Here is a 72089-nt window from a genome sequence, read left to right as displayed (position 1 = left end):
TGGATATAGATACGGATATGGATAACATAAATGGATATGGATATGGACATTGATGAAAAGTTTCATCCATGGATATATCCATTACCACCCGATTTTTTTTTTTGGTAAGCAAAGAAACCCTCCTATGAACGAGCACATTTGCTCCCCCATAGAAGGTAAAACCTCGAGTAATCAAACCCCCCGAGTGCGAGACCTGGTACCGGGTGAATTGCGCATTATGCGCACCCTCTAGTCACACTCCTTTTTTGAACAATTTGGCATCGCCGGTAATTGAACCCAGGTGGTGTGCTTCATTGGGCAACTCGGTGGACACTCAGGCAAGCCTGAATGATTTTACCACCCGAAATACGTTTACAAATACATAAATATAAATATATGCTTATATATTTACTATTACAAGTTAATTAACCGTTAGATTTACATTATGCTTTGAACCCTGTAATGAAATAAATATAATATATTACAATAAAACACGTATATCTAACAAAATAAACTTACAGATTCCATGTTATACTCCATATTCATTATTGTTATACTACGTTTTTATTTTAATCGCATATAAGAAAATATTATAACAAAATTTTAATATCCATTGGATATCAATTAACTCGCTTAATCCACTAGATGCGGATATGAATGGATGACCTGAAACTAAATGAATATGGATATGGATATGAATGAGGAAAAGCTACCTGATCCATATTCGATCCATTGTCATCCTATATAGTAACACATAAGTTAAAAAGATCAGCGGTGTGCATTTTACCAGTTCAAGCCCAATATATTCTTGTAGCCCATATCTTTATGGTCGTTATGAACAAGTAGGCCCAACTCCTAAGTACATTAACACCTTTTACCTAATGAAAATAGTTTTGAACTCAACCCAATTTTTTATTTTATCTTACTTATTACAGATTATAATGGTTATACTTGTGGATTTAAAATGACATGTCACATTATGAACTCGGATTATTGAAGTGCTTCAGTGCTTGTCTATTATGATGACAGATATGGAGAAGAAAAATACAAGGTAAAAACAAAACCAAAAGACATGATTGTAACTATACATTGAAAGTGTGTTGGGGTCCATAAACATTGTTGCGAGTATGGGCTCATATTCATTACCAAAATGGTCCACATTTACCACCACCATCACTAGCTTTGGTCCACCTCTTTGTCTTGGTTGTCACTTCAAAATGTTCTTAATTTTTTCTCTTTAAAATTACTCCCAACAAGCCTAGCCTTTAACTTGTCCTCACCCGCGCCTTCGAAGTCGCCAATGTCCATATCTTGCTCTCGGTTCGCCTTCACTTGCTCGCCCCCACTTTTATCATCAAATAATATAGCGAAGGAAAGAGGTTTAGAATAAAAGGTTTATACCTTGGGTTTGAACACTATAAATTGGTTTATTTAATAAATTTGGCGGGTCTATGTCCTAGTGAATAAGTATGTCACTGATGGAAGTATTCATATCTTGGGGAGGAAATGAGAAGAACATGCTAATGTGGCTCTGATGTGACGATTTGTCATGATAAGAAAATAAAGAATGACATTGTTGAAATTTTAAACGGAATAAGACTATGCATATCAGAATATGGATTTATTGTTCCTTCATTCACAATATGAGTTTCAAATCTAATAATTCTAATAATCTACGTTAAAGTACATGCGGTCTAGTGGTAAACCTAACACCTTGTGTGTTGGATGGGGTGGAAAATCTCGAGTTCGAGTCTCAACAACAACAACAAAACTCAATACCACATGAGTGGTATATAGGGGAGGTGAGATGTAAATAATCCTTCCCCTATCCGAGAATAAAAACAAATTATTTCTCAACCCAGAGTAACACTCTCAAAAGTAGAGAAAATCATGCCTCTCTCTATTCGACGGATAACGAGATTGCTTCCGAGTGGACCTCTGGCCAATAAGTAGGAGATCTTTTTAAAATAAATTAAAAAATAAAATTGAGACGCCATAAAAATGGTAGAATCGGATTTCCATGAGTTGTAAATCCTGCTTGGAATTCAATTTAGGCTCTAAACGGCAGTCAAGACGCCAATAAATCGACGCTTGTTGTTGACTTAATAAATAGATCCGAACAAGTTCGAGTCTCCTCCTTAAAAATATTTCAGGGTAATTAATCGATTTATGAATTTCGGCCCACTTCGTCTGCCCCTCGGCATGATTTAAGGATCGAGTTCATGTAATGCAGTTTGAATTTCCGTTCGAAAACGCACATGTGCGCGTGTAAAATGATCATCCATATGAATTTTATGAAATTAATAAAGTCATCCTTTCCTTATATTTAATATTAGCAATTAGCAATGATTGTACCTGACATGCTTAAAATTGCACGCTAATTATTAACAAACGTCAAATGTTTTGTTTAGTTTAATTTATCAGATCGTATCCTCCGTAAGGCCGGTCACTAGCGATCGTTACCTGTGACGACCCAAAAATTTTCGACCAAATTTAAACTTGATCTTATATGAATTCGACACGATAAGCAAAGTCTGTAATGTTGGAGTCTCAAAAATTTTAAATTTGTTTTCATGTATCCATTTGACTTCGACCATTTCGACGATTCACGAATAATTAATTGTATATAGATATGTGTGTGTGTATATATATATATATATATATATATATATATATATATATATATATATATATATATATATATAATAATTGAAAATATAATTTGAAATATTATATGTTGTTGTTATTAAAATTAATTAAGTAAAATAAAATAAAAATATGATATTATGATAGTTATTATTTAAAACATATCAATATATATAAATAAAGTATGTTAAATATATATTTGTGATTTTGAATCTATTTAACAAACAACTGTAACACTCAATTGCCATTCAATAGATATTAAACAAGTTAAAATCAAACTTATGTGATTTTAAAATAAACGGTGATCCGAAAATGAGTTCTATAAAATTTAGGCTTATTAAAAATGTATTTAGGATCTAGTTATTAAATTTTAACACTTTTTATATTTTACCCAGAATCGAGCGGGACAGTGATGTAATTTTTATTTAGTAGTTAATAACAAAATTTTATACCATAATGACCAAAATAAATAAATATAATTAATTTAAAAAATATGGGATTTTTTCAAATACTTCTATCCGCCATTATTTAACATTAGAGCACGAAATCCGTTCCGTGAAGAAATAGTAACAGGCGGCTAACAGATTACACGTTTTTATTCTTACTAATTATTCTTATATTATTTAATTATTATTCTTGTCTCCATCGTGAAATTTCCCAACAAAAACTCACATGCATACTACATCTGTTAGTGTAATTGTTAATGTAATTGTTTGATCCCATGTTTGTTTTATTGTGTTAGTCAAAGATCACAAATATATATATATATATATATATATATATATATATATATATATATATATATATATATATATATATATATATATATCCACAAACGTGCATCTTCCATCAACTTGCTTTCTTTATTAGGTGGAACCGCACAATCTCCTTTCACTGTATTTAATTGGAAACACTTGCTTTGTTTTAGAATATGCTATACGCTATTACTATTATTACAGTACATATAATTAAATGATATATGTATCATCATTCTTTCATCTATAACTAACACAAACATAACCACACTTAATCATCCACTATCAAAATGACCATCGAGGATCCATTAAACAACTGTTGTTACTCGATTTAAAGTTTCTGTTTTGATTAGTTGGAAAACAATCGTCATCGACCACTACTTCACCTCCACCGTAGCAACCGAGGACAACCACCACCTTAAACCCGTAATACACCAATACAACCCCACCATCTCCACTTCATTTTCACCATCACGTCACAACCTTCAATCACAAAATCACCATAACATCATCACCTTCGGGTTATAAAACATTAAAACCCGCCACATTTATCAACCCTATTATTCGATTACCACTTACAAACTAATAAGACAACCATCACAAATCATTTTGTATGATGTTACTGTTGCTACACCTTGTCTTCCTGTTTCCTTTCGAACACCACAACTCTCCATCACATCCACCACCCATCGTGAATCACCGGAACATCAATCACCTTACCACCATGATCATCACTTTCGTTTTCACCACATAACAGTACACGAATACCATCATTTGAATCAACTTTTTCTTCGAACCTGTAATCTGTTTACATCTTTCGTTTTCAATCAAACCCAAAATTTATAAAAAACACAATAAAAATGCTACAACCATTCGGTCTTCAACTGTTACTATCTGTTTCTGTCAATCCGTAACTCATCACCATCAACCCCATGAAACTATCATCACCTCTTAACACCATCACACAACCACCAAGACTTCCATCACCACGAACACTACCCTACCTCCACCTATCTCAATCTCGTTCTCTCTATCTTCACTTCCATCACTTCATGATTAACGAACCCACTTCCACTTTTTATCACCACTGTACCGTTGCCCACAACCATTAACCTTCACAGTTATTCCTGTATGCTCGATCCCTACAACCGCCAACTGTTGATTTTTTTTCTTGTTCCTATTACTGCTTCTGTACGAACCCTTTTCCTGTTTCTAAAATGGTGATGATATGCCGATGAAAATGAAGAGGATAATGGTGATAGCGATTGAAGATGCAGTTGTGTTTTTCTTTTTAATGCCAGGTGAACCCCACACCCACTAAACCGTAACAATTGATTTAAGTTATGTTGTTGGGCTTTTAAAACCATTAAACCAAATACTAAATTAAGCTATTAAGTGGGTTATGATCTTGGGCCAACAAATTTTCTTTTCGACATTGGATTGGGCTTAGGTTTCAAGACCAAGCTGTCACTGTTCGGATTACTACTCCGGGTCACCGAGACCACCTGTGGTTGTTGCTGTTTTGTTAATTCAAAAACCAAACACATTCAGTTTCATATCGTTTACAGTGATAGCAATTATAATGGAAGTTGACGATGATAAATCATGATTTATGAAGATCACGAAAATTGATAGCGAAGAAGGTAATGGAAATGTTGATGATGATTCTGTGATAATATTAATAAACGAATGATGATGATGATGGCGTTCATGATCATAATTAGGGTAACATTGAAATTGATGCGTGAATATTTTAGATGATGTTAAAATAAAGAAGAAGGAGACAGATGAATTGGTTATATAGATCTTGTGTACGATTTAAAACAAAAATGGGAGAGCAGAGAGATGGTTAACTATGTTGTGGGTTAAGCGGGAGGTCGCGGGTTCAAACCCGGACTTGGGCATTTTTTTTAGGGTTACTCCTTTGAGGTAGTTTACTTATTACTCATTATTTTTATTATTATTTTTATTATTATTATTATTATTATTATTATTATTATTATTATTATTATTATTATTATTATTATTATTATTATTATTATTATTATTATTATGATTATGATTATTATTATTATTATTATCATTATCATCATCATCATCATCATTATTATTATTATTATTATTATTATTATTATTATTATTATTATTATTATTATTATTATTATTATTATTATTATTATTATTATACATATACTAATAGAACACAGAATCTTGGTCGTTTCCTGAGTGAAAAAACGACAACAGTGGCACCCCACTTTCACACTTGATTAACCATTATTCCCCCTTAACTATAAACATCTTACAAAAAATACCCCAACCTTGGGGGGGGGGGGGGGGGGTAAACTGTCAATTGTCTAAATTAAAATAAAAATTCCACCCAAACACTTCGACAGCTCTTATCTTCCTCCTCGGCCCGTGTTAAATTCCACCAACCATACCGTTAAAATCGAAATACTTTTGCGAACAAAACGAAACTAAGTACGTTCGAAACGGACACTTTTAAAAAAACGCTAAACACAACGACATCCCGTATCTTCCCGCTCGCCGCGAGTTAAATTTTTTCGACAGTAACATCATACTCGAGAAAATTTTATGAACAAAACGAAAAAAATTGAGTTCGAAACGGACACTTTTTAAAAAACTCTAAACACAACGACAGCTAGGGGTGTTCATTTTCGGATATCCGAAATTCGGATATCCGAAAATTCGGATAGTGAAAAACCCCATCCGAAATTCGAATCCGAAATTTCGGATATCCGATTTTCGGATATCCGAAATTTCGGATTCGGATATCGGATTATCCGAATATCCGATATTTTTGAAGAACTTCGAATATTTTCGGATAATTTTTCGGATATTCGGATAATTTTCGGATATTTCGGATATTTTTCGGATATTTTTCGGATATTTTTCAGATATTTTTCGGATTTTTTAGAAATTTTCGATATTCGGATATCCGAATATCCGAAAATTTTAAAAACTCCATCCGGTATCCGAATCCGAAAAATCGGATATCTGATTTTCGGATATCCGATTTTTCGGATATTTTCGGATTCGGATTTCGGATAATTCGGATTCGGATATTTTGAACACCCCTAACGACAGCGCCGCGAGTTAAATTTTTTCGACAGCACCGTTAGACTCGAAATACTTTTACCAACAAAACGAAACTAACTACGTTCGAACCGGACCATGAGCTCCAGCCGCATCGCGCGGGCCGGACCCGGACTAGTTATTACTATTATTATTATTATTATTATTATTATTATTATTATTATTATTATTATTATTATTATTATAAGTATCAGTATTTTTATTAGTAGTATTATTATCATTGTAGTTATTAATATAAATAATAGTGTCATTATTATTATTAGTAAAAATCATTAATTTTAGAATTATTATTATTAGTATACATTATTATTAAAATTAACATTTTTATTAAAAGTATTATTTCTATTAAAGTTATCATTTTATCATTAATAATAAAAGTATCATTTTTAACTCTATTATCATTATTATTATTATTTTTTATCATTCTAATATTATTTTCATATTAATACAATTTTAACAAACAAAAGATATATATACATATATATATATACAAAAATGTATTAAATACATATAACATAACAAAATTAATATTTTTATTTATTTTAAATATATAAAATAAATATATGAAATATATAGGTTATTAATATAAAAATGATATAACTAATAAATTATTATATATATAAATTTGTTTGATTACAATTATGTGTGTTAATATATATATATATACATGATATAGATTCGTGAATCCGAGGCCAACCTTACACTTGTTCAATGTCGTCATATGTATTTTTACTACAAAATACAGTATGGTGAGTTTCATTTGCTCCCTTTTTAAATGCTTTTGCAATATATATTTTTGGGACTGGGAATACATGCGCTATTTTTATAACTGTTTTATGAAATAGACACAAGTAATTGAAACTACATTATATGGTTGAATGGATCGAAGCCGAATATGCCCCTTTTAGCTTGGTAGCCTAAGAATTAGGGAACAGACCCCTAAATTGACGCGAATCCTAAAGATAGATCTATCGGGCCCAACAAGCCCCATTCTGGAATTTGGAATGCTTTAGTACTTCGAAATTATCATGTCCGATGGGTGTCCCGGAATGATGGGGATATTCTATATGCATTTTGTTAATGTCGGTTACCAGGTGTTCAATCCATATGAATGATTTTTAAACACTTACTAGTGTATGATTATTGAATAAAAGAAATCTTGTGGTCTATTAAAATTATAGAAATGATTGGTTACGATAAACTAATGAACTCACCAACCTTTTGGTTGACACTTTAAAGCGTGTTTATTCTCAGGTATGAAAGAAATCTTCCGCTGTGCATTTGCTCATTTTAGAGATATTACTTGGAGTCATTCATGACATATTTCAAAAGACGTTGCATTCAAGTCGTTGAGTTCATCAAGATTATCATTAAATCAATTATAATTGGATATATTATGAAATGGTATGCATGCTGTCAACTTTCGATATAATGAAAGTTTATCTTTCAAAAACGAATGCAATGTTTGTAAAATGTATCATATAGAGGTCAAGTACCTCGCGATGTAACCAAATGTAATGTATTCGTCCAGATGGATTAGGACGAGTCATTAGAGGTGGTATCAGAGCGGTGGTCTTAGCGAACCAGGTCTTACATTAGTGTGTCTAACTGATAGTTGTTAAGATGCATTAGTGAGTCTGGACTTCGACCGTGTCTGCATGTCAAAAGTTTTGCTTATCATTTCGTGTCAAAAATTACCTGCTTATCATCCTTAGGAAATTACCTGCTTATCATTCTTAGTCTAGACACGTTTTACTGCATTGACTGCATAAATAGTGTATAGACAAAATTCATATCTTAGCGTATCTGATAATTCACATCTTAGCGCATCTGTTACTGTAGACTTGCCTGACATATGCTGTAAATTCCTCCGTAGTCTACGAAATCTTTAGTACTATATATATAGATGTTCTATGTAGTTAGAATATCATCCAATATTCGAAAATCATTTCATATCAAAAAATCCTTATTCAATCATACGAAATGGAACTCGTCACTAGTTCAAGTCCCTCGGATTCCGATATGGAGTTTCACTCGAGCTCCAAAAGCAGCGTCACCGGAATGAAACAAACCAATCATCCATCCCTAATTCATCTGATGGGTTCGTAATCGACTTAATCAATGAAGAATAAGAAGAAGATGATCCTTTTCACCAACCGAATTCACCTCTTGGTGAAGAACTTGAAGCACATACCGACGAACCTGTTCGAGACACCATTTTCAGCCTCATTTACAGGGTAGCTCATCACGATTATATTCTATCTACAATTCTAAACCTTATTCATCCGCTAGTTCCGACCGACAATCATCCCGGAATAATGGAAAAAGTCAACGAGCTTCGTGCTTGAATAATCAATTTGGAGAATATGGTGCAAAACTTACCAGCTTCAGCAACATCACCAGCACCAACAACCACACCAGTACCACCAACAACCTAAGTTTCAACATCACATGTCTCAATATCTCATTATGTACCTCGAGCATAATCATCGTTCTACGTATCGTTCTATCTATTTTATCTTCGTTCTACATGGCGATTATGTAATCTCTAATGTTTTAGAGATTATATATTCTAGTTCTAATGGTAAATCAAATGAGTTTAATATTATATTGACTCATTAAATTCATGATTACATTTGAAGAAAATATATATGTACGTATATTTTCATAAAGATGGTAATTAAAGGTTCTCTTGTACAAACTATTAATGATGAGAATATTTTAACGGGTAGGTAATACCCTAGAAATATATAGATCTCACATTAACATGTTACACTGTACATTCTTCAAATCCGATTCAACAGTTATTTACTATCCTACTTACAACCACATATATACGTTGTCTGTTCACCAAAGAACAACTATTTTCATTCAAATTCAACTTCATATTGGATTATGACCGATCAGAATCTAAGTCAAGATTTGACAAGTGGCATAATAAAGAAAATAATGGACAAAATAAAATGTATTAGTAACCAATTAATTAACTACGTAAAATTTTAAACCTATACTAACCAAATCCTAGCTGACTGTTCCTAGCTAACTATTTCTATATGACTATATCCTTATAATATACTAGTTTTGATTGAACTATTGGACTACTATCATGGACAATTAAAAAGTATTAAAAGAGTATGAAATATTAATTACAACACATTTTGACTTAAAAGATCGTAAATAAATTACATCTACTACAGTTAAATATTTCCTCAAATTTGCCACTTGATTTCATCTTAAACATCCCTTGTAACTTGATTTCATCTTAAACATCCTTTGTATCTTGACGATTACAATCAGCGTTTAATCATCTAAAAATGCATAATTCTCTTGAAACCTCTCGAATTGATAACCGATGATTCAGATATGGTAGCATTAAATGCAGAGGAAACAGCAAAAGTGTAGATGGTCTAAATGGCCAAAAGTTTGATAATAAAGAATGGAACGATGGGAACGCTCGATAGTAAATTTGGTACTGAAAAACGAATTGAGTTAACCATGAAGTAGACCAAAGATTAATACAAGGACCAAACCCTATATTCAAAGAATCCAGGTAATTCTGAATCCGATGAAATCCTTAGAGAATATCTTACTTCGAACTTAGAAATTCCAAAATATCATCATAAATATCTTCGATATTTCTGAGGATATTTTCATAAATATTCTTGTCCGAAATTATCTACCCCTTCGTGTTTTTTGTATTCCATTATATTGGAAACTTCTGTAAAACCTAAGTATAAATTATGAATGAATTCTAGAGAAGTGTTAAGAATTTGAGCATGAGTTAGTATAATATAATGACACTTGGCCAACGTGATTATATTACAGTAAGTCATGCTGAAAGTTCTAATGAAACATGATGATTCACAGATCATAACGTCATCATGTGCCACGTTACATAACTCTTTCATTCTAATTAACCTCTGAACATATCAAGAAATATATTCTTGATAGTTCTATCCTCAGTGATTCTGGTATTTTACTAAATCAAACCGTGTTATTACGTTCCTTCCTGCTTAGAACGTTATGAACGTTCGAAACTCTATACCTACGAATTCTGGACCATTATTTGCTTGACTTGAAGTCGGGAAGAGAAAACAAAAGCATGGAACTTCTAAATATAAGGGAAAATATAAAGCCCAACAACAACAAAGGAATTACAAACCGTGTATATCAATGTGTATAGCCATATAAAGACACGGGAGAATTAGAAATACTATAATCCCAAGGTAATAATAGAAGTGAATAGATTCCTCCGGTGGTAAATGGAAAAGAAGAATGACAGATACGATAGTCAGAATGAGAACAAGGATCAGAACTGGATTAAGCATTGTTACAATTTTTAGATGTATGGATTAGGGAAGAAGTATAGGAATGGTGAGAATAATAAAACGAAAGAGGCCAATTTATAATGAAATTACCTGACAGAGCAATCGAGACAGATCATCGCATTTAATTAAAGAGATCCTAATTTCCTCATCTACCGAAGAATCAGATCTTATAGATTTATAAGATTTTCTTTTAAATCCCTTGAATTCCGGAAATTCAATCGTGACTACGTCAAAAATTAAGACAAAACTTTATTTCCATTTCACTATTTTGTGATAGCTTCACTCGTACTCTTCGAATAATCGAATTGTCTTATTCATATTACCCTATGGTAATAAAACTTTATTTATCAACTCATATTCGTCACGAAAACATTCTTTTTGTTATCCATGACCATCCCACTCAAATTTCGGGACCACATTTCTTTAACGGGTAGGTACTGTGACGACCCGAAAATTTCCAACCAAATTTAAACTTGATCTTATATGAATTCGACACGATAAGAAAAGTCTGTAATGTTTGAGTCTCAAAAATTTTAAATTTGTTTTCATGTATCCATTTGACTTCGACTATTTTGACGATTCACGAATAATTAATTGTAAATAGATATGTGTGTATATATACATACATATATATATACATATATATATATATATATATATATATATAAATTAATTGAAAATATAATTTGAAATATTATATGTTGTTGTTATTAAAATTAATTAAGTAAAATAAAATAAAAATATGATATTATGATAGTTATTATTTAAAACATATCAATATATATAAATAAAGTATGTTAAATATATATTTTTGATTTTGAATCTATTTAACAAACAAATGTAACACTCAATTGCCATTCAATAGATATTAAACAAGTTAAAATCAAACTTATGTGATTTTAAAATAAACGGTGATCCGAAAATGAGTTCTATAAATTTTAGGCATACTAAAAATGTATTTAGGATCTAGTTATTAAATTTTAACACTTTTTATATTTTACCCAGAATCGAGAGGGACAGTGATGTAATTTTTATTTAGTAGTTAATAACTAAATTTTATACCATAATGACCAAAATAAATAAATAAATATAATTAATTTAAAAATATGGGATTTTTTCAAAGACTTCTATCAGCCATTATTTAACATTAGAGCACGAAATCCGTTCCGTGAAGAAATAGTAACAGGCGGCTAACAGATTACACGTTTTTATTCTTACTAATTATTATTATATTATTTAATTATTATTCTTGTCTCCATCGTGAAATTTCCCAACAAAAACTCACATGCATACTACATCTGTTAGTGTAATTGTTTGATCCCATGTTTGTTTTATTGTGTTAGTCAAAGATCACAAATAAATAAATAAATAAATAAATAAATAAATATATATATATATATATATATATATATATATATATATATATATATCCACAAACGTGCATTTTCCATCAACTTGCTTTCTTTATTAGGTGGAACCGCACAATCTCCTTTCACTGTATTTAATTGGAAACACTTGCTTTGTTTTAGAATATGCTATATGCTATTACTATTATTACAGTACATATAATTAGATGATATATGTATCATCATTCTTTCATCTATAACTAACCCAAACATAACCACACTTAATCATCCACTATCAAAATGACCATCGAGGATCCATTAAACAACTGTTGTTACTCGATTTAAAGTTTCTGTTTTGATTAGTTGGAAAACAATCGTCATCGACCACTACTTCACCTCCACCGTAGCAACCGAGGACAACCACCACCTTAAACCCGTAATACACCAATACAACCCCACCATCTCCACTTCATTTTCACCATCACGTCACAACCTTCAATCACAAAATCACCATAACATCATCACCTTCGGGTTATAAAACATTAAAACCCGCCACATTTATCAACCCTATTATTCGATTACCACTTACAAACCAATGAGACAACCATCACAAATCATTTTGTATGATGTTACTGTTGCTACACCTTGTCTTCCTGTTTCCTTTCGAACACCACAACTCTCCATCACATCCACCACCCATCGTGAATCACCGGAACATCAATCACCTTACCACCATGATCATCACTTTCGTTTTCACCACATAACAGTACACGAATACCATCATTTGAATCAACTCTTTCTTTGAACCTGTAATCTGTTTACATCTTTCATTTTCAATCAAACCCAAAATTTATAAAAAACACAATAAAAATGCTACAACCATTCGGTCTACAACTATTACTATCTGTTTCTGTCAATCCGTAACTCATCACCATCAACCCCATGAAACTATCATCACCTCTTAACACCATCACACAACCACCAAGACTTCCATCACCACGAACACTACCCTACCTCCACCTATCTCACTTTCGTTTGCTCTATCTTCACTTCCATCACTTCATGATTAACGAACCCACTTCCACTTTTTATCACCACTGTACCGTTGCCCACAACCATTAACCTTCGCAGTTATTCCTGTATGCTCGATCCTTACAACCGCCATCTGTTGATTTTTTTCTTGTTCCTATTACTGCTTCTGTACGAACCCTTTTCCAGTTTCTAAAATGATGATGATATGCCGATGAAAATGAAGAGGATAATGGTGATAGCGATTGAAGATGCAGTTGTGTTTTTCTTTTTGATACCAGGTGAACCCCACACCCACTAAACCGTAACAATTGATTTAAGTTATATTTTTGGGCTTTTAAAACCATTAAACCAAATACTAAATTAAGCTATTAAGTGGGTTATGATCTTGGGCCAACAAATTTACTTTTGGACATTGGATTGGGCTTAGGTTTCAAGACCAAGCTGTCACTGTTCGGATTACTACTCCGGGTCACCGAGACCACCTGTGGTTGTTGCTGTTTTGTTAATTCAAAAACCAAACACATTCAGTTTCATATCGTTTACAATGATAGCAATTATAATGGAAGTTGACAATGATAAATCATGATTTATGAAGATCATGAAAATTGATAGCGAAGAAGGTGATGGAAATGTTGATGATGATTCTGTGATAAAATTAATAAACGAATGATGATGATGATGACGTTCATGATCATAATTAGGGTAACATTGAAATTGATGCGTGAATATTTTAGATGATGTTAATATAAAGAAGAAGGAGACAGATGAATTGGTTATATAGATGTTGTGTACGATTTAAAACAAAAATGAGAGAGCAGAGAGATGGTTAACTATGTTGTGGGTTAAGCGGGAGGTTGCGGGTTCAAACCCGGACTTGGGCATTTTTTTTAGGGTTACTCCTTTGAGGTAGTTTACTTATTACTCATTATTTTTATTATTATTATTATTATGATTATTATTATTATTATTATTATTGTTATTATCATTATCATCATTATTATTATTATTATTATTATTATCATTATTATTATTATTATTATTATAATTACTATTATTATTATTATTATTATTATTATTATTATTATTATTATTATTATTATTATTATTATTATTATTATAAGTATCAGTATTTTTATTAGTAGTATTATTAACATTGTAGTTATTAATATAAATAATAGTGTCATTATTATTATTAGTAAAATCATTACTTTTAGAATTATTATTATTAGTATACATTATTATTAAAATTAACATTTTTATTAAAAGTATTATTTTTATTAAAGTTATCATTTTATCATTAATAATAAAAGTATCATTTTTAACTCTATTATCATTATTATTATTTTTATCATTCTAATATTTTTTTAGTATTAATATAATTTTAACAAACAAAAGATATATATATATATATATATATATATATATATATATATATATATATATATATATATATATATATATATATATATATATACAAAAATGTATTAAATACATATAACATAACAAAATTAATATTTTTATTTATTTTAAATATATAAAATAAATATATGAAATATATAGGTTATTAATATAAAAATGATATAACTAATAAATTATTATATATATAAATTTGTTTGATTACAATTATCTGTGTTAATATATATATATATACATGATATAGATTCGTGAAACCGAGGCCAACCTTACACTTGTTCAATGTCGTCATATGTATTTTTACTACAAAATACAGTATGGTGAGTTTCATTTGCTCCCTTTTTAAATGCTTTTGCAATATATATTTTTGGGACTGAGAATACATGCGCTATTTTTATAACTGTTTTACGAAATAGACACAAGTAATTAAAACTACATTATATGGTTGAATGGATCGAAGCCGAATATGCCCCTTTTAGCTTGGTAGTCTAGGAATTAGGGAACAGACCCCCAAATTGACGCGAATCCTAAAGATAGATCTATCGGGCCCAACAAGCCCCATTCTGGAATTTGGAATGCTTTAGTACTTCGAAATTATCATGTCCGATGGGTGTCCCGGAATGATGGGGATATTCTATATGCATTTTGTTAATGTCGGTTACCAGGTGTTCAATCCATATGAATGATTTTTAAACACTTGCGAGTGTATGATTATTGAATAAAGGAAATCTTGTGGTCTATTAAAATTATGGAAATGATTGATTACGATAAACTAATGAGCTCACCGACCTTTTGGTTGACACTTTAAAGCATGTTTATTCTCAGGTATGAAAGAAATCTTCCGCTGTGCATTTGCTCATTTTAGAGATATTACTTGGAATCATTCATGACATATTTTAAAAGACGTTGCATTCGAGTCGTTGAGTTCATCAAGATTATCATTAAATCAATTATAATTAGATATATTATGAAATGGTATGCATGCTGTCAACTTTCGATGTAATGAAAGTTTGTCTTTCAAAAACGAATGCAATATTTGTAAAATGTATCATATAGAGGTCAAGTACCTCGCGATGTAACCAAATGTAATGTATTCGTCCAGATGGATTAGGACGGGTCATTAGATTACCGAGCATGTGAAAGCAAGGTTGAAAAAGACGCGAGACGGGGTCGAAACGGTATCGACCTCAAAACGTCGCAACGGAGAAAAACGGGTCCGAGATGGGGTCGAAACGGATGTTGACTAATGTTCACTTATATATATATATATATAAATATATATTTACACATATTTTAGAGCTAAAAAACTTTCATTGATAAGTTTGTACCTATAATTGCTATTAGCGTTAATATAATACATAATGGAATATAAACTAAGTCAATTTTGATTGATTTGACCGACTTATGACCGATATTAACAGAATTTCTGACTTTTGACCGGCGTTGACCCAATTTTTCCTGCATTTGACCTGACTTTTGACTGTTGACCGGCTTATAAGAAAATGGGACGAGGTCGAAACGGTTTAGTCACCAGAACGCCGGCCGCAACGGGCGTTGCAACGGACGCCGTTTACAGCAGTGTGTGAAAGCTCGCCACCCATTAACAATGATAGGTAGTCACTAGTTAAAGTATATGTGAGTCACTACTGCAACGATCATTTGACGGAAAAGTTATGGAACCCACTGTTAATTTGTTTGTACTTTATGCTTTATATATTGTATATATTACTCATATTTTAGGGATATAATTTTGGGTAATATTTTAATGTATGATAGATAGCGATTAGTTAGATGAATGTTAAAGGGTTAAAGCCAAAAATAGGCTACAAACTTACACAAATGTACCGATGTCGCCTACAAACTTATAAAAAATGTGCTGATGTTAACATTTTGTTACCGGTTACCTACTGAACCGGTAAAGTTAATTATTTAACTTTTTTTATTCATTTTATATGTCCCGATGTCGCCCATATACTTTCAGTTGTGTTCCGATGTCGCCCATATACTTTCAGTTCTGTTCCGATGTCGCCCATATACTTTCAGCTATGTTTCGATGTATCACCGACGTGTCATGACTACTTAGAAGCCACGTATCAACCATTTTGGTTGACGGTTAAAAAAAGTATTTTGTTTATATTAGCACATTTTTTATAAGTTTGTAGGCGACAGTAGGACGAAAATGAGTTTGTAGGCGACATCGATACATTTGTGTAAGTTTGTAGCCTATTTTTGACTTTAACCCAATGTTAAAAGTTTTTGTGGTGTGATGTGGCGCTGATGTGGAAAGGAGAAGTTTTGTTAAATAAATATGGTTTAGGGTTTAAGGTTTATGGGTTATGATTTATGATTTATGGTTTAGAATTTATAGTTTAGGATTTGGGTTTAGGATTTAAGAATAGGGAGTGGTCTTAACGTGTAGTCACGTTCGTAAACTTTTATGTCAAAAGTTACATATTTTAATCAAAATTATAGTTACTTTCCAAGCTCAAAACACACAATAAGTAATTAGGGCTATTTAATACTCCGTACTCCGTAGTACAATAGTAGACAGTAGCCATAGCCCATAGGAAACACAAAAACTTTCTCACTAAAATTCCATGTCATCATAACTGTTGCATTGGATTAGGTAACTCTGAAATTGAAAACAAATGAAATTTTCTGTAGCCAATCACTGCATAAAATATCCACAGATTTTCAGATCCGTAAATTTAAAGAGGGAACTAAGAACACCAGGAGTCGTTAAGTGTTAAATCCCAGTGTTTAATTTAAAGCTGAATTTAACACCGAGGCTAAAATAGGAGAAATTGTTCAGTGTTAAATCTCAGTGTTAAATCATTAATTAATCGTTTTTTAACACTTTTAATAATATTATTTGTTATTAACGGTGATTTAACACCGGAGGGGAGTGGTGTGCACCGGTGTCCCCGGTGTTAAATCTCTAAACACACCGTTAGCCAGGTAACGTTGAAGCATTTAACGCAGATTTAACATTGATTTAACACCGGAGGGGAGTGGTGCGCACCGGTGTCCCCGGTGTTAAATCTCTTTAACGGTGGCAACGGAGTGCGACTCCTAGCGCTCTAATGATATAAAGACCCACAATTCAGAAATTTTTTGTTTTTGATTACATTGTACTTTTGCTTATTATCGGAGGTTTTCTGGGTTTTCTAAGAATAGAATCAACTTTTTTTTTTTTTTTTTTTTTGGCAAAATAACGAATACTAGTAAAATTAGGAAACCTTCATCAATAGAAGAAGGAACCTCGAAACCGATACATCCAAACTGACCAAAACGGCTCACTAAAATTAAACTTGCTAGAACATCCAACTAGACCTAGATAACTTTAACCGAGCCACATCTGAACCACAACACCTAAACCAAAGAAGCAAACTAAACGATCAAGACACCAAAGGGACAAGACCATTAAAAGCACAAACAAAACAAACACTAAAATTCTACAAACATCAAACGTATTCAAACAAGGCAATCGAATTAACCGGCTTTGGAGGTTCCTTTGCGATTCCTTTCATCCGGCCGTGATGTCATCCTATCAATTTTATCTATACGAACACCTTTGCCACCACGGTTTGGAAAAGAATACGTCAAGACTTTGGAGGATTTATCGCTAATAAGCGTACCCGATGACGGGGGATCAATCTTTTATCCGTCAAACCTTGAAAGAAGCCGTTATAATTTGAACCCGAAGACACCCCCACTTGCTCGTCTTGCACCTCAGGAGCAACCTTGGAAAACTTAACCTTAGTCGCCTTCGCTTCAATGCTCTTTGCTCTTCGTAATTTTTTTTTACTCTTACTAATTTTTTAATAAAATATTTTATGTCGTTAAAAAAAACTTATAATTGTAAAATATGTCACAAATCATGATAAGAATTACGAAGAAATTGTACCGAGAAAGAGAAAATGTGGACTTTGGTTACAGCCTAATAAAAACATGACACGTCCCCTTTGAAAAAAGACATGTTGCATGTTCCAAGTATTCATGCGACTCTTCAATTTTTGTTGTGAATACTTGTCGCAATTAAGGAATTATGCCCGTCGGGCTTTTATGTAAACAAGAGATGCGCCGCATCTAAGGCAGATGCGCCGCATCTAAGGCAGATGCGCCGCATTTGATACTGTTATTGGTAATTTTCCAATATGATGTTGTAGAGCTCTGAGTTACGGACGTCTGGGCTCCGGATTCACCCTTTTTCGAGTTCGTATGGCCGAGTTATGGCCAAAACAGTGCAGATGCGCAGAATCTTCTAAAATCAGCAATATTTTCCATAAATCTTCGCTTCAACACTCGAAATGGATTATACACACATTTTAACTTATTACAACACACAAGTACAACAATTACATACAAAATGATACAAAGTAAAAGGTAATTCGTAAATTATCATTTTATTTATTTTAGCAAGCGAGAAAACCCTAACACATTGGTTCCCTCATATAAGATAAAGCTTCTCGAGCGCGAGACCTGGTACCGAGCTTCAATTTTTATTTGTATACTATTAAATACGGAGTATGTTTCATGGTGTTATTAATTTATTATTATATATATTATAAATATAAATTATAATTATAATTTTTCAAAACAAGTATAGTAGCACTACAACAAAATTGTTGATTCTCCACACTTTTTAATTCACGCTTGATGAAAATGTGAACTCTTTTTCCACATTTATTAGAGCGTAGAAAAGCATATACATTTATAAGTGTTAAAATAGAAAACTGACTAATAAGTTCACGCTTATAGACGTCGTTATAAAAAACTTACATTCAAGAGTGTATGTAATATGTAATGTAATTTACACACATTTTTAAATGTCTTCAAATATGTATATTTTTCACGTTTTAAAGCATGAAAATTCGTTTACTTGTATTTAGCAAATGACCACGATTTTATGTGTATATCATAATCTTAATATAGGTTATTTAGTCCTTATTTTGAAGGAAATAAAGTACACGCTTCTGTATGTTGAATTTTGATTTTCTTTAAATCTAATTTAAGTAGAAAAAGCTCACGCTTTTAAACTTAAATTTCAGATTTCAGATTTCAATTTCAATTTTTGTAATAAGAAAATATATATATATAATATAATATAAAATACACTATTAATCCAATGTGAAATTCACGTGAGATTTTGAAGAGTATTTTATCAAACGGAATTTTCCTTTTTATGCTCTGTGTCTCTCAAATGGCACGTTTAAATCTCAAATCCTAGAAACCTAAATCAACTCAATCGCAATCCACATTCGCAATCGCAATTCTGCTGTAAGTTTTGATATCGCAATTTCTTTTCTCTTATCTAATCATCATAATTCGACGCTGCTCTTAATGATGTGTTAGGGTTTGACATCGAATATACGCTAACGCAATTGTACGATTGAGGTTTGAAATCGATTACACGCAAACACAATTGTCCTGTTGAAGTTTGGAAGCAACTATTAACTGTAAAACTGACGTAATTTTTAACTCAATTCACTTAATTAGGGATACGCAAAGTTCGAATGCATCTGAAAGTCGACTAGCTTGCTACAAGCTATCATTGAAACAGTAAGTTCAATAACTTTTGGTTGATTGCAACGCAATCTGACTTGATGAAATTAGTTAATTGCTTAGATTTTTAGGTGTTATTGACACAGTAGATAGTTAGATATATGGATGTGTATTTTAAGTAAATTAATGACACGTGTTACCTTCTGTTTTCTTCTATAGATTTTAAAGGATGGAGCTGCAAGAGCACAATATGATTATGCAGTTCAACATCATCTGGAGGAGGTATGCTACTATTTATATTTCATAATAGTTGATTAATTTGTCATAATAATCATTATGTAATAGAGCACAATAGGCGAATGATGGATGACGAACTCAATGGTTTAAGTTTATAAATCTACAAGGCATGGAGAACCAACTTTAATAGTTGATTATACATGTTTTAGTATATATGTTTTATTACTGTGTAAGAAGGTGAACCAAATTGATCCAAATACACTGACACCGGAAAAGAAGAGAGGGAGGCCTCGTGGTACTGGAAGGAAGCAACAGCGTGCTATTGTTGGTAAGTTGATGATTTTTAGTTACTCAATGTCTATTTTTGCAGTTTATATTAGTTTTCTTTGATTGTGCTAAGTGTATGGTGGGTATGCATGGTTGTTACAACTTTGGTTGTGCTAAATGGCTGTACACTATGTGTTGCATCTTATTCTACACGGGTCGGTACAACTTGAACCTTGTTGGGCCATTGGTGGTGAGTGATATCTCTCATGATTTTGGTTGGTTTGGACTTTGGAGTCAAGTATGTGGTAGTTGGAGTCAGAATGGTTTAAAATAATCAACAACAAATAGAATCGTAAATTTTTTGTGATATTAATTTCATTACGTTGAAAAAGGTTTTATGCACTAAGTATACATTTTTTGGTTAGGTTTTGCTGCATTCAATCCCTTTCCTTGCTAGAATTTTCAACCTTACCTGTTTGGGCTTTTAGAATTAAGCGTACAAAATCGAGCAAGATGGGACATATTTCCCACATAGAAAATTATATGGAGTATCATATCTTTGGGTCTAATAGTGTGGTTATAAACTTCAAGTCTGTAAGATACCTTGTAAGCAAGTGACCATCACAGAATAGCTTGATTTTAGATCATTTAGTCATGTGGCTTAGTGTATTGCTTTACGTTTGGGGTTCTAGAATCCTTGATTAATGTAGCGGGCGATCATAACGTATTAGTATGATTTTACAATGTATATAATGATTAAAATATAGCTGGGCAGGTGTGAAATTAAATGGGAAACAAGCAGTTTCCCAATATATACATTTCACACTGTGTAGATAGTTATAATAAGTTCAAATTGTCCTGATTTACAGTGCTTCTCATGATATTTTTATATGTTTCAGATATGCAGAAGAGAGTTTTAGATTTCAAGTGCAATGGCAAGTGGTTTAATGAGACTTGTAGATTTCAAGTTTGAATATCTAATAGATACATATGTATATGTAATAGAAGTGTAGGTATATGTAATAAATTTTGAACCGACTGCTTGTTTACTTTTAAATTATAAATTAACTTATGTTCCAACTGGTTGGATTACTTGTTTTATTTTATTATTATATAAATATAAATAAAAAATATAAAACTGTGCGTAACTGAAAGTAAATATACGTATATTCCATAAAAATCCTAATTCTAAAAATTCTGAACAAATGAAAACCTCACACTTATAAATGTGTGAAATTGTGAATGAATAACATAAAATGTCACAGTTGTTAGCGTGAAGTTTTTTATCACACTTGGTAGAGTGAACAACTTTGTTACAATTTCACGATCGTAAGTGTGAACAATTAACTCGTAAATCCACAATTACAAGTGTGAACAACTTTGTTGCAATTTCACAAATGTAAGTGTGAACAATTAACTCATATATTCACAACTAGAAGTGTGAACATTATTCAAGTAATCTCACACTTTAATGTGTCGGTACTTTTGTTGCGCTCAATTCCTCCACACTTTAATCGAGTGTGAACTTCATTTTTGTACATACTTTAAAATGTGACCAAATGCATTAATAAGTGTGTATAATTGCCTATTTTGTTGTAGTGTAGCTAGTGTATAGAAAAAAATTAATGATGTAAAGATAATAGCTATTTTATATTTTTTTGAAAAGCAAAACAAAAGATTATATAAGAAGATGTCACAGTACATGAGATACTTGGCTATTTTATATAATGTGATAATTTATATATTATGCTAATTACTAGGTTATACTCACAAATTTGCGGGGTTGAAACATGAATGATATACAATATTTGTACAATTGACATGTGGCTAAACAATTTGATATAACATATTTTAGCAATACATTCGTGCAATATCCAAACCTAAAACGTAACTATATTTCAACATAGACTATTTTAACAATCGTTAAAGTATGTGGATCTCTTTGGTCAAAGAATGTTTCACATGTAAAAGTATTGACTACTTGTCTTGCAATATGTTCAGAGCAACTTGAGATATTTTGTCTTGCAAGCTCTATTTTTTTAGTCAAATCGTTTGCTTCAAACACCAGGCTAGTCACTCTTTGTTCAGAAGTCGTCCCTAAAAAAAATCAACAGCCCATTTTATATTTTACAATTTAAATAAATAATATTTTAATTTTAATGTTTTTCTTTAAGGACGACAAAAGTCGCCCCTAAAAAATTAACAATTCATTCATTAATAAAGAGCGAAAATAAATAATATCTTAATATTATTCTTTTCGGGACGACTTGTCGTCTCGAAAAGGTCGTACCGAAAAGGGTCTCGAGCTGTCAGGCAGGAAAGTCAAAGTGGAACCCACGGGCGTCTCGGAAAAAAAAGGTTGTCGTCCTGAAAAACTTTCCGCGACGAGGCATTCGAGACGACTCTTTGGGGACAACTTCTCGTCCAGAAAGATCTTCTGGGACGACGTCGTCGCTAAAGGGTGATTTTCTAGTAGTGTAAGTTCAGTAAATACTGATCGTACTAAATTCGAATCGCGGATAAGAAACGAGTACAAATCAAAATCACGTTAACGGTGAGCGGTTTAAGTCCTTGAAAGCTATTCGAAATAACAATGATTACCGGAGTCAGAGTCAAACTGCGAATCCAGTCAAGGTCAAAATTGGTCAACTACTTTAGAGAGAGAAAGTTCTTCTGTAGAGAGAAAGTTATGCTCTGACAAAGTGATGCCATCTGCCTATCAATGATGTCGAGGTGGCATATTTATAGGCAAAAAAGTCAAAGGTTCATCTATGTGTCGTATTCTGATTGGTGGGTCAACTCTTATTTGATTGTTTTTTGATGTTCACGTTTATGGTGTCCGGTTCTTTTTAAAATGTGTTTTTCTGTACGCGAACCGAATAGCGTATCATTAATCCCCCCAGTTTGAGAATGATGACATTTTGAAAGTATCATTGTCAAACTTAAAAATGTATTTTCCCTCCGACGTCCGTTAATACATTAAATGCTTTCTGACATGCTGATTTGACTTTCTTAATCCCACAGATGGCGCCAAATGATCGTACCAAATCCAGATTGCGGATAAGATACGAGTGAAAATGTGACGATCGCTCCAAATTCATATGGACGAACACGTCATTCATCGATTTCATTGCGAGGTATTTGACCTCTGTATGATACGTCTTGTAAATATTGCATTCTTTTGAAAAGACACACCATAAATGAATATTTAAATCAAACGTTTTCGACATCTGATGATTTCTACATATAGACAATCACCGTAATATAATAGTTTACAATAGTACTTCCGTTGACATTGCAGTCAAAATAAGATACATGGTGATGATTTGGTGAATGCAACGTTTCCTTGAAAAAATATGCCATGTAAGACTCCATGCACATAGCTTGTCTAACATATAAGCAAACAGCGGAAGACTTCTAGGAACCTGAGAATAAACATGCTAACAAGTGTCAACACAAAAGTTGGTGAGTTCATAGTTTTAATGTTTTGCATAATCTTATAACAACCCTCACTTTTCGACTTCCGATTTTAATAAAATACCTAGAGTTATTATATACGAATAAATTTAACGTTGATCGAATAAATGTACGCTTAAAATAAATAATATAATTATAAATATTATAAATAAGGTTATGTTATATAATATAACATAATTACATCAATGAATATATATAATATTTATATTACTTTTGTTATTTAGTTAATAGAATATATAATTAACTAAATAATAAATAATATTATAACACTTATAAAATTAATAAAAACTATAAAGTAATAATCATAAATTTTAATTTTAATTATAAAAACGGAATATAATAATAATTTTTTTATATAAAATTCGTATTTAATAATTAAACAAAAATAGAAATAAAATGTTAAATGTTCTTAGAAATGTATTAAACGATTTTTAGAATTTTATAAAAAAAAAATCAAAACTATATCTACTTTTAATAAATAAATACAAAAATACAAACTACTTTTTCTTATTTTAACTTTTAAGATTTACTTTTAATAAAAATACAAACTACTTTTTCTTATTTTAACTTTTAAGATTTACTTTTAATAAAAATACAAACTACTTTTTCTTATTTTAACTTTTAAGATTTACTTTTAATAAAAATACAAACTACTTTTGCTCATAAATCTACTTTTAAAAAAAATAAAAATAAAAAGGTAAAACTAATTTTATTATTTTATGATTAATATGACTAGATGATATTACTTTTAATTTTTAAAACCCATTACCAAACCCACTAAGATTTAATATATTTTTTTCTTTTTATTTCTTTTACTTATTTTATTTTTTTACCTAATATTTTCAACTATAAATACCACATACAGAACATTTCAAACTTGCACCTTAATCTCTCATTTCTCTCTTGAAGAACTACTTCTAGTAAGTATTCTATTCTTTCTTTTATTTTTTTAATTTCATTTTTTTAATATATTTATAACCGAAAAAAATTAATTAATGATATAATCTATATATATAATTGTTATAAATATACATAACATGTTATAATTAGTATTAAATATTGCTGGAAGTTATAAAAATATTTTTATGAATTAATATTTTGGGATTATATTTATTTTGTAATTAATGAAAATGTATATGTATATATGATATATATATATGGAATAATTAGGGAAAAATCAAATAAAATAATCCTAAAGGTTTCTTAACCTTAATATGATACAATGCTGATCAAATATAATTTTTAAAATTTTTATAAATGTTAAATATGAATTTATAATTATTATTCATTTATTATTTCGGTATATAATGTATATAACATTTAATTCAAAATAGATATTTTTAACAATAATAAAAATATGTATAAAATTTTTATGGGATTATAAAACTCACATAAACAAGCGAAAATTATAAAAATAATTTTTTTAGTCGAATTGGTATTTTTATCTTTATTTAAAATTATTTATGATTAAAAATGAAGGTAAATACTAAATAAATATTAAACAGGAACAACAATATTTATAAAACATTTTTCTGAGTTTTTTAAACTTATAAAAGTCTGAGAAAATTATAAACTCAATTATTTAAGTCGATTTGGTATTTTATACATAATTAATTTTGATTTAATGCAAACCGAGAACAATATTCAAAATAAATACTAAAAAGTGATAAAAATATTTTATAAATTTTTTGTATGTTTACTATGATTAGTAGATACTGAGAAAAATATAAAATGTAATTTTAAACTCATTTACCTATTTTTTTTGTATTTTAAGTATTAAACGATTATTGAAAATAATAATTAATACATAAACAAATAGTAATATTGTATAGATTATTTTATAAAAAAATTTACAAATTATCTACTGATTTGAAGTCAATAAAATATTAATTAGAATTATTAGATGATTTATTGATATATAAATTTGAATTTAGATAATTTATATATATAAATTTCGATATATATAATAAATATATGATTTATATTAATCAAATAATAGTATATAAATTTAAGATCTGTAATAAATATGTAAGACATAATTATTATATATTTAACCTATCTACATTATTAAACTTATAATACTTTGTTATAAGATTAATTTTAAAATAAATTAATAATGATAATACATTAATAATATTAAATATATTCAAACTTAATATATATATATTTACTGTATAAGTAAATTATATCAATGTGTCGTATTTCTATACGCACATAACGTGAAGGTTATACTCTAAAGATAACGTGCACTATATACAAACTTCATCGCTACTTATAGTCGTAAGTGAATGATGTCTAGGTTGCCATTTATGAGTAAGCTTGTGGATCTCGAATGCCATGACTTAGATTCTGGTCAAGAGTCCTGGGCCCCCGGTTACATCTGGTCATTCCTGACTTATTTAATAGCAACGAAGTTTGAGTAAAGTAGTACAACGTCTTACTAATGAATATAACCTGAACTTATAAACTTTCCATAAGTTGAAACCTTCCTATTTTGGACTGTCACTATTAATATAATTCATTATATTAATAAACATACACTTGGTCTATTAGACATTTACTGATCGGACGTTATACCTCTAGGTTGATATCCCGGTCACTTACTTGCTTTACTTTCCTTTCTTGCGTGGAATACTTCAACTGCTATTTAAGGTGATTTTCATAGCCCCACTTTTACTGTTTATTAAACTGTTTATAACTTTTAGGGTGAGACACATGCTTGCTTTGTAACTATTTTACGTTTAGACACAAGTACTCAAATGTTATTATGCTGTCATGCTTTGATTCATGCAAATCCTCACCGTAATATCGTCAATTGCTGCGTATAAAAGGCAAACTTAATTATTGTGAATAGGCCTATTAAGAGTAACGTCTCTAACCATTTGACCGTTGGTCTTTGGTTACATAATAATGATTCAACAACACTGAATAACAAGGTGTCACGAGGTAACTTTTGTTTAGTCGCGATATTACAAACTTCAGCAACACTTTTAAATTGATATGTTTGGTATCAATCAACTTTAAACTAAATCTTGTGGTCTAATGCATATTATATAAACCTATGAATTTCACTCAACCTTTTTGGTTGACACTTTAAGCATGTTTTGTCTCAGGTGACGAATAAGATGATTTCCATGACTGCTACTTGATGAATTGAATGCTGCTACATGGATTCTTCATTTCATTACATTTACTTTACATTAAGACTACTATTATTATTTCAGTTTGAATTTGATGTAAAACTTTTAATGCTTCCGCTATTTTATTAATAAATGTTTTATTCAAAACGTCTCATTTAGAGTCGTTCTCGTTTATACAACTGTGATTTGATATAATTAGTCACAAATACCCCAGCCCCTATTTGGGGGTGTGACAGAGTGGTATCAGAGCAGAGTTGTTGTAGAGAACCAGGATTGCATTTTATGTGTGCCTTATACAATTAGGTACCTTAGTAATGTAGGACTACAACTTTCCTTGACCATAGTGCCTTTAATTATTGCCTTTAACTGTTAAATGCTACACTATACTTTAGAAACTTTACTTATCTTAGAATGCCAAGCCAATCTAAGAATTTTTCTAAGTACTATCCAATTACGCCACCACATTTAAATGCGACACCATGATTTCTGAAATTCTTGACATTCCTATGTCATCTATCATGGTTTTGTGTATTACATATGTATTACATGAAATATTATCCATGATTTTTGAAGCTCCTATATTTGTTACTACTCACACTCAAACGTATGTAACTCCCTGTTATATCACGTACCTATATGCCTTATGCCTTTATGCATCAGTTTGCGAACCGAAAAATGTCATTGGGTTATCACAGTATACGAATTGAAAGTCTTTAATCAAAAGATTATTAGATTACATACTTATCACTTTATGATCTCGACACATCATACTGCCATTATTAGAGTATAGACACATCATATCTTATTATATCTTATCGTATCTATCCCAATAGACTTTGTCTAACACTTTTCCTAAATTCTCTCCGTAAATTACGGAAATCTTTTTGCTATATACACGTATTCAAGGAGACAGATATATCATCCAGTATTCAACACTAATCTCATATTGAAACCCTTATCCGATCACATAATATGGATTTCTCATCTGATTCCTCAAGCTCCAATGGCAGCGTAACCGGAATGAACCAACCAATCAGCCATCATCTATTTTGGATGAATTGGGGATGGGTTCGTAGTAAACTTAATCAATGGAGACAAGAAGAAGGTGATCCCTTCCACCAACCGAATTCACCTCTTGGTGAAGAACCTGAAGCACTTACCGGCGAACCCGTTCCAAACACTATTTTCACCCTCATTTCCAGGATATCCAGTCACGAATATATAATATCTAAAATTCTAGATCTTATTCATCCCCTTGTCCGAACTGCCAATCATCCCCGAATAGTAGAAGAAGTCAATGAGCTTCGCGCTCGAGTGGTGGCTCTGGAGAATATGGTGCGAATTCTACAAGCATCAGCAGCACCAGCGGCATAACCAGCACCACCAGTACCATCAGCATCACCACCAACAACATCAGCTTCACCAACAACAACATCCGTATCTCACGCCTCAACATCACACTCAGTATCTCGGATATCAACATCATACGCCCCATAGATACCAAGGAATATTAGTAATAATGAGTTAAGATGTATTGACTCATTCTTCCTGAAGAATTATATATGTATACTTTATATATATATATATATATATATATATATATATATATATATATATATATATATATATATATATATATATATATAGTTTGAAACAATAATAAACCTTTTCATACTAAGCTATTACGTGTGAATCTTAACTAGTATGTACTACTTGGTTAATTCATATCACTAATATGCTATGATGTACCTCCTTCGTTAATGACTTAACAATCATTAATCACTGCTTCAGCACAATAAACTCCATTTCATAATAAAGTAAATGTATTATTCAAATACATGTTTGATTGTATACTTTCATTTTCGATGTACTCGAAACCTTTTAGAAAACATCATTCGTGTCTTTCGAATTTCACAAGAATTCCACGAGCACCAACTTCATATACCGAAGTATATCAACAATAATGAACGATGAAGTATTGATTCATAACTTCATTAGTGAAATATTCCGCGACAAATATGAAATCTCTAAGGTTTTGGAGATTATTTATTCTCGTTTCAACCGTAAATCAAATGAGTTTAATCTTATATTAACTCATTAAACCCATGATGACATCTGAAGAATATATATATGATCGTATATCTTTATAAAGATTGTAATTCTTTTGTACAAACTGTTAATTGTGAAAATATTTTAACGGGTAGGTAAAACCCGAGAAATATTTATATCTCACTTTCATATGTTACATTGTACATTCTCCAATTCCGATTCAATAATCAGTAACTATACTACTTACATCTACATATGTATCCGTTCACATTTTGCATACAAATTCAATTACATATTCTGACATATCAGAATCCAAGAAAAACTTTAGCAGATGTTATCTTCCTAAAGATCACTACATTCATGAATTATATTCATTCGAATTCTATGATGAATTATCACATCAACCCACCGAAATTATCATCAACAACGCCTATTCATTAACCATTAGATCCGTTGACGATCACAATCAGCGTTTAATCATCTAAAAATGAAATTTCTTAAAACCATCTCGGATTGATAACTGATGATTCAAATATGGCTGCATTAAATGCAGAGGAAACAGCAAAATTGTAGAAGGTCTTAATGGCCAAAAGTTTGATAATAAAGAATGGTACGTTGGAAAAGCAAAAAAATAAATAAATTTGGAACTGAAAAACGGATTGAGCTAACCATGGAGGAGACCAAGGACAAATACAAGGACCAAACCCTATATTCAAAGAATCCAGGTAATTCTGGATCCGATGAAATCTTTAGAGAATATCTTGCTCCGAAGTCATGTTAAAAGCTTGCGGAAAATTTTTCTTCATCAACTTTCGAACTTAGAAATTCTAAAATATCATCATAAATATCCTCTATATTTCTGAAGATATCTTCATAACGATTCTTGTCCGCAATTAAGTATCTATTTGCGATATATTTATAAAGGAAAACTGTTTTAGTTTCTATATTCTGTAAAATCCAAGTTTAACTTATAAATGTTTTGAAGAAGTGTTGGGAATTGAAGCATGAGTTAGTATAGTATAATGACGTCAGGCCAACGTGATTATATTACAATAAGTCATGCTAAATTTTTAATGGAAGATGATGATTCATAGACTGTATAAATCACCATTCGCCATGTTACACGACTCTTACATTCTATTTAACCACTAAACATATCAAGAAAATATTTTTCTTGATGATTCGGTCTTTTCTGAATATTCTGGTAATTTGACAAATCAAATCGTGCTATTACCTTTCCTTTCTACTTTATAAATTATGATCATTCGAAACTTCATACCTACGAGTTCTGGACCATTATTCGCTTGACTTGAAGTCGGGAAGAAGAAACAAAAGCATAAAGCTCCGACATATAAGGGAAAATATAAAGCCCGATAACGACTCCGAAACTACAAACCGTGTATATCAATGCGTATAGCAACATAAAGACACGGGATAATTAAAAACACTATAACCCCAAGGGCATAGTAGAAGTAAACAGATTCCTCTGGTGGTAAAAGAAAAAGAAGAATGACTGCATATATGGTCAATATAATAACAAGTATCAATACGGGATTGAGCATATTAGCAAATCTTTTGGAAGTATGAATTTAGGAAGAAAGTATAGAAGTGGTGAAGATAATGAAACGGAAGAAGCTAATTTATAGCAAAATTCCAAACATAGCAATTGAAGCAATTCACCGCATTTAATCAAAGAAAATTTCAAATTTCTTAATTACCGAAGAATCAAATCTTATGGATTACGAAGATTTCCTTTAATCCCTTGAATTTCAGAAATCAATCGTGACTATGTCAAAAGTTAAGGCGAACATTTAATTTTCTCATTCACTCTTTTACAATAGCTTCATTTATACGCTTCCTATAATCAAATCGTTTTATCCATATTATTCAGTAGTGATAAAACTTTATTTTTTTCAACTTATATTCATCGTTACAATATTCTTGTTGTAAACAATGATGATCTCTATCAAACTTCATGACTATAATTTTCTTGAACTACTCTCTATTTTGTCTACCCTAATATTGTGGCATAAACACTCAAAGTTTTAAATAAGCTCAATACTATTCATAACACATTTCATGTGTTCAGTTTACTAAAATGCTCGTATAGCACCATCATCCCTTTTGAAGATAACCAAGTCAAATGACACTCTTGTTAATCCTTTAGATAACCTCCACATTAATGATAAAATGCACTTCATAGAGGAACCCATAGAGGTCATGGACCGATCTGCTAAACGCTTAAAACAAAGCACCATACCTATTGTTAAAATCCGTTGGAATTCACGACGTGGCCCTGTGTATACCTGGGAACGTGAAGACCAGATGAAACTAAAATATCCCCATCTCTTCTCAATCGTTGATGCATCCGAGAAGTCTACCTAAAACTTCGGGACGAAGTTTTTAATAACGGGGAGGTACTATAACAACCCTCACTTTTCGACTTCCGATTTTAATAAAATACCTAGAGTTATTATATACGAATAAATTTAACGTTGATCGAATAAACGTACGCTTAAAATAAATAATATAATTATAAATATTATAAATAAGGTTATGTTATATAATATAACATAATTACATCAATGAATATATATAATATTTATATTACTTTTGTTATTTAGTTAATAGAATATATAATTAACTAAATAATAAATAATATTATAACACTTATAAAACTAATAAAAACTATAAAGTAATAATCATAAATTTTAATTTTAATTATAAAAACTGAATATAATAATAATTTTTTATATAAAATTCGTATTTAATAATTAAACAAAAATAGAAATAAAATGTTAAATGTTCTTAGAAATGTATTAAACAATTTTTAGAATTTAAAAAAAAAATCAAAACTATATCTACTTTTAATAAATAAATACAAAAATACAAACTACTTTTTCTTATTTTAACTTTTAAGATTTACTTTTAATAAAAATACAAACTACTTTTTCTTATTTTAACTTTTAAGATTTACTTTTAATAAAAATACAAACTACTTTTTCTTATTTTAACTTTTAAGATTTACTTTTAATAAAAATACAAACTACTTTTTCTTATTTTAACTTTTAAGATTTACTTTTAATAAAAATACAAACTACTTTTTCTTTTTTTAACTTTTAAGATTTACTTTTAATAAAAATACAGACTACTTTTTCTTATTTTAACTTTTAAGATTTACTTTTAATAAAAATACAAAATATTTTTGCTCATAAATCTACTTTTAAAAAAATAAAAATAAAAAGGTAAAAACTACTTTTATTATTTTATGATTAATATGACTAGATGATATTACTTTTAATTTTTAAAACCCATTATCAAACCCACTAAGATTTAATATATTTTTTTCTTTTTATTTCTTTTACTTATTTTATTTTCTTATCTAATATTTTCAGCTATAAATACCACATACATTTCTCATTTCAAACTTGCACCTTAATTTCTCATTTCTCTCTTGAAGAACTACTTCTAGTAAGTATTCTATTCTTTCTTTTATTTTTTTAATTTTATTTTTTATATATTTATAACCGAAAAAAATTAATTAATGATATAATCTATATATATAATTGTTATAAATATACATAACATGTTATAATTAGTATTAAATATTGCTGGAAGTTATAAAAATATTTTTATAAATTAATATTTCGGAATTATATTTATTTTGTAATTAATGAAAATGTATATGCATATACGATATATATATGGAATAATTAGGGAAAAATCAAATAAAATGATCCTAAAGGTTTCTTAACCTTAATATGATACAATAATGATCAAATATAATTTTTAAAATTTTTATAAATGTTAAATACGAATTTATAATTATTATTCATTTATTATTTCGGTATATGATGTATATAACATTTAATTCATAATAAATATTTTTAACAACAATAAAATTATATATAAAATTTTTATGGGATTATAAAACTCACATAAACAAGCGAAAATTATAAAAATAATTTTTTTAGTCGAATTGTTATTTTATCTTTATTTAAACTTATTTATGATTAAAAATGAAGGTAAATACTAAATAAATATTAAATAGTAACAAAAATATTTATAAAACATTTTTCTGAGTTTTTTAAACTTATTAAAGTCTGAGAAAATTATAAACTCAATTATTTAAGTCGATTTGGTATTTTATACATAATTAATTTTGATTTAATGCAAACCGAGAACAATATTCGAAATAAATACTAAAAAGTGATAAAAATATTTTATAAAATTTTCATATGTTTACTATGATTAGTAGATACTGATAAAAATATAAAATGTAATTTTAAACTCATTTACCTATTTTTTTGTATTTTAAGTATTAAACGATTATTAAAAATAATAAGTAATACATAAACATTTAGTAATATTGTATAGATTATTTTATAAAATTTTGTACAAATTATCTACTGATTTGAAGTCAATAAAATATTAATTAGAATTATTAGATGATTTATTGATATATAAATTTGAATTTAGATAATTTATATATATAAATTTTGATATATATAATAAATATAAGATTTATATTAATCAAATAATAGTATATAAATTTAAAATCTGTAATAAATATGTAAGACATAACTATTATATATTTAACCTATCTACATAATTGAACTTATAATACTTTGTTATAAGATTAATTTTAAAATAAATTAATAATGATAATACATTAATAATATTAAATATATTCAAACTTAATATATATATTTACTGTATAAGTAAATTATATCAATGTGTCATATTTCTATACGCACATAATGTGAAGGTTATACTCTAAAGATAACGTGCACTATATACAAACTTCATCGCTACTTACAGTCGTAAGTTAATGATGTCTAGGTTGTCATTTATGGATAAGCTTGTGGATCTCGAATGCCATGACTTAGATTCTGGTCAAGAGTCCTGGGCCTCCGGTTATATCTGGTCATTCCTGACTTATTTGATAGCAACGAAGTTTGAGTAAAGTAGTACAACGTCTTACTAATGAATATAACCTGAACTTATAAACTTTCCATAAGTTGAAACCTTCCTATTTTAGACTGTCACTATTAATATAATTCATTATATTAATAAACATACACTTGGTCTATTAGACATTTACTGATCGAACGTTATACCTCTAGGTTGATATCCCTGTCACTTACTTGCTTTACTTTCCTTTCTTGCGTGGAATACTTCAACTGCTATTTAAGGTGATTTTCATAACCCCACTTTTACTGTTTATTAAACTGTTTATAACTTTTGGGGTGAGACACATGCTTGCTTTATAACTATTTTATGTTTAGACACAAGTACTCAAATGTTATTATGCTATCATGCTTTGATTCATGCAAATCCTCATCGTAATATCGTCAATTGCTGTGTATAAAAGGCAAACTTAATTATTGTAAATAGGCCTATTGAGAGTAACGTCTCTAACCATTTGACCGTTGGTCTTTGGTTACATAATAATGATTCAACGACACTGAATAACAAGGTGTCACGAGATAACTTTTGTTTAGTCGCGATATTACAAACTTCAGCAACACTTTTAAATTGATATGTTTGGTATCAATCAACTTTAAACTAAATCTTGTGGTCTAATGCATATTATATAAACTTATGAATTTCGCTCAACCTTTTTGGTTGACACTTTAAGCATGTTTTGTCTCAGGTGATGAATAAGATGATTGCCATGACTGCTACTTGATGAATTGAATGCTACTACATGGAGTCTTCATTTCATTACATTTACTTTACATTAAGACTACTATTATTATTTCAGTTTGAATTTGATGTAAAACTTTTAATTCTTCCGCTATTTTATTAATAAATGTTTTATTCAAAACGTCTCATTTAGAGTTGTTCTCGTTTATACAACTGTGATTTGATATAATTAGTCACAAATACCCCATGCCCTATTTGGTACATAAAGGTGGATCACAAGATTTCAGTTGTTTCATCCAGAAACGTTTATCAAAATATTCTACAAGATTGAGCACCCTGGTAACTAAGCTTTAACGTTATAATAAGTACCCCTGTTTTAACATACATGCAACCAATATGTACAATACACACAAACCAACGTGTACTAAACTCAAATAGCATACATCTGTTTAATAGTTCAGGCTAGGGTTTCTAAACCTGGAACAGACGGGGATGTCAAGCCCTATGGATCCATATATAACTACTCGCGCCCACCAGTTCTTATAACCGGCAGTTACTAGTTACCAAAGCTAAGGGGTCTTCGGTTCAAACTCAGTATAGAATTAAGTATGTGCTTGTGTCCATTGTTTAAAATAAAGTGCATGTATTCTCAGCCCAAAAATATAGATTGCAAAAGCAATTAAAAAGGGAGCAATGAAACTCACCTTAGCAGCACATAAAGTCATTCACCGAAATGTGATCGAAACTTGAAATACCAAATAACCGTAGATCTCAACCTAGAGAACATATGTTGGTCAATAATTGTCTATCAAGCTAGGTCAGGTCATAGTGTATCACAATCCTAATGCTCGAGATCGACATACAAAAGTTATCAAAAGTCATTTCAAAAAGTCAATCTGACTCAATACAATAGTTGAATGATCATGTCAATCGAAATATTTTAACATTTCACATAGTTTTCTAATTTTTGTAAAATTAAACTATAGTTTTTATAAGGCTTTAAAATATGATAAAACAATCAATTTTGACAATTGTTCAACAAAACGAGACGTGCCTTATATAAGAATTCATTTACTCCGCTGGTAATATTTAAAAATTCAATTTATCAATCTTATAAACAAGTTATTTAAATATTAATTGCAGATTCAAAAGCAATTTCAATTAACGTCAATCATAATTCAGTTGATCATATCTTTTAATTCATTCATCGAAATCATACGATATCTAAATGAAAAGTTATTGTTTTTTTGCCAGCTTTCCAAAAACATACATATCATATAACTTTTATTAGTAATATATGTATTTAATTTGTGATTCATCATAAACTTTTTAACAACGAAATTTAGCATACTAGCATGCATAAACATATATACTCGAGCACTAGACATGTATACACTATTAATATATAAAAAATAAGATATGAATGCTCACATATCAATATTGTGATTCAATATTGCAGGAAAGTACGTAGACGCAACAGAGATGATAAACACTAGGTTTGACTTGCGAGCAATACCCATGAACATTACCCACAACCTCCATAGCTATAACCCATATTTTCCTTAGCTCTATCCCGCTTGAAAACCCATTTTGAAAGTGACACGCTCATGACTTCATCGTAGTATTTTATGTATAATACTACTAATAAAAATAATAAGATTAATAATAATAATAATAATATTAATCTTAATAATAATAATTATAATAATAATAATAATAATAATAATAATAATAATAATATAATAAAAATATATATACGAGTGTAATATGTATGTGTGCAAACAAAATGGAACGAATTCGATTGAATTTATAGATCATGACATGTTCTAGCCCTCCATGCGATCGCATGGTTTATGGGCATCATGGCCATGCGATCGCATGGCCCTATGATCCAGCTCACAATTGTTTGTCTCGTTGTTTGTCAACATAATATTTAATTATATTTATAATATAATTAATTTATATAATTATTTATATATTATATTAAATTCTCGTGCATAGTTGATTTGTAATTTTTGTTTCGATAAGTCGTACGTCGTCACTTGACTTATGTCCCGCTTCCGGTTTCTCGAATGCATTTTCGTACGCTTAGAAAACTAGTACTTTTCGTTACGCGACGTGTACCTTTATCAAAAATTAAACTTAATCATTGATAAACTATGTCACTCGAAGTGTAGCTTTAATCAATTAAGTGTTTTGGTTATTTGCTTCTATAAATCATCGTCTCGTAGTATATACATATACACATTTTCTTTTTAAAATAGTATTTTACTGTAGCAAAGTTACTGTAGCAAATAGTGATTTTACTGTAGCAAATAGTGATTTTCGAAAACACTGTAGCATTTCGGGTACTGTAGCAATTCGAAAATACTGTAGCAAATTAGTGTTTTACTGGTTCATCTTAAACGTTTTAGTTAACTTATCTAAATATCAATCGAATCAATAATCGAATGTTACTATCGTTTACTAAATAACTTGAAATCATATATATATATATATATATATATATATATATATATATATATATATATATATATATATATATATATATATATATATATATATAACTTAATGTGCATATATATATATATATATATATATATATTGTTCATGAATCTTCGAGAATAGTCAAAGAATAATTGATTACGTGAATATAGTTCCAAAACTTTCGTGACTCAACATTACAGGCTTTGCTTATCGTGTCGAAAGTATTAAATCATTTAAAGATAAAGTTTAAATTTGGTCAAAAATTTCCGGGTTGTCAAGTACCTACCCGTTAAAGAAATTTCGTCCCAAAATTTGGTTGGGATGGTCATGGATGACAATAAGTATGTTTTCATGACTCATACGAGTTGAAAATTAGAGTTTTATCATCATTGAGTAATATGGATAAAACAATTTATTTATGTGAAGTGTACGAGTGAAGTTATCACAAAAGAGTGAAATGAGAAAAAGTAAGTTTCGTCATATCTTTTGATATAGATGGGTTGATTTTCGGAGTTCAAGAGATTTGGAGAAAATCTTCGTAATAAGATTTGATTCTTCGGTAATTAAGGAAATTATGATTCTTTTCGATTTAATGCGATGATCTGTCTTGATTTTTCTGTCTGATATTATACTATAAATCTACCCCATTTGTTTCCTTATTTTCCACCGCTCATACCTTTTATTCTTTCTCCCTCAATTCTTATTTTAAAGCATTCGTCAATATGCTCCATCCAGTTCTGATTCTTGATATACTTCTAACCTTCATATTCGTCATTCTTCTTTTCCATCTGCCACCAGAAGAATCTATTCACTTCTACTATATTCTTGGTTTTATAGTGTTTTTAGTCCTCCCTTGTCTTTATATTGCTATATTCATCGATATATACGGCTTATAATTTTTGGGTGGTTGTTGGGTTTTATATCTTCCCTTATATTTCGATGTCTCTGCTTCTGTCTTTTCATAATCATTCACATCCACAGTTAATACTCTCTCCAATTTACTGTGATTTATATATACTCCCATTGATATTTTGAAGCTTCATGTTTTTGTTTTATCTTCCCGACTTTATATCAAGCGAATAATGGTCCAGAATTCGTAGGTTATTAATTTCGGAATGAACATAATTAATGTTCTAAGAAAGAAACGGTAATAGCACAATCTGACTTGTCAAATTATCAGAATACCTCGAAAAAGACCGAATCATCAAGAAAAATATTTTCTTGATATATTTAGAGGTTAAATAGAATGAAAGAGTTATGTAACATGGTTCATGATGAGGGTATAATCCGTGAATCTTTATCACGTTCTATTAGAAACTCAGCTAGACTTACTGTAATATAATCACGTTGATCAAGTGTCATTATATTATACTAACTCATGCTTCAATTCCCAACATTACTTCAAACATCCATTTTTCGAATTTTTCAGATTTTTGAAACTAAAATAGTTTATTTTATGATGTAACACAGATAGCGCGAAGAGATGAATGATTTCAGATAAGAATAGTTATGAAGATATCTCCAGAAATATCGAGGATATTTATAATGAAAGATACGATGATATCTTAGAATTTCTAATATCGAAGGATGATGAAGAAGATTTGTTCGTAATGGATTTTGAGTCAGGAGCAAGGTATTCGTTAATGACTTCAGCAGATACTGAATCATTTGTATTCTTTGAAGGCAGGTTTAGTCTTTGTGATTTGTCCACAGTCTCCTTCATGATTTGCTCAATCCGTTTTTCAGTACCAGACTTTCTCTTTTTCTGTGCTTTTCCAACACACTACTCTTTATCATCAAACTTTTGACTGTTAAAGTCGTTTACAGTTTTTGCTGCTTCATCAGCATTTTTCCAAAATTCGGAGAACTAGTTTCGCAGTTTGGGGTGTTTTTCAGAAACTTCACATTCGGAGTAAGTGAGTCTAGGAAATAGACATTATATGTATATATATATAACTGTTGGCGTAGAATTGCTGCGAGATTTAAAATACTGACCCGGTAGTTGGTATGGCAATTATTGTTACAAGATGTGGATGAGTACATGATAGGGTTTCAATGAGTATAATGATTTTTCAGAAGGTCAAGGATTAATGAAGTTGTTGGCAAATTAACTGCTAATATGGTGGGACATGAAAGGTTCCCCGGTAACAAAAACGTGTATATCAAGGTTACAATAAGGGTTAATCTGAAAAGTCGAAGTTGACTGGTTGGAAGTGTGGTAAAACTGGATACTTTGAAAAGGGATTGCAAGATTATTTTCGGTAAAAACAACGCTAAAGGATCTTGCACAGTTTTGAAGTCAAAGTATAGCTTTGAAAGATGTAGAGATCTAATAATGATGTCACTTGTTAAAACTTGACTTGGATTCCGTTCTGTCAGAATATATAATTGAATTTGTATGAAAACGATTGTATATCGCTGTGAGTATAGTTAATAATTTTTGAATCAAAGTTGAAGAATGTACAGTGTAACATATTAATTGCGAACTTATATACTTCCCGAGTATTACCTACCCGTTAAAGATTTCATAAGTAATATTTTATACAAAAGAATTTTCATTACAATCTTTATGAAAATATATATATGTATATTTTCTTCAGATGTAATACAGATTTCATGAGTTAATATCATATTAAGCTCATTTGATTTTTGGCTTGAATTAGAAATGAAAAATCTCTAAAATATTAGAGATCATATAATCTTCGCGGAATATTTCACTTAATGAAATCAATACTTCATTATTTATTCTTATTGATATTCCTTGGTGAAGGATGTTGTTGCTTGTGGAATTTTTTTTTTTGAACCTTACAAGGCACAGATGATGTTTTCTGGAAAGTTTCAAGTACATCGAAAATGAAAGTGTAAAATCAATCATGTATTTTAATAATACACTTTGTGACGACCCGGAGATTTCTGACCAAATTTAAACTTAATCTTTATAAGTTTCCAACACGATAAGCAAAGTTTGTAAAGTTGAGTCTCAAGAATTTCTGAACTATTCTTATGAATTCATATGACCTTTGACTATTCCCGACGATTCACGAATATTGATGTATAAATAAATAGGTAATATATATAAATATATGAAATTTGATATGTACAAGTATTATTAATAATACTATAGAAACATGTAACTTATTATATCTTTAGTATTATTATTACTAAAATATATAAATGTTAATACTCAATATTTAATGTATAAAATATAGTTATATTATATAACCTATAATATGTAATACTAATATAATAAATATAGTTGTTATATTATTATTATTATTATTATTACTTTCACTATTAATATCAATATTAATGTTAATATTAATATTGATATCAGTATTAGTAGTATTATTATTTTCAGTATATAATAAAAATAGATGCATGTAAATTGTTATATTACTATTATTATTACTAATGATATTAACATCATTATTATTATAATTAATAGTAAAATTATAAAATTAGTTATTTAATTAATATTAACATTATTATTATTAGATATTATTATTACTATTATCATTTATAGGTTGTTAATATTATTATCATTATTAATATAATTATTAGAAAATAAAACAATTTATTATCTTAAATAATACTATTATTAGGAACATCAGTATTATAATAATTATTATTAATATAATTATTATTATTATTAATATTATTATTAATATTATTATTATTATTGTTATTACACTTATTTATTTAATAATATTAATTAAATATGTATTTATAATAAAGGGGGACTCAAAACCAGTTCTTGTTGCTTTCATACTGTGATAAATTGGTCCTTCTGTCTCTAATTATGTACGAATCATAATCTGATCAGGAGTACACTCCAAATTCTGTTATCCGTCTGTGTCATTATTTTTTTTATTTTTATTATTTCATGTCTGACTTGATTAATGTCGATTGAATCATTTATAAGCCAATCAATTCTAGTAGTAATGAGCTCACTCGAACTTCTTTTCATTATTAATATCAAGTACAACAAATCAATTAATATTGAATCAGATTAATTCATTGATTATTTTTATTACAGTCAATACCCTGTTCTTCCTCAATTTTATCCAAAACCCGATTTTGTATTGATTTCTAAAATGTATTAATGCAATTGTACTTGTAATCTCTATTTAAAACTATCTGCAAAGTTTGATCTTCCAATTTTTCTTAACGAATTCGAATTTTAGAAGTCAAACATAATTTCTAAAAAGTAAAACTAGGTGTTCATGATGAAATTCGAATTTGTTTCAAAGTTTTAAGTTTAATTGATGCTTCAGATAGTTTGTAATAACCATTTAGAACCTTTTTCATTTAGGAGTCATGATCTAAAACGTTTTAGAAATTCCAATTTGATATTGAGTTCATAGTCACGATACTCGTTATCTGCTACTGTTTTTTTTTTAATTTTTATTTTTCTTTTCCACTTGTTCTGTCACTAGGATATCGCAACAAGTCTTTGGGTTTTCAATTTAAATTCATAAATCAAGATTTTTTATTAAACTGTGTGGATTAAAAACAATTTCAGTCGAATGGGAAGGTGAAGAAAAAAGGAGAATCAGAGAGATGGATTATATAATTATTCATGTGAGGTTAATTAGAAAAATGGAATTGGTTCAGTGGTTAAGGGCGTTTGCGGTTTAGCGAGTGGTCCTGGGTTCGAGCCCCGTTTGAGGCAGTTTTTTTTAAAAACCTATTGTTTGAGGTATAATTTCCATTATTATTATTATTATTATTATTATTATTATTATTATTATTATTATTATTATTATTATTATTATTATTATTATTATTATTATTATTATAATACTTATTACAATTGAGCAAATTTTTCTTACTGTTGCTCAACAGTAAGGTCATTTCCGTCCTTTCACACTAAATTTATATTTTATATTTGTATCTGATTAAAAAAACACCTAGCATCCACTCTTTCACCGCTTCTTCTTCCTACCCTTTCTTCCCAATTAACAAGCAGCGGTGTCGTACTTCTTCTTCCTACCCTTTCTTCACAATTAACAACCAGAGGTGTCGTTCTTGAAGGTCGACGACGGTGGTGGCGTGGCTGGAGGTCAGCGGAGATCGACGAGGCGGCGGCAACGTCGATGGTGGAAGAAATAAGCGGCGATAGTGAGGTTAAAACAAACAAGAAGAAAACCCAAAATTAAAATCGTTGGTTTTTTTCTTCACCTGTTATCAGTGCGACGACTATCTATTAGTTCTTATTTTTTCTAATTTAGGGTTTCATGAATCGTCCTAGGGTTAGGGTTAAATCGGTTAATTAAGATTATTTCGTTCTTTGTTTTATAGAATTAACTGAATATCTGGATTAAAAGTTAGGGTTTGTTCACATAATCAGTTAATGAATTAGTTGTTACTTTTTTCTACGACGATGCTCTTTTACAATAACAGTGGGTCAATTTTTTGTTTAGTGTCGATTTTGATTTTGTTATACTTAGGTTTGCATTTTTTATAAATACTAAAACTTTCTTAGTTTATGCAGTGTATTTATCGTATGTTGTTTACTTTGTTGATATAGATATTGTTGTAGTTGGAAGCATGTTACATCTACAGTTGCTGAATGTTCATTATGTAATTGTTATTGTGTTAGTTAGTTTATATTTTAGCATCTTAGCTTGGATTTGAATCTGCTATTCTATGTAGTCTCTTTTATTTATTAAAAAAATAAATATTTATCAGTATTTGTTGAGATGGTTTTGTTTTTTGTTTTTTGTATCTGTAAATTGATGTTGTGGCTGATTATGTTGTTGTTTTCAGTGTGCTCAAGCAATGTGTTACAAGTTGAAGTAAAAAGTTGGTTTATAGCTCTCATTAAGGTAATGTGTTTCCCTATAGTTGATGTTTTTAGATAATTGATTTTTTTAATTTTTTGATTTGTTGTTGCACATTTGGTTTTCATGTTCTTGATTATTAGTTGTGGCACAACAGTTTAAAATAGTAGATTCCTGATTAGCGGCATGATAGACCTTTATCGTCTCAGCTACGTTATGTGCCGTCTTCGGACTTGGCTTCCAATCCACAGACGTTGACTTTGGTTTTTGTTTAATTTTTTTTTAATTAACTGGAACTATCTTCTTCTTCATCACGCTCTTGCGCGCTTAGCAGCTTCCAAGTTTTTTTTTTTTTTTTTTTTTTTTTAAGGTTTATGATAGTAGTGATCGTTACTTGCATCGTTATAGTACATGGCTAATATCAACATGTTGTTTGGTGTTGTTTCTAAACTTATAATTACTGTCTTTAACACTACTTCAATGTAGATATGCTTGGTGTAATTTTGCATTTATTGCTGGAGTTGCGATTCACTATCTGATTGTAGTGATTGTCAATACCTCTTGAACGAGGATTCCATCTAATATGTGCGTGTTTAGAACTCTAAATACAACTTAAGATCAGAATATGCATGTATGAATTGTGTGAAAAATGGTCTCATACATATATTTTATCCTCTCAAGATAGAGGTAGATATACATCACTAGCTACATTGTGGGCATTGTGGTCCATGTCAACCATCAATACCAACCCGACAGAATATTGTTGTGTTAGGATTTATGTTAGGATTTCTTGCAGTATCGTAATTGTATTGTAAGTCACAGCTCTTCTCACTCATCTTCTCTTGATGGTGCAACTGGAGCTTCAATTTCTGATGGACATTATGTTCAACTTTTATTCGATGATAACACACCCGATCAAAACAATGGCCCCGTTCAAAACAGGTAAACTGACTTTTTGATGAAACATGACTAGGAACTTCGAGATCAACAGGTTTAATTCACACAAAGGCGGAATTAGTGAATCAAACCAATCAAAGTGAATATGGGTAGCTTTTTGGGATTAAATTAGTCAAACCACAACAAAGATTGTGATTAGATTAATGCCTAGAGCTATTATTCAATACCAGGAGTGATTTAGGTTGAGAGAGAATCGGATCAGGTGAACCAGATCTGAGTGATTGTGTGTGAGAGAGGCTTAACCCAAAAATGAAAAACATAAGACTTTATATACCCCTGTTGTTGACTCACCCGTACGAGTTATCCATCACTCGTACGAGTTGGCTTCATCAGCCGTACGGGTGATCACTCACTCGTGTCTTCTCATTCAGGTTATAATTATGACTTAGCTCAGCATCAACCGTGCGTATGAGCCTGTCAGCCGTACGAGTGATGCTTCACTCGTACGTCTGACTAAGTTTAACATAGTCAAACATCGGTATCGCATTCCTGCAGTACCTGTAACTACATACAAACACAGATAGGATAATAACGAGCGATCATGGTATCTCATAAACTGAAGTACCTGCAATGGACGTAGGTTAGATGTCTAGGGACTTACATAAAATGCATCATCAACTCCCCCTAGGACCTAGACCATCGATTACAATAAAGTAAACGTCCATGAAATACATATAACTCCAAAAGTAGCATCAGTCTAATATCAATTACATTTCCAGATTCTCTCTCTCTCCAAAATACATCATCATCAAAAACAAAAACAAACAAACAAACAAAAATTATAACTAGCATCACAGTATCCGACACACATCAGCTGGCTTGAACTTGGTTTAAGCTTTGAGCATCATTTTCTCTGTTGAGGTATGCATAGAGGACATCGATCACACGTTGATATCTCATAGCTTCCTCCTTTCGATCGTCTCTGAATGTAATGTGATGGCGGCGAAGAGTCTCCACATCAAATCTCGACAAGTTCCTCAGCCACATAGGATCTAGAATCCTCACATTGTCGAACTGTATGCTTCCATCATCCTTCTCAATTGCAGTCAAGATCACTGCTTCTTCCGACAACTCATCATAGAACCACCATCTGAAATTCTTACAGATATCCTTGGGTAATGGCATCAAGGGAGATTGTTTCAAATACTTAGCTGGACGAAACTTACCAACACGGATAGGTCCTCCCTTAGAATTTTTCTTTGTCGGGTGTATGGAAAACCTAGCGGCCGTTGACTTAAAGATGTCCCATTTCCCTGTCTTATATTCATATCTGAGTTTTCTCTGAAATAATCTAGAAAGGTCACAATCTTCAGCATTCAACATCTTCAGCTTCGCAAGCTGCATGATCTCGAAGTACGATAGAGTTTTGAAGTGACTTGGACGTGCCATATAATCAACTCCTCCTTCCCTCTTGATCGCAAAACAATTGATCTCCTTGAAATAGCCCCAACTTAAAATTTTACCCTTGGAGTACTTCTTGGTTCTTTTTCCTTTCTCATAGAAACTGACAAACTGCGGCTCGAGCACTGGCTTATCTACTTGATCAGGGTTAACAACGTTCTGTCTCCACCAACTCTGACGGATCTCGTCTTCTACAACGTTTCTGTTCACTTTAACCCTATCACGTTTGAACCATTCATTAATCTCATTCCATGTCTCGGCTTTAGCTTGTTCGGCTCGGAGTTTCTTATCTTTCAATTCAGTTTCTTTTCTTTCTTTCTCAACGAGCAGTTTCTCATGTCGGATCTTCTTGTTCCTTTCTAACATAACATCCACTTCTTTCACTTGTTCTTTGTATACCTTCCTCGCCTTTTCTAACTCAATTAAGTTCTTCCTTTTCTCCTCACAACTCAGATTGAAGAAGTCACTTAAGGTGTTGAGTGACGGATGCAAGTATGGCTCAAGCGAAGGCATAACAATCTCAACTTCTTCTTCTTCTTCTTCTTCTTCATCAGATTCTGTTACAAATTCGTCTTCGGACTCAATAATAACATCCTCTTTCAAACTTTCTTTACCAACAGAATCTTCACTCTTCTCATCTTCGAACAGATCAAAATCACTTAAGTTGATATTTTGGATTGATTCGGGAGGGATACTTAACAATGACTCTTCTTGTGGAGCCTTGTTTTCAGCTTCAGCTGTCTCTCCATTCTCCGTATCATTTTCGCTATCGTATGCCAGAGCAGCAAGCTGTTCCATTGGAAACTCACTTGGTGGAACGTCCCCCTTTTCTGCATCATTAAAAACATTTGAATAATTCATATAATATTCAGCAGTAAAGACCTCATGATAGTGCTCCAAATGAACATATATTTAGTAGCAATATCCTCCCAATATGTAAATTATTTAGTTGTAATTGTCCTATTTTAAGTTATAATCATTTATATTAAATAAGTGCGAAGACAAAAGGCGAAAACGACAATTTGAAGACGCAAATGACCAAAAAGCTCAAATGTACAAGATACAATCCAAGTGGTTCAATTTATTGATGAGAAACATCTAAAAATGACAAAAGTACAAGTTGCGGAACGCAAAGTACAAGATATTAAATTATACGAAAGGACGTTCGAAAATCCGGAACCGGGACCTGAGACAACTATCAACGCCCGACGCAACGGACCAAAAATTACAAGTCAACTATGCACAAGAATATAATATAATATTTAAATAATTATATAAATTATTTATATATTATATATATTTAAATAAAACGTCGACAAGCAAGGAAACAAATCAAATGTGGCTGGATCCAGCTGGCCATGCGATCGCATGGCCTGGAAGGCAAAAATCCATGCGATCGCTTGGGGCCAAAATCCTGGCCACATCTATAAATAAGCAACGAGTTTGGCCAGAATAATTACACCAAAAATGTATATTACTCCCTCTGTTTATGTATAATATATATATATATATATATATATATATATATATATATATATATATATATATATATATATATATATATATATATATATATATATATATATATATATAGTATAGGTTAGTTTTATATTAGATTAGTTTGGGTAATGTATATGTTATTTTACGGGTTTTGAAGTCGAAGCTCTGTCCATGTAACACTACGCGATAAATAATCAATGTAAGCTATTGATAATGCTGAAAACGAACATATATTTCATAGCATTATCCCTCAAGAAAGACAAGCTTTTAGTTGCAATTGTTCTATTTACAAGTGATATTCGTTTAAATAATAAAAGGTGAAGACAAAAGATAGGTTCGACGAATTGAAGACGCAAACGACCAAAAAGCTAAAAAGTACAAAGTACAATCAAAGTGGTTCAAATTATTGATGAGAAACGTCTCAAAATTACAAGAGTACAAGACGCAAAACGCAAAGTACAAGATATTAAATAGTACGCAAGGATGTTCGAAAATCCGGAACCGAGACATGAACCAACTTTCAGCGCGCGACGCAAAGGAGCTAAAATTACAAGTCAACGGAGTACAAGAATATAATATAATATATATATAATTATATATATTATATTATATAATAAATAAATAAGCAGCCCACATTTTTAAAGACTTTTGAGCTCTCCCAGCTGGCCATGCGATTGCATGGCCTGGAAGAACAAAAACCATGCGATCGCATGGCCCTGAAATCCAGGCATGGTCCTATGAATTCATGTGTTTTGGCTCAGTTTATATATCATATATCCATCTCTCTATCTATACGTAAATAAATAAATATATATATATATATATATATATATATATATATATATATATATATTATAATTTTAATTTTAATTTTAAATTCTAATAATAAGGGTATGTTAGCGAATGTTGTAAGGGTGTAAGTCGAAATTCTATCCGTGTAACGCTACGCTATTTTTAATCACTGTAAGTTATGGTTAATGTTATTTTTAAATTAATGTCTCGTAGCTAAATTATTATTATGCTTATTTAAGACGAAGTAATCATGATGTTGGGCTAAAAATATTAAGATTGGGTAATTGGGCTTTGTACCATAAATGGGGATTCGAATTGTAACAAGGTTTTACTTGATGTGTGCGAGGTGTACTAGGAAATAGTATTATTTTTACAACGAAATACTATTAAATACGATACAATTTTACACAAGATATTTATTTATTTATAGAATGGATATACCTAAACCTTGCTACAACACTTACAGGCAGTGTACCTAATCATACAGTAGTGTAGTTTTTAGTAAGTCCGGTTCGTTCCACAGGGATCTCTTTTAAACAAGCTTAACTCTATATTAGTTTTAACTTATAAAAATACAAATATATATATAAGTAATATTATTATTATAAAAGAGGGTTTTTACCGTTTAATGACCGGTTTGTCGATTTTAAAACTTTAGTCGCAGTTAAAACCTAATGTAAAATATTAAAAATAAATACAACTTAATTTAAAGCGTAAAGTAAATAACGATAATGAAATTGCGATAAATAAAAGTGCGATAAAATAAAATTGCGATAATTAAAGAGTACAATAATTAAAAGTGCAATTAAATACAATGACAATAAATAAAAGTGCGATAATTAAAAGTGCAATTAAATATAAAATAAAGGAAATTAAATATGAAATAAAGGAATTATGCTTATTTAAACTTCTGTAATCATGATGTTTGACGTGTTGATTTTTAGTTTATTCCCATGGGTTAATTGTCCTTTGTCCTGGATTATTCGATATGTCCATACGGATTTGTCCATAATAGTCCATCAGGCATAAATATAAAGTGCGAAAGTCTTCGTCAAATTATTCTTATTCCCGAAGTCAAATATTCCAACTAATTGGGCATTCGAATTGTAACAAGGTTTGTTTTATGAATACACCAGGTTATCGACTGCGTGTAAACCAAGGTTTTACTACTTTATTAACAATTACACCAATTACCCTTGAATGTAATCCACCCCTGTTTCAACAAGTCTATTAACTATTAATCCAGTTCCGTATCCGGTAAAATGAACAATTATTGGTATTTATAGATATCCCGCCCACCGTGCCCAGTCAAGCGTATGTGGTTATATATAAATACGTCAAATTATAAGTCTATATATTAAATTAACGAGGTATCATTAAGTTAATATAAAGCCCATTAATAGCCCATAGTCTAATTTCCACAAGTGTCGTTCTTTTGTCCAAACCTCAATTATGGTACAAAGCCCAATTACCCAATCTTAATATTTTAGCCCAACATCATGATTACTTCGTCTTAAATAAGCATAATAATAACTTAGCTATGAGACATTAAATTAAAAATAACATTAATCATAACTTACAGTGATTAAAAATAGCGTAGCGTTACACGGACAGAATTTCGACTTACACCCTTACAACATTCGCTAACATACCCTTATTATTAGAATTAAAAATTAAAATTAAAATATAATATATATATATATATATATATATATATATATATATATATATATATATATATATATAGATTATTACGTTCAGAGAAAGGAAAGAAAAAGATGTTAAATTTCGTCCAAAACTCGCGAACTTTATAGGACCAGGCCTGGATTTCAGGGCCATGCGATCGCATAGTTTTTGTTCTTCCAGGCCATGCGATCGCATGGCCAGCTGGGAGAGCTCAAAAGTCTTTAAAAACGTGGGCTGCTTATTTATTTATTATATAATATAATATATATAATTAAATATAATTATATATATATATATATTATATTATATTCTTGTACTCCGTTGACTTGTAATTTTAGCTCCGTTGCGTCGCGCACTGAAAGTTGGTTCATCTCTCGGTTCCGGATTTTCGAACGTCCTTACGTACTATTTAATATCTTGTACTTTGCGTTTTGCATCTTGTACTCTTGTAATTTTGAGACGTTTCTCATCAATAATTTGAACCACTTTGATTGTACTTTGTACTTTTTAGCTTTTTGGTCGTTTGCATCTTCAATTCGTCGAATCTTTCTTTTGTCTTCACCTTTTATTATTTAAACGGATATCACTTGTAAATAGAACAATTGCAACTAAAAACTTGTCTTTCTTGAGGGATAATGCTATGAAATATATGTTCGTTTTCAGCATTTATCAAATATTCCCACACTTGAGCGTTGCTTGTCCTCAAGCAATATAGTCTTGAAATAAAAATACTAGAATCACTTCTTTATTCTTCACACTTTGTACATCAGTGATTTCTATACGGCAGTATAAACAATGGTAGTAACGTTGTGGTTTACAGTCTCACATGACTATGAAAATTTAGATCCATTAAGGAAATTGGATCTTTATGAAAATATTTGATCTTTTGAAAATTGAATCTAGCTTTTACCCTAGATAAGATTTCCAGAATAACCCTTCACCGGTGTCTGCAAAATATTTTTGTGGGTTTGGTGGGTTTCAGATTTGGAAACTTTAGCTCAAAACTTGTGGTTTTATGTCACCCATTTTCTAACCTTGTATTAGGAAAGCAACACGTCCAGTATACTTGCTCCGTATATTACCTTTCGGTAAACTACCGTCCGGTTGTAAAGGAAAGCGTTGAACAAGCAACTGTTAAGGCAATGTCCCCTGACATGCTTTTAATTATGGTCTATAACGTGTCGGATGCAATTACTATCCTTGGTATGAGCAATAGTAAAGCTCACCCTTATAATTTTTCAGTCTGGCACAAGGTCCTGTCTTCGACCATACTATGCAACCACCGTTCTTACGGTTGACACCCGATTTGGTTCAGGTGACCTAATGAATTCCAGATGAATTCCTAGGATTTTACGTTCAATAGTAATGAACGCATTGAAAATGGGTTTTCAAAAAACAAATCGGTTTGTAATTTTGATCAAAATATTTTCTCGTTCAAGCTCGAGTTTAGATATCATCGAATTCCATGAATTTGTAATTCTCAATCTTTAAAAGTCAATCTCTAGGATTGAGTAATATCAGTCTTAAAAGCTGATTTTTGATCTTTTAAGGAGATTATCCTTTCTGGGGATCTGATTCATTAGTCTTATCCAGCTAATTTGCACGGCGTCCTCCCCATTTTACAAGACATATCCTCTCATGGTTAGGATAAGTCTGACCACTTGGCGACCCTGTTTGATGCTGAGGTCCGTGGATTTCCTGCTGATTTTAGTGATGACTTTTATAGATTTTTCGTCAACCTACAGCTGGTCTGGACGACAACTTCATGACCTAAATCAAGAAGCGCGTGTCTTTTTCGGAAGACTTTACTTCCTTTTAATAATGGAATTGATTCATCGTGTAGATCCATCTTTCTTTCAAATGTATTACAGTAAATTGGGTAAAACTGTTTAGATTAGTCTAAAGCAAAAGTATCTTTAGTTATTTGTTACAAAAATATGTGACTTATGTTTTAAATAACTTGGTAAAGTTTTCCCACACTTGGCTTTTATTTTCCTTTTTTTGCCTTTTTATTGTCCTCTATTCCATTTTAAATGAATTCTAATATTTTGGTTTGTTTCTCAATTTATGTCCTTTCCGAGGTAACAATAATTTTGGTGTTTAACACCTAGTTTTATTGTTCATAAATATGTATAAACATGATTTTGAGTTCATTTAATTGAAAATTTTGAAAATTTTTACTAGAATTGGGTAGTCAGTATATAAGACTAGGGCTGTTCTTTATTATCAAAGAGCACTAGATTCTAATACAACTACTGCTTTACTAGTATTTTTAATGGTAACCAAGTGTATAAATTAAATTTTATTTTATTTTAATTTTTTTGTTTAAATTTCGAAAGAATTTAACCTCTTCCCACACTTAAGATCTTGCAATGCCCTCATTTGACAAGAAATCAGTAACAATTTAAATTATTGAGGGTGATTAGCGTAGAAAATTGATTAAATTTTACCAAAGTTTCCAAACATATTGGAGTTTGTTTTAAACGGACAAAATTAAATGTTTTTGGCATACTTTAATTCAATAAGGCTAAAAATAATAATAATAAAAGTTCTCGCCCCTCCCTTGGGTAAAGCAATTTCGGTTCAACGACCTAGTCTTCAACTTACGACGAATTTTAAAAATCATATTTTTAACTTAGCGAAATAAAGTAAATTTTTGTTTTTAAATTCACACAAAACATAAATTTAAAATGCATTAAATTAAAAATTCATATTATTAAAATTATAAATTCACACCAAACTTAAATTATATTTTTACATACAAACTTATATTAAAAATATTAATTTTTCAAATATTTACAAACTTAAATATATTTATTTATTTATTATTTTTAAAAAAAAAAGAAGTTTACAATATTAATTTAATATTAATTTTAAAAACAAAGTAAAAATAAAAATAAAAATCTTTTTGGTCTTTTATCCCACTTTAATCAATCAAATATTATCAAAAATATACGCCCCTCTTTTCGGTAAAGTAATTTCGGTTACATAACCTAGTTTAACTCATGACGAATTTTTGAAATATTTTGGGTTGATTGATTAAAGATATTTATACCTTAAGAATAAACGGTAAATTTCGCAGTGATGTAGTAAATTTTTGTATGATATCAATAATTTCGGTCGCAAGACCTAATTTTATTGAATACCAATTTAATACTTTATAGCGAACGATTTAGCGTTTATTATCAAATGGTTAAAAGCAATAAAAATAAAAATAAAAACTGTACATACTTACCTGTGAAATAGAATTCTTAGTGACCTGCTTTAGCCCACTCATAAGATAGTCGGACTAATTGGTTTTCCATAGCTACATAGGCGTAACCTCGAGCATTTAATGTTTTTTCTTCTAAACATATGAATGGTCCGTCTCTGCATAAAGTAACAAATTCGGTATTGGAATATGTCTGATTCGTCGAACATTTTCCTCCGTGTGACCATTTTCCGCATTTGTGACATCTTTCAAGGTGTCGAGCTCTCCTTTTCGCCGCGGATTTTGATTTTCCTTTACCAAATTGTAACTTATTATTTTCGTTCCTGGATTCTTTTCTTACTCCGTCCAATTTGCCTCTGATTAATGATACTATTTCACTTGGAAGGGTGTCATTATTACGTTTAGTGATCAAAGCGTGTAGCATTAGACCATGGTTTAGTTCACAGGAAGTCTTCATCTCGTAAAACCTAAAAAAAATAAAAATTCAGAATGGGGGGAGAAGACTAGTTCTTTAGGGTCTGCTAGGGAAAGACCATTCGGATTCCATTCTCGAAAACTACACGAAAACAGAACATCTAACTCTAACAGAAATTCATATTATCCTTTAAAGACTTGATTCTCCCCATACTTAGTTAGCTGTGGTGTTGAAATTATGATTTACTTCGTTGTCTACTTCCATCGGACTATCTATGTAATGTTTAACTCTGTGACCATTAACCTTAAATTCAATCCCATTTGAATTTATTAATTCGACTGTTCCGTATGGGAAAACTCTTTTGACTATGAATAGTCCAGACCATCTTGATTTCAATTTTCCAGGAAATAGCTTGAATCGTGAATTGAAAAGAAGAACTCTTTCTCCTTCTTTAAATTCTTTTGAACTTCTGATTCTTTTATCATGCCATTTCTTCATTCTTTCCTTATAGATTAACGAATTTTCGTATGCTTCATGTCTTAATTCTTCTAATTCGTTTAGTTGACTTAATCGTAGACGTCCGGCTTCATGTAAATCAAGATTACATGTCTTCAAAGCCCAAAATACTTTGTGTTCAATTTCTACTGGAAGATGACATGCTTTTCCGTAAACGAGTTTAAAAGGTGTGATTCCAATTGGAGTTTTGTAGGTTGTTCTAAAAGCCCAGAGTGCATCCTCCAATTTAATGGACCATTCCTTCGGATTTGATCCTACGGTTTTCTCTAAAATACGTTTCAAAGCTCGGTTGGTATTTTTAACTTGTCCACTTATTTTTGGATGATAAGTGGTGGAGATTTTATGAGTTACTCCATATCTTTTGAGAACTTTCTCAAGTTGATTATTACAAAAATGAGTACCCCGATCACCTATTAAAGCTTTCGGTGTTCCAAACCTAGCAAAAAGACGTTTTAAAAAGTTGACTACAACTCGTGCATCGTTAGTTGGGAGAGCTTGTGCTTCCGCCCATTTAGATACATAATCAATGGCAACGAGAATGTAGAGATTATTATGAGATTTTGGAAATGGACCCATAAAGTCAATACCCCAAATGTCAAATACTTCACATACTTGAATGACATTTTTGTGGCATTTCATCACGTTGACTTATCTTTCCGGCCCTTTGACAAGCATCACAGGATTTGCAAAGAAGGTGTGCATCTTTGAAAATTGTAGGCCAATAGAATCCAGCATCATAAACTTTTCTTGCTGTAAGTTGAGGCCCATAATGCCCTCCTGTTGGTCCTGTGTGACAATGGTTTAAGATTTGACTAGCTTCGTCTCCGAATACACATCGGCGTATTATTCCATTGGGACAACTTTTAAACAAATGTGGATCTTCCCAGAAATAGTGTTTTATATCACTAAAGAATTTCTTTCGTTTTTGGTACGATAATCCTTTTTCAAGGAATCCACATACTAAGTAGTTTGCATAGTCTGCAAACCATGGAATTTCATTATAATCTATCTTCAATAGATATTCATCAGGAAAGTTGTCTTGTATGGCTGATTCATTTAGAACTTCTAATTCGAGATTTTCAAGACGAGAAAGATGATCACCGGCGAGATTTTCTGCTCCCTTTTTATCTCGAATTTCAATATCAAACTCTTGTAAGAGTAAGATCCAATGGATTAATCTTGGTTTGGAATCTTGTTTTGAAAATAGGTATCTAAGAGCAGAATGGTCGATATAGACCACCGTTTTAGCTAGAACGAGATATGACCAAAATTTGTCAAAAGCAAAGACAATGGCAAGGAGTTCTTTTTTAGTAGTTGTATAATTCGTTTTTGCTCCTAGTAGGAATAAGCTCATTTTTCTCATTTGTAATGACAGTCATGCACCTTTCTTAGGTACGGATTGAAATGGGCTTACCCATGGACTATCAGAGTTTGGATAAATTAAACCTGCATCAAGCAGTTTAATAATTTTTTTCTTAACAACATCTTGCATATTAGGATTTAGTCTTCATTGGCGTTGCACATACCTTTTATTACCTTCTTCCATAAGAATTTTATGTGTGCAATACGAAGGACTTATTCCTTTAATATCATGAATTTTCCATGCAATAGCTGGTTTATGAGCTTTTAGCACAGAAATGAGTTGTGATTTTTCATTTTCAGTAAGAGAAGACGATATTATTACAGGTAATTCAGATTCACCATGTAAATAAGCATATTCCAAATGGTTTGGAAGTGGCTTTAACTCTAATGTCGGTGGTTCTTCTATCGATGATTTATATCGATATCTGTCTTCTTCTTTTAGCATTTGAATTTCTTCTGTTGTTGGTTCATATCCATTAGCCATAAGTGTAGCTAACATTTCAGTTTCATCAATTGGTTCAGTTCCTTCTCCTAAAGAACATTCTCCTGTTCCTTGTAATTCTGGAAATTCTTTTAACAATTCTGCATGTAATTCTATAGTTTGAATATAATAACATGTATCATCTGCAGATTGCGGTTGTTGCATGGCTCTATCAACTGAAAAGGTAACACTCTCGTCCTCTATACTTAGGTTCAGTTTCTTACCAAACACGTCTATTATTGCTTTAGCCGTGTTTAAGAATGGTCTTCTTAATATGAGAGGTACTCGAGAATCTTCTTTCATGTCCAGAATAACAAAATCTACTGGAAATACTAAAGTTCCAACTTTAACTAGCATATTCTCCATTATCTCTCTAGGATATTTTACTGATCGATCGGCTAGTTGTATACTTATTCTTGTTGGATTCAATTCTCTAAGGTCTAGTTTAGTGTATAATGAATACGGCATTAAATTTATACTAGCACCTAAGTCTGCCAATGCTTCTATTGAACTAAGACTACCCAGAAAACATGGAATTGTGAAACTTCCTGGATCTGATAATTTTTCTGGTATCTTATTCAACAGCACTGCAGGACAATTAGCATTCATAGTAACAGCCGAGAGTTCTTCCATTTTCTTTCTATTTGTGATTAGATCTTTCAAAAATTTAGCATATCTAGGCATTCCTGAAATCACATCAATGAAAGGAAGATTGACATTTATCTGTTTTAACATATCCAAAAATTTGGATTGCTCGGCTTCAAGTCTCTCTTGTCTCATTTTACTTGGGTAAGGAAGTGGTGGTTGGTATGGTTTAACATAAGGTTTAGCCTTAACTGTGTTATCTTCATTAACCTTTTCAACTACCGGTTCTTTTTCCTTATCTTGATCAGATTGTTGTTCTTGTGGAGTAGGAATAGCCTCATCAGAAATTTCAGGTATTTCAGGTGGTTTAAGTGTAATACCACTTCTTGTGGTAATGGCTTTAGCTGTTTCATTTCGGGGGTTAGCATTTGTATCACTAGGTAGACTTTCCGGTTTTCTTTCACCTATCAACCTTGCAAGGTTACTTACTTCTTGTTCCAAATTTTGAATAGAAGCTTGTTGATTTCTAAATGCTTGAGCATTTTGTTCATTGATTTGTTTCTGAGATGTGAAAAACTCTGTTTGAGAATCAACTAGCTTCGACATCATATTTTCTAAATTTGGCTTTTTATCTTCGGTTTGTGGTGGTTTGTTTTGAAAAACAGGTCTTTGCTGATTGTAAGTATTATTAGATACTTGTTGATTACTAGGACCTTGTTGGTTGTTGTATGGAACATTTCGGTTATAATTCTGATTTTGATTGTAGTTTGGTCTTGGCGGTTGATAATTATTCTGATAATTATTTCCAGGCCTTTGGTTTATGTATGAAACATTCTCTCTTTGTTCCATTGTTAGTTCAATACTGAGACAATCTTTTGTCAAATGTGGTCCTCCACACTGCTCACAACTAATTCGTATTGAGTGGATATCTTTAGTCATCTTTTCCATTCGTCTCTCGACAGCAGCTGATGTCAAAGCAGAGGGGTATAAAATACTATTAATTTTTAGCAGAAAATACTATTAAATACGATACAATTTTACACAAGATATTTATTTATTTATAGAATGGATATACTTAAACCTTGCTACAACACTTATAGGCAGTGTACCTAATCGTACAGTAGTGTAGTTTTTAGTAAGTCCGGTTCGTTCCACAGGGAAATCTTTAAACAAAGCTCAACGCTATATTAGTTAACTTTTATAAAAATACAAATATAAGTAATATTATTATTATAAAGGGGGGTTTTTACCGTTTAATGACCGGTTTGTCGATTTTAAAACTTTAGTCGCAGTTAAAACCTAATGTAAAATATAAAATAAATACAAGACTTTAAATTAAAGCGTAAAGTAAATAACGATAATGAAATTGCGAATAATAAAAATGCGATAAAAATTAAATTGCGATAATTAAAAAGTACGATAATTAAAAGTGCAATTAAATATAAAATAAAAGAAATTAAATATGATATAAAAGAATTATGCTTATTTAAACTTCCGTAATCATGATGTTTGACGTGTTGATTTTAGTTTTATGCCCATGGGTTAATTGTCCTTTGTCCTGGATTATTCAATATGTCCGTCTGGTTTTTGTCCATAACAGTCCATCAGTCATAAATATAAATTGCAAGTGTCCTTGTCAAATTATTATTATACCCGAAGATAAATATTCCAACTAATTGGGGATTCGAATTGTAACAAGGTTTTAATACTTTGTTTAATGAATACACCAGGTTATCGACTGCGTGTAAACCAAGGTTTTACTACTTTGTTAACAATTACACCAATTACCCTTGAATGTAATTTCACCCCTGTTTTAATTATTCTAGTGGCTATTAATCCATTCCCGTGTCCGGTTAAATGAACGATTATTCGTACATATAAATACCCCGCCCATCGTGTCCGATCGAGTGTATATGGTAATTTATAGGGACGCCCAATTGTAAATCTTTATATTAACATTAACAAACTTTCATTTAGTTAAACAAATATAAAGCCCATTAATAGCCCATAGTCTAGTTTCCACAAGTGTCGTTCTTTTGTCCAAACCCCAATTATGGTACAAAGCCCAATTACCCAATTTTAGTAATTAGCCCAACATCATGATTACTTCGTTTTAAATAAGCATAATAATAACTTAGCTACGAGACATTAATGTAAAAAGGTTGAACATAACTTACAATGATTAAAAATAGCGTAGCGTTACACGGACAGAATTTCGACTTACACCCTTACAACATTCGCTAACATACCCTTATTATTAGAATTAAAATTAAAATATAAATTATAAATATAAATATATTACGTATATGAAGAGGAAGAGAAAAAAGATGTGTAAAACTCGTCAGAAAACTGGCTATTTATAGGACCTGACCAGCAATCTCACACCATGCGACTCGCATGGTTTTGTGCTTCTGGCCATGCGAGTCGCATGGCCACCCTGGATTCAGCCATCTACTTTTGTTTTCTTCTTGCCGACGTAATATAATAATAATAATATATATAATATATAATTATATATAATTATATATATATTATATTATATTCTTGTGCATAGTAGACTAGATATTTTTGGTCCGTTGCGTCGGGCGTTTCTTCTTGGCTCAGGTCCCGGTTCCGGATTTTCGGACGTCCTCGCGTATTATTTTAAATCGCGTACTTTGCGTTCCGCAACTTGTACTCTTGTCATTTTGAGACGTTCCTCATCAATATTTTGAACCTTTTTAGTTGTATCTTGTACTTTATAGCTCTTTGGACCTTTTTGTCTACAATTTGTCGAATCTGTCTTTTGTCTTCACCTTTTATTATTTAAACAAATATCACTTATAAATAGAACAATTGCAACTAAAAGCTTGTCTTTCTTGAGGAATAATGCTATGAAATATATGTTCGTTTTTAGCATTATCAAATATTCCCACACTTGAGCGTTGCTTGTCCTCAAGCAATATTGTCTTGAAATACTAGAATCACTTCTTTATTCTTCACACTTTGTACATCAGTGATTTCTATACGGCGGTATAAACAATGGTAGTAACGATATGGTTTACAGTCTCACATGACTATAAAAATTTAGATTCATTAAGGAAATTGGATCTTTATGAAAACATTTGATCTTTTGAAAATTAAATCTAGTTTTTCCCCTAGATAAGTTTTCCGGAATAACCCTTTACCGGTGTTTGCAAAATATTTTTGTGGGTTTGGTGGGTTTCAGATTTGAAAATTTTAGCTCAAAACTTGCGGTTTTGTGTCACCCACTTGCTAACCTTGTATTTGGAAAGCAACACGTCCAGTTTACTTGTTCCGTATATTACCTTTCGGCAAACTACCGTCCGGTTGTAAAGGAAAGCGTTGAACAAGCAACTGTTTAAGGCAATGTCCCGTGACATGCTTTTGATTATGGTCTATAACGTGTCGGACGCAATTACTATCCTTGGTAGGAGCAATAGTAAAGCTCACCCTTATAATTTTTCGGTCTGGCACAAGGTCCTGTCTTTGACCATGCTATGCAACCACCGTTCTTACGGTTGACACCCGATTTAGTTCAGGTGACCTAATGAATTCCAGGTGAATTCCTAGGATTTTACGTTCAATGGTAATGAACGCATTGAAAATGGGTTTTTCAGAAAATAAATCGGTTTATAATTTTGATCAAAATATTTTCTCGTTCAAGCTCGAGTTTAGATATCATCGAATTCCATGAGTTTATAATTCTCAATCTTTAAGGTCAATCTCTAGGATTGAGTAATATCAGTCTTAAAAGCTGATTTTTAATCTTTAAGGAGATTATCCTTTCTGGGGATCTGATTCATTAGTCTTATCCAGCTAATTTGCACGGTGCCTCCCCATTGTACGAGATAAATCCTTCTCATGGTTAGGATAAATCTGACCACTTGGCGACCCTGTTTAATGCTGAGGTCCGTGGATTTCCTGCTGATTTTAGTGATGACTTTTCTAGATTTTTCGTCAACCTACAGCTGGTCTGAACGACAACTTCATGACCTAAATCAAGAAGCGCGTGTCTTTTTCGAAAGACTTTACTTCCTTTTAATGATGGAATTGATTCATCGTGTAGATCCATCTCTTCTTTTCTTTCATCGGGTAAAACAGTTTAGTTTAGTCCAAAGCAAAAGTATTTTCAGTTATTTGTTACAAATATATGTGACATATGTTTAAAATAACTTGGTAAATTTTCCCACACTTGGCTTTTATTTTCCTTTTTATCGTCCTCTATTCCATTTTAAATGAATTTTAACATTTTAGTTTGTTTCTCAATTTATGTCCTTTCCGAGGTAACAATAATTTCGGTGTTAAAACCTAGTTTTATCGTTCATAAATATGTATAAACATGATTTTGAATTCATTTAATTGAAAATTTTAAAAAATTTTACTAGAATTGGGTAGTCAGTATATAAGACTAGGGCTGTTCTTTTTTATCAGAGAGCACTAGATTCTAATACAACTACTGCTTTACTAGTATTTTTAATGGTAACCAAGTGTTTAATATAAAAATTTTAAAATCCGAAAGAATTTAACCCCTTCCCACACTTAAGATCTTGCAATGCCCTCATTTGCAAGAAATCAGTAACAATTTAAATTATTGAGGGTGATTTGTGTGAAAATGATTAAATTTTTACCAAAGTTTCCAAATATATTGGCGTTTGTTTGCTGAATGATAAATGGTGCACGTCATTTGTTCATTCCGTCTTGTTGTTATTTCACATACATTTTGCATCATTGTCGTCAAAATTACTTGCTTTTGCTGAACTTAATGCCAGTCTTTGAAAACGCGTTGTTTTACCCTGTTTTGTGCATAAAATAGAATACATACAATACAAATATAATCATACATGCAATTTGAAATGGAACTTTGGCATCCCACTTTCAAACTATAAGAAAAATATTAGTACACAATAATAATAGAAATATCAAACATTACATAAACGTAATAGAAATGTTAAGTGTTTTTTAAAAAAAAATTAAAATAAAAATTACCAACTTATCTCTACTGATCAGGAGGTGGGTTAGGAGGATAATTAGGATAGGGATCCCAATTCATGTTCGCGTCCGGGTTCCATGGCTGATTATAGGTGTACTGGTATGCTGCGTCATAATCATATGAATCATAGGGTGGTCTCATCTCTGGCTGATGTGCGGGATAGTATGCGGGTCGGGTCGGATAATACATCTCACCAGGCTGCAACTGGCTTATAATTTGGCGCTGATGATAATCCCATCGGCCATGCTCTCGTTGCCGGGAATGCTCGTAGTCATTCCGGCGTTGCCATGCCTCGTACTGCATATGCCTATCATAGTTCGTCATGTATTCATCCTCCATACGAATACCTAAATCAAGAGCAGTCTCCCGAACAACTCCTATAATGTTATTCGCCTCCTCCATCTCGTCATCCGAACCTCTCTCTACCTGTCGCTGAGGTCCCTCGTATCGATGTACCCGACCACGTCTCATCAATAATACCCTTGCACCGTGATAAAGGTTTGAACTTATAGTTTCACCTCCGTCCTCTATTTCGTGCATTGGACCCCCTTGGTGCTTATCTACACCTAAATACTCTCCAATGAGAGTAATGAAAATACCACCACCTATAATACTCCCCGATTTCATCCCCGAAACTACATTAGCGAGATAATAACCAACACAATAGGGAATGTTAACGAAACTCCTCGGGTCTCTAATACACTTAAGGTAGAACAAATCGTTTACGGTCAATTTCTCCTTATTCCTACCCCTTTGTGTAATTGTGTTTGCTAAGAATCTATGAATCACCCGGAGTTCAGCTCTGTCTATATCTAAGTATGTATGATTTCCACTGGCGTGAAATTCATTAAAGTGTGACATACGCCTCCAGACAGCGTTAACATCAAATTCCCTATCTACCCTTTCTCCTTGGGCAATCAGGCTATTACAGTCGGGGCTCAAAAGTTCAGCAGGGGTGTAAATCTGTAAGGCCCTGGCTAAATCTATCATGGACATTCTGTACATGCGTCCACCTAAAAGAAATCTAATAAAGCTTCTATCATCTATCCTCCTAACATCACTGTTTAACTTAATAGTACTAAGTAATTCTATACACCATTCCCTATATATGGTTCTACGAATGGAAAATAGGCGCATCCAATCGTTAAACTGAGAATTACCATACCTTTGCACCAATAATTGCCGAATCGGTTCGGCAAGGTCAACTGTTTCCAAAGGTACCCAGTCAATTGCCCTTGGCATTTCAACAACCTTAAAGTAGAGAATGTGCATGTTCTTTTGATAGTCTGGATACTCTATCCAACATCTATCAAATCTCAGATTTGGGTGTAACTGATCTTCATTAATGTCTAAACTCAGAATCCTTTGATGTGGAGCGAATTGACGAAACTGATTCACGAATAATTGATCTTGATCGTGATAAGGAATATGTTGCTCCTCCTGTTCTTCTTCTTCTTGTTGCATATGTTGTTCTTGTTCATGAAACATTTGCGGTTCGGGCTCTGGTTGCCTGGATGATGATGCTCCTGAACCTCCAGTATCGGCTTTCTGCAAAACACATTAAACACAAAATTTTTGCATCCAAATATGCATTAGTGTTAGCAAAATAATAACTTGAAACAATTATGATGACATGTTCAATTCATAACATATTTTATACATATTTTCCTAAAAATAACAATTATATACTTTTACATACGAAAATGTGTACAATGTTTTATCACATTTAAACTCTTAAACATGTCAACAATAATTATTATAACAATTAAACACTTGTTACATGGCATTCAAATCAAACTAGTGCTCATTTTCATATTTTTGTCAAGTCTACACTTTGTCAAATAAGCCTATACGAAAAATGTACATCAAGTTCATAAGCATTTATCTCAAATAACATGCCAAAATAATCACTACTAGCAATGAGACAAGTTTCAAATGGCCTTTATATCAAATTATCCAAGTTCATGAATTTTTAGACTTAAAAAGTCTACTTTAATTCTCAAAAACATGTTTAGGCTCAAAGTTTGGATCAATTAACTACCTAAACATGTTACACTACTTAATTTAGCAACAATTCATGACAAAAATCGGCCATAACCTGTTTATATCAAAAAGCCCCAAATTGCTCAAGAACACAAACCCTAGATTCTTTAAAAATTTGAAGTTTTTAGCTTCAATTCATGTTAAATAGCTTCTATCTAGGATATACATGCATAATATAACAACAATTTAGCTCTAATTACACCTAAATTTAACAAAATCAAAATATATATTTTCTAGCTCAAGAACACAAAAATTCGAATTTAAAGAGATTAGGGGTGAAATCTTTACCTTTCTCCTGAAGGGGTTGAGACTACTGAATCTAGGCATGATTATTGTGAAGTTTTGCAAGAAATTTGGTGAAAATTGGTGAAAAATTGAGAGGGTTTTGGAGATGGTTCGTGTATATGTGTGTGTAATGTGAGAGACAGAGCAGCTCGCTGCCTTTTTGATCCTGTCCAGTATTTTATGGCCATGCGAGTCGCATGGCCTTCTGCCCATCCCCATGCGACTCGCATGGGGGTCAATTCCCAGGTATTTTTTTTTTTTTTTTTTTTTTTTTTTTTTTTTTTTTTTTATAAACCTTAAACTTTTTAGAACATAAAATTTAATAAAATTTTAAAAATTTTGTTTCTTTTTAAGACGAGGTCGTTTCGGGACTATGCCCTAGTCCGTCCCTCGACAAAATTTTAAAATTTGTCTTTTTGTAGCGATTGTTTTAAAAGCTTAGATTTTTGGATTTTTTAATTTTTTTGGCATACTTTAAATCAAAAAGATTAAAAATAATGATAATAAAAGTTCTCGTCCCTCCCTCGGGTAAAGCAATTTCGGTTCAAAGACCTAGTCTTCAACTTACGACGAATTTTAAAAATCATATTTTTAACTTAATGAGATAAAGTAAATTTTTGTTTTTAAATTCACACAACTTAAATATAAAATTCAAAATTAAAAAATTAAAAATTAAAAATTCACACCAAACTTAAAATTTGAAATGCATAAAATTAAAATTCATATTTTAAAAATTAAAAATTCACACCAAACTTAATTTAAAAATTCATAAATTCATATCAAACTTATATTAATTTTTCAAATATTTATAATTTAAATATATTGTTTTTACAAAGTTTACAATATTAATTTAAGATTTAAATATTAATTTTTAAAAATATGGTAAAAATAAAATTAAAAATCTTTTTGTCTTTTTATCCCACTTTAATCAATCAAATATTATCAAAAATATGCGCCCCTCTTTTCGGTAAAGTAATTTCGGTTCCAAGACCTAATTTAACTCATGACGAATTTTTGAAATATTTTGGGTTGATTGATTAAAGATATTTATACCTTAAGAATAAACGTTAAATTTCGCAGTGATGTAATAAATTTTTGAACAATATCAATAATTTCGGTCGCCAAACCTAATTTTATTTAATACCAATTTAATACTTTTTAGCGAACAAATTAGCGTTTATTATCAAAAGGTTAAAAATAAAAATAAAAATAAAAACTGTACAGACATACCTGTGAAATAGATTTCTTAGTTATATGATCTATTATATTCATAAGATAGTCGGTTTAATTGGTCTTCCATGGCTGCATAGGCGTAACCTCGAGCATTCATTGTCTTTTCTTCTAAACATATGAACGGTCTGTCTCTGCATAAAGTAACAAATTCGGTATTTGAATAGGTTTGATTATTTGAACATTTACCTCCATGTGACCATTTTCCGCATTTGTGACATCGTTCTAGGTGTCGTGCTCTTCTTTTCGCTGCGGATTTTGATTTTCCTTTACCAAATTGTAACTTATTATCTTCGCATCTGGATCCTTTTCTAACTCCGTCCATTCTTTCTCTGATTACTGATACTAATTCACTCGGTAGTATGTCATTATTTCTTTTAGTGATCAAAGCGTGTAGCATTAGACCATGGTTTAGTTCACAGGCAGTCTTCATTTCGTAAAAACCTAAAAAAATAAAAATTCAGAATGGGGGGAGAAGACTAGTTCTTTAGGGTCTGCTAGGGAAAGACCATACGTGTTCCATTTTCGAGAACTACATGAAAACAGACAATCTAACTCTAACAGAAATACATATTATCCTTTAAAGACTTGATTCTCCCCACACTTAGTTAGCTGTGGTGTCGAAATTGTGATTAACTTCGTTGTCGACTTCCATCGGACCCTGTATGTAATGTTTAACTCTGTGACCATTAACTTTAAATTCAATCCCATTTGAATTTATTAATTCTATTGTTCCGTAAGGGAAAACTCTTTTGACTATGAATGGTCCAGACCATCTTGATTTCAATTTTCCAGGAAATAGCTTGAATCGTGAATTGAAAAGAAGAACTCTGTCTCCTTCTTTATATTCTTTTGAACTTCTGATTCTTTTATCATGCCATTTCTTCGTTCTTTCTTTATAGATTAACGAATTTTCGTATGCTTCATGTCTTAATTCTTCTAATTCGTTTAGTTGACTTAATCGTAGACGTCCGGCTTCATGTAAATCAAGATTACATGTCTTCAAAGCCCAAAATGCTTTGTGTTCAATTTCTACTGGAAGATGACATGCTTTTCCATAAACAAGTCTAAAAGGTGTGGTTCCAATTGGAGTTTTGTAGGCTGTTCTAAAAGCCCAGAGTGCATCCTCCAATTTAATGGACCATTCCTTCGGATTTGATCCTACGGTTTTCTCTAGAATACGTTTTAAGGCTCGGTTGGTATTTTCAACTTGTCCACTTGTTTGTGGATGATATGCAGTGGAGATTTTATGAGTTACTCCATATCTTTTAAGAACTTTCTCAAGTTGATTATTACAGAAATGAGTACCCCGATCACTTATTAAAGCTTTCGGTGTTCCAAACCTTGCAAAAAGACGTTTCAAAAAGTTGACTACAACTCGTGCATCGTTAGTTGGGAGAGCTTGTGCTTCCGCCCATTTAGATACATAATCAATGGCTACGAGTATATATAGATTATTATGAGATTTTGGAAATGGACCCATAAAGTCAATACCCCAAATGTCAAATACTTCACATACTTGGATGACATTTTGTGGCATTTCATCACGTTGACTTATTCTTCCGGCCCTTTGACATGCATCACAGGATTTGCAAAGAAGGTGTGCGTCTTTGTAAATTGTAGGCCAATAGAATCCAGCTTCATAAACTTTTCTTGCTGTTAGTTGAGGCCCATAATGCCCTCCTGTTGGTCCTGTGTGACAATGGTTTAATATTTTACTAGCTTCATCTCCAAATACACATCGGCGTATTATTCCATCGGGACAACTTTTAAACAGATGTGGATCTTCCCAGAAATAGTGTTTTATATCACTGAAGAATTTCTTTCGTCTTTGGTACGATAATCCTTTTTCAAGGAATCCACAAACTAAGTAGTTTGCATAGTCTGCAAACCATGGGATTTCTTTATAATCTATCTTCAATAGATATTCATCAGGAAAGTTGTCTTGTATGGCCGATTCATTCAGAACTTCTAATTCGGGATTTTCAAGACGAGAAAGATGATCAGCGGCGAGATTTTCTGCTCCTTTTTTATCTCGGATTTCAATATCAAACTCTTGTAAGAGTAAGATCCAACGGATTAATCTTGGTTTAGCATCTTGTTTTGAAAATAGGTATCTAAGAGCAGAATGGTCGGTATAGACCACCGTTTTTGCTAGAACGAGATATGATCGAAATTTGTCAAAAGCAAAGACAATAGCAAGGAGTTCTTTTTCAGTAGTTGTATAGTTCGTTTGTGCTCCTTGTAATGTCTTACTAGCATAATATATAGGTTGAAATCGTTTTTCAATCCTTTGTCCTAAAACGGCTCCCATTGCAAAATCACTTGCATCGCACATTAGTTCAAATGGTAGATTCCAATTTGGTGTTATCATGATCGGTGCATTAGTGAGTTTTTCTTTAAGAATATTAAAAGATTTGATACATTCATCTGAAAAGATGAATGGCGCATCCTTTTCTAGGAGTTTATTCATAGGAGTGGCAATTTTAGAAAAATCTTTTATGAAACGTCGGTAAAAACCGGCATGCCCTAGAAAACTCCTAACTCCTCTAACATTGGTGGGATGTGGAAGTTTAGCAATTACATCTACTTTAGCTCTATCCACTTCAATTCCTTCTTTTGAAATTTTATGTCCAAGAACGATGCCTTCTTTAACCATGAAATGGCATTTCTCCCAATTAAGTACTAGATTTGATTTTTCGCATCTAATTAGCATTCGTTCTAGATTAACTAGACATGATTTAAATGTATCACCGAAGACTGAAAAGTCATCCATGAATACTTCCATGCATTCTTCTATCATGTCATGAAAAATCGCCATCATACACCTTTGAAAGGTTGCAGGGGCGTTGCAAAGTCCAAATGGCATGCGTTTGTAAGCAAAAGTACCATAAGGGCACGTGAATGTGGTTTTCTCTTGATCTTCGGGTGCTATTGGAATTTGAAAATATCCGGAAAATCCATCTAGAAAACAATAGTAACTATTTCCGGCTAATCTTTCCAACATTTGATCTATGAAAGGTAATGGAAAGTGATCTTTTCTGGTGGCGTCATTTAATTTTCTATAATCAATACATACACGCCATCCTGTTACAGTCCTAGTAGGAATAAGCTCATTTTTCTCATTTGTAATGACAGTCATGCCACCCTTCTTAGGTACGCATTGAACTGGGCTTACCCATGGACTATCAGAAATTGGATATATCAAACCTGCATCTAGCAGCTTAATAATCTCTTTCTTAACTACATCTTGCATATTAGGATTTAGTCTTCGTTGGCGTTGCACATACGTTTTATGACCTTCTTCCATAAGGATTTTATGTGTGCAATACGAAGGACTTATTCCTTTAATATCATGAATCTTCCATGCAATGGCTGGTTTATGAGCTTTCAACACAGAAATGAGTTGTGATTTCTCATTTTTAGTAAGAGAAGACGATATTATTACAGGTAATTCAGATTCACCATGTAAATAAGCGTATTCCAAATGGTTTGGAAGTGGCTTTAACTCTAATTTCGGAGGTTCTTCTATCGATGATTTATATCGATATCTGTCTTCTTCTTTTAGCATTTGAATTTCTTCTGTTGTTGGTTCATATCCATTAGCTATAAGTGTAGCTAACATTTCAGCTTCATCAATTGGTTCATTTCCTTCTCCTAAAGAACATTCTCCCGTTCCTTGTAATTCTGGAAATTCTTCTAATAATTCTGCATGTGCATCTATAGTTTGAATATAATAACATGTATCATCTGCAGATTGTGGTTGTTGCATGGCTCTATCAACTGAAAAGGTAACACTCTCATCCTCTATACTTAGGGTCAGTTTCTTACCGAACACGTCTATCATTGCTTTAGCCGTGTTTAAAAATGGTCTTCCTAATATGAGAGGAACTTGAGAATCTTCTTCCATGTCCAAAACAACAAAATCTACTGGAAATACTAAAGTACCAACTTTAACTAGCATGTTCTCCATTATCCCTCTAGGATATTTTATTGATCTATCGGCTAGTTGTATGCTTATTCTGGTTGGTTTCAATTCTCCAAGGTCTAGTTTAGCGTATAGTGAATACGGCATTAGATTTATACTAGCACCTAAGTCTGCCAATGCTTCTATTGAACTAAGACTACCCAGAAAACATGGAATTGTGAAACTTCCTGGATCAGATAGTTTTTCTGGTATCTTATTCAACAGCACTGCTGAACAATTAGCATTCATAGTAACAGCCGAGAGTTCTTCCATTTTCTTTCTATTCGTGATTAGATCTTTCAAAAATTTAGCATATCTTGGCATTCCTGAAATCACATCAATGAAAGGAAGATTTACATTTATCTGTTTAAACATATCCAAGAATTTGGATTGCTCGGCTTCAAGTTTTTCCTTCTTCATTTTACTCGGGTAAGGAAGTGGTGGTTGATATGGTTTAACATAAGGTTTATCCTTAACTGTGTTATCTTCATTAACCTTTTCAACTACCGGTTCTTTTTCCTTATCTTGATCAGGTTGTGGTTCTTGTGGAGTAGGAATAGTTTCATCAGAAGTTACAGGTATTTCAGGTGGTTTAAGTGTTGTACCACTTCTTGTGGTAATAGCTTTAGCTGTTTCATTCCGGGGGTTAGCATTTGTATTGCTAGGTAGACTTCCCGGTTTTCTTTCACCTATTAACCTTGCTAGGTTACTTACTTCTTGTTCCAGATTTTGAATAGAAGCTTGTTGATTTCTAAATGCTTGAGCATTTTGTTCATTGGTTTGTTTTTGAGATGTGAAAAACTGCGTTTGAGTTTCAACTAGCTTCGTCATCATATCTTCTAAATTCGGCTTTTTATCATCGGTTTGTTGTGGTGGTTTGTTTTGAAAATTTGGTCTTTGCTGATTATAAGTATTATTGGATACTTGTTGATTGCTAGGACCTTGTTGGTTGTTGTATGGAATATTTCGGTTATAATTCTGGTTTTGATTGTAAATCGGTCTTGGCGGTTGATAATTATTCTGATAATTATTTCCAGGCCTTTGGTTTATGTATGAAATATTCTCTCTTTGTTCCATTGTTAATTCAATGCTGAGACAATCTTTTGTCAAATGTGGTCCTCCACACTGCTCACAACTAATTCGTATTGAGTGAATATCCTTAGTCATCTTTTCCATTCGTCTCTCCACAGCATCTATCTTTGCCGAAATGGAATCTAAGTCATGGCTAGAATCGGCTCTAGCTGCTTTAGATGATCTAATGATATCTTTTTCTTGGTGCCACTCATGCGAGTGGGAAGCAGTGTTATCAATAATTTTGTAAGCATCAGTTTCGGTTTTCTTCATAATAGAACCACCAGCTGCTATATCTATGTCTTTTCTTGTAGTGATGTCGCATCCTTGGTAGAATATTTGTACTATTTGACAAGTGTCTAAACCATGTTGCGGACATCCTCTTAGTAACTTTCCATATCTTGTCCACGCCTCATATAGAGTTTCATTTGGCTTCTGTGTGAACGTAACAATTTCTGCTTGAAGTCTTACTGCTTTAGATGCAGGAAAAAATTGTTTAAGAAATTTATCAATTAAAACGTCCCATGTATCGATCGCTCCTTCAGGTAACGATTCCAACCAATCTTTGGCTTCTCCCTTTAAAGTCCAGGGAAATAACATGAGATATATCTGTTCATCCTCCACTTCTCGTATTTTAAATAGTGTGCAGATCCTATTAAAGGTACGTAGATGTTCATTTGGATCTTCCTTCGGCGCACCACTAAATTGGCATTGATTAGTCACCATGTGTAGAATTTGTCCTTTGATTTCATAATCTGGCGCATTAATGTCTGGATGAGTAATTGCGTGACCTTGGCCAGTGCGTTTAGCTCTCATTCGGTCTTCCATACTTAAAGGTTCCAGATTCTCCATAATTGAATTTGTTGAATCGGTATCACTGAATGATTCTGATTTAATAGTTCGTTCCTCAACAATCTCTGTTTGAATGATTGGTGGTTCCGGAGGAAAGTTTAATGGTTCAGGATCTACGAACCGTTCCTGAATATTTTCTGGATTCTCAATTGTGAGGTTTGTTTCAAAAACTGGATTATCGGAAATTTGAACTGAAGTACTTGGTCGACTGGATGACGATTCTAAAGAAAAATCAACGGCGGTTATATTTGTTAAACGATGTCTTGATCTAGTTACAGGTGGTGAACGTACAAAAGGTGATGAACGTCTTGCTCGGTGCATTCACTGAATATCTTATTAGTTTTAAAAAGGAAAGAAAAATTATAATAAGTTATCCAATCAATAGACTTTTCTGATTTTGCCCACGTTTCGAATAGCCAAAAGATGCAGCAGAGGGGCAGGATTCGTTTGGTCTCAATATAATTGAGGACTGTTTGGCTCCAATAACCCGGTCCACGTACAAATCCAACTATTACTACGAACCAGAAAATTTTGATGTCTATCAATTTAACCACTTAAAATAAATTTTCGTAATTTTAAGAAATTTAGATAAGAAGTAGAAAAAATTCTAAGTCCTAAAAACTAGAATAGCGAGAAATAAGAAAGAAAAAGAGTTCGTCGCAAAAGGTCGAAAAAGAAAAATGGTTGAAAAATAAAAGGTGACGGAAAAATAAAAGAAACTTATAAAAACTTAAAAATACTTAACTAATTTAACCTTATTACTACAACTAACTTAAAATTATAATCGCAAATTGAAATTACTAATTGGAATGATAATTGATACATAGTAAAAGGTCTAAAAATATTAAAGCTTACAAGGAAAAACTAAATCCCAAATGGAAATAACTTAAAAAGAAACTAAAACTTAAAAAGGCGTCGCAAAATTCTAAAGCACCTAAATCTTAGTCTAAAGAAAAAAAACACTTAAGGAATTCTATGGCAAAGCCTAAAAATCTAGGAGTAAAAATAACTATAGCAAAAACTAAGTTTAAAATTAATTATGAGCTAAAAAAAAATACAAAAGTTACGCTACAACGATTAAAAAGGTACAAAATATTAAAAGTTATTAAAAGTTATAAAAATATTAGATTTTATAAAAATATTATTTTTATATTTTATAATTTAAAGTATTAAGTATTATATAATTAAAACTAGTTAAAAGTAATAATTAATTTAAATAACTAAAACTTAATTAATAATAATAAATAAAACTAGGGTTTAAATAATAATAATAAATAATATCCGTAATTATTACGAAATTAGGGTTCAGATGTGGTCCTGTCAGACCCCTCATGCGACTCGCATGGGGTTTAGTTGAAATGCCATGCGACTCGCATGGTGTTCGGATCCAGGCCAAAAGTTGGGCTGCTACAGTACCTTGGCCCGATTATTATTATTATTATTTTTTTTTTTTTTTTTTTCTATTTAATATAAAATATTTATATAGTTTAAATAAAAACTTATATTTTTATAAAACTAAAAATAGAAATATTTGA

The sequence above is a fragment of the Rutidosis leptorrhynchoides genome, chromosome 9 (genome assembly GCF_046630445.1).
Source record: "Rutidosis leptorrhynchoides isolate AG116_Rl617_1_P2 chromosome 9, CSIRO_AGI_Rlap_v1, whole genome shotgun sequence".
Lineage (NCBI taxonomy): Eukaryota > Viridiplantae > Streptophyta > Magnoliopsida > Asterales > Asteraceae > Rutidosis > Rutidosis leptorrhynchoides.
This window is presented reverse-complemented; position numbering follows the sequence as displayed.